Below are 72,089 nucleotides of genomic sequence, written 5' to 3'. Positions count from 1 at the left end.
AAAAGTATATATGGGATCAAAAAAGACCCGGAATAGCTGCAGCAATTTTGAGAAAGAAAAACCAAGTTGGGGGAATCACAATACCAGATTTCAAGTTATACTACAAAGTCACTGTAAACAAAACAGCCTGGTACTGGGACAAGAACAGGCATATAGATCAATGGAACAGAACAGAGCACCCAGAAATCAACCCAAGCCATTATGCTCAATTAATATTTGACAAAGGAGGCAAAAGCATACAAGACAGTCTCTTCAATAAATTGTGTTGGGAAAATTGGACAGATACATGCAAAAAAAAAAAAAAAGGAAAGAAAGAAACTAGACCACCAACTTCCACTATATACAAGAATAAACTCAAAATGGATAAAAGACTTAAATGTAAGTCATGAAACTATAAAAATCCTAGAAGAAACCATAGGCAGCAAAATCTCAAATATCTCTCATCTTATATAATAAAACCCTAATATGCAAATCGACTGAACAGCCAAATGACCGGTGGAACAACCAGTCACTATGACATGCACTGACCACCAGGGGGCAGATGCTCAACACAGGAGCTGCCCCCAGCCCTCAGGCCCGACCAGCAGTGGCAGCAGGGGGCCGGGGCCAGTGAGCGGGCTGCACCAGGCCAGCCAAGGCGGGTACCAGAAGGGGCCCCAATCACCCCACCAGTCGCCTCACAGATAGGCCCTGATCGCCGGCCAGGCCTAGGGACCCTACCCGTGCACAAATTTTGTGCACTGGGCCTCTAGTAGCAATATGTTTATGGATACATCTCCTAAGGCAAAGGAAACTAAGGCGAAAAGAAACAAATGGGACTAAATCAAAATAAAAAGCTTTGGTACAGCAAAAGAAACCATCAGAAAAATGAAAAGGGAGCCCACTGTATGGGAGAACATATTTGGCAATGATACATCTGATACAGGGTTAATATCCAAAATATGTAAGGAACTCATATATATGAGATAACAAAAGGAAGACAAACAATCTAACTAAAAATGGGCAAAGGACCTAATAGACATTTCTCCAAAGAGGACATACAGAAGGCCAAAAGGCATATGATAAAATGCTCAAAGTCACTAATCATCTGAGAGATACAAATCAAAACAACAATGAGTTACCATCTCACACCTGTCAGAATGGCTATCATCAACAAATCAACAAATGGCAAATGATGGAGAGGATGTGGAGAAAAGGGAACCCTTGTGCACTGCTGGTGGGAATGCAGACTGGCGCAGCCATTATGGAAAACAGTATGGAGTTTCCTCAAAAAATTAAATATGGATCTGCCATTTGACCCAGTGATCCCACTTCTGGGAATATATCCCAAGAAACCTGAAGCACCAGTCAGAAAGAATGTGTGCACCCCTATGTTCATAGCAGCACTATTTACAATAGCTGAGATCTGGAAACAGCCCAAGTGCCCCTCAGTAGATGAGTGGATAAAAAAGCTGTGGTACATTCACACCAGGGAATACTATGCAGCTGTGAAAAAGAAGGATCTCTTACCCTTTGAGACAGCATGGAGGGACCTGGAGAGTATCACGCTAAGTGAAATAAGTCAGTCAGAGAAAGACAAGTATCACATGTTCGCGCTCATATGTAGAATCTCAGTAACAAAATAAAGTGATGAACGGAGTGGATCCAGAGACTGGAAGCACGAAACAGCGTGCGGAATCTGGGAGGGAAGGCGGGGGAGGGTGGGCAGGTGGGAGGTAATCAACCAAGGACCTTGTATGCATATAGGCATGGCCCATGGACACAGACAATAGGATGCTGAAGGCCTGGGGCGGGGGGATGGGGGCGGTGCTGGAGGGAGGTCAATGGGGGGAAAGGGAGGACATATGTAATACTTTCAACAATAAAGAATTATTTTTTAAAAAAATTGGGGATCAGCTTCCTCGGGGTGAGGGGCAGACCAGAGGGGCAGAGCGCTCCGAGGAGATGAGCTGAATCAAGAAGAGGGTGGGGAAGGGGACCAGGGCCTGGCACCCCGCCCTGTGGTGGGGCGCGGGGAAGATTTAAGAGTGAGGAGCTGACCCGGACTTGACCAACCTGGATTGTCACTCAGATGAGTGGAAGTTGGGGGCCTGGGGGAGGGGGAGAGAGATGGCACCACGCGGCAGCGGGCTCCAGCGGGACCTTGGTCTAGCATGTGTTGGTGCTGGGCCATGGCCCACAGGAGACCGCGCACAGAGACAACATGGGCCCAAGGCCCAGCCTGGTTACTTTACAAGCCACTTGCCCCAGGCGCCTCCCATTTGCTCAGATGCAAACTCAGGAGAATGGAGGTGTTAAGATCACTCAAAATAAGGCACACTGCGCATCTGGCACATGGAAAGAGGTAGCTCCCTTAGAGTTCATTTTAACTTCACAATTACCGAGTACATGTCCTGTGAACTGCACATGGTAACTTTTTACTTAGCAAATAGCTTCCCTGACTTATGATGTTGAGTTCATTGGCCACTGGATATCACCTTTGATGTTTTAATCTCTATTTATATATGGGCCCTCATGCATTAAGAGGAGTTCGTTATATATTCTGTATATTAGCTTAGCTGTATGTACTGTACAATGTTTTTCTCATCTGTGGCTTACCTGATTTGTGCTCAGCATCTCCATGGAGTGTGTACGTTAATTCTCAGGATCACCCTCTGAGACATGTGCCGTTGTCACCCCCATTTTATAGACAAGGAAGTGAAGACAAGGAGAGGTGGGAGAGCAGGGATTCAAACCCGGGCTGGGTGGGTCCTGCATCCATGCCCTTAGCCCCTACTCAGGACTGTCCCTACACAGCAGCTACCACATGCAACACACTGTGTGGTAGCTGTCTCTCTCCTCCCTTTCACTGAGCTCCCACCCCCACTCCCCAGAAACAAGGGTCCAGAGAGTGAAGAATGAACAGCTGACTCAGGTAAGGAGCCTCTTTAGTTGCTCAGCTCTTATCATCCACCAGGTGGCAGTCACAGCCCCCAGATAAAATCGTCTCTCTTCCCCCCTCCCCTGGCCACCTTTAAGGAAGAACTCCATTCCCATGTTTTACCCAGAAGTAGCCGGATTCCCAACCATGACTCTTTCAGGCACAGGAGAAAGTGCATTTCCCACCCGTGTGCAGCTGGGGTGGGTGGCCCTGGCTGCTCGCCCCAGCGCCCGGCTCGGCGCAAGGGCGTGCTTGGCTGGTGCTTGGGGCAACTCTGCAAGATGCCATTTCAGCCACAAGAGACACGATTTCCTCCTCCCTCCCCTGCGCCTCATCAAGCAGCTGCAGGGGCTGCGAGGGACACCGTCAGTTCCCTGTGGCCAGGGCGGCACCGAGGAGGACAGGTGGCCCCTGCGAGAGCCACCTGTGACTGTCAGAACCCGGCCTTCCCACCTCACCGGTTCCTCCCCCTCCACGGTTCTGCCTTGTGCTTCTGTCCCTGAGGGTGGAAGGGACCGAGTCCAAGGGGACGGGGTGGGGCAGGACCGTCCAGGAAGGACAGGGGCCCAGGCCCATTCCGTGGTCGGGGCGGCAAGAGGGGAGCTACGTTTCTTTAAGTGAAGAAATTGCGAGATATTTAAAAATCCTTATATTAAACAAATAAATGCTGTTAACTCGCAAAATACAACGTGACTGAGTATGCTTTTCTCCAGAAATTACAGAAGCTGGGGTGGTTTTAGACTGAGCTATAATTGACGTTTAACCTCGTATTAGCTTCAGGTGTACAACGTAGTGACCCAGCCTGTGTGTGTTTGGAAATGATCGCCTCAGTAAGACGCGGTAACACCCCTCACCTCACAGAGTTACACTTGTTCCCTCCTTGAGATGAGGGCGGGGCTTATTTTCTAAGGCTGGGTCTTCCTGCATTATACGAGGAGGGTATGAGCGGTACCCAGGCTGAAAGGTGTGTGATGGCTCCAGTCTACGGCCCCTGGTTAACCTGGGGATAACGCCAACTTCCTCCGCTTCCTGAGTTTATAGGGACCAAGGGGACGGGAGTAACCCGCCCTATGGGAACAGGATTGTGCACCATCCATCCCCCCATCTTCCTCCCGAAAGGCCCCTCCCAGTGAGAAGAACGCGTCCTCAGAATCAGAGCCTGCGTAGCGAGGGCATCTAAGTGCCCGCCACGCGCTCCTGGTTAAAGCGTGACCTCTCCTGCCCTCTCAGAGAAGCAAAGAACCTCCACGCGGCTTCAGAGGGCAGGGAGGGGCTGGGCTACACGCTGCCTCTGCTACCCCTCCCGCCCTCGAAGGCCCGCGTGTCTGCATCAGAGCAGGCCCGTCCCCCCTCCGCCCTCGAAGGCCCGCGTGTCTGCATCAGAGCAGGCCCGTCCCCCCTCCGCCCTCGAAGGCCCGCGTGTCTGCATCAGAGCAGGCCCGTCCCCCCTCCGCCCTCGAAGGCCCGCGTGTCTGCATGAGAGCAGGCCCGTCCCCTCCCGCCCTCGAAGGCCCGCGTGTCTGCATCAGAGCAGGCCCGTCCCCTCCCGCCCTCGAAGGCCCGTGTGTCTGCATCAGAGCAGGCCCGTCCCCTCCGCCCTCGAAGGCCCGCGTGTCTGCATCAGAGCAGGCCCGTCCCCTCCGCCCTCGAAGGCCCGCGTGTCTGCATCAGAGCAGGCCCGTCCCCTCCGCCCTCGAAGGCCCGCGTGTCTGCATCAGAGCAGGCCCGTCTCCCTCTGCTTGCAGGAGGCCTTGCTTTGCCGCAGGCTGAGAAGTGGGGTCAGTCCTGCGCGGCACATTGTGTTTCCTCCCATAATAGTAGAGCATGTGGGGTTGTGCCCAGACCCGTCACTTCCCTGTATCTTCCTCACCGCCCTCCGCACCCCCCCCACCCCACCCCCGCTTCCCTCCAACGTGTAGCCCTCACGCGCCCACCTCTCTCCATTCCACTGCCAGCATCCTGGCCCAAGCCACTGTCATCCACTGACATCACCGTCATCACCGTCCTGGTTCACCAAGACCATCGCCATGGCCTCTCGGTGGCCCTCCTGCCCCACTCACGTGCCCAGGGAGCTGGTCTCCAGTGTCCAGGGTGATCCCAAACCAACTCACGCCCCCTCCCCGCAGCTCCTCTTCAGTGGCTCTCCATCTTATTTTTAAAAAGATCCACAGTCTCTACCCTGCCTCGCTGGCCCCTCGGCCTCTCCGCGCTCATCTCTGACCCGCCGCCTGGTCCCTGCTGTGCCGCCACCTGCTCCTCCTGCAGCCATCGCCCTCCGGCTCCCTCAGGCCTGTGGCTGGCAGGGTTCCCTCTGCCCAGAGTCCTGGCCCTCCGATCTCGGCCCGGCTTTTCTCTGGTCTCACTCAGCGCTCATCTCACATCTCACCTGTCAGAGCCGCTCCCTAGGCCCAGCTAAAGGGCCTCGCGCCCCGTCTCCACCGATGACCCGGGCCGCTCTCCTCCGAATGCTCCGCACTGGCGTGTCCTTGTTCACACGTGTGTGCTTGTCGGTGGCCTGATTCCCCCTCCCCAACGGACCTGCCGACAGGACAGGGCCTTGGCTGGCGGGGCCCGCGCAGTGTCCCGAGCCGGGACGTGGGAACCCTGCTGGGCCATGAGCAGCGGGACGGCAGCTCCCGGGCGCAGGCTCCTCTGCAGCTGCCACCGCGGCGGCCGCCAGCAGCCAGGTCAGCGGCTCGGGAGTCACACCAACGCGTCGCCTTCGTGAGGCCGTGTCCCCTGCTTCCTCCCGACGCTCGCTGCGCCGGGGTAGGATCACATTAAACGAGGGCTCGGAGGGCGGAAATGACTCACCAAAGCCACATTCGCACCTGCACGCACGCAGGCACGCACGCACGCACGCACACGCACACACACGCACACACACACGCACACGTCCGAGGGCTCAAATCCAGGTCCTTCTCAGACCGTAAATGCCAAGAGGACAGAGACTTTGTCTGTCTGGTCCCCAGTGTCCTCGGGGCTAATCATGTGCAAACAGTGGTTGAAGAAATGAATGAAAAAATGAGGGAGCCGACTCCTGGCTAGACGTCTCCCCGGACTAAGGAGAATTCGCACACACAGGCCATTCCGGCCTCTGGCTCTCTCTGGCTGCTCGGCTGGGGTACCAGGAGGACCCAGCTCTTGGCTCCCCATCTCCCTGCCCCGGGTCCCGGGTCCCAGCAGCTCCAGCTTGGGAGGCCCACCCACAACCTAGCCAGGCTCTGACCCCCGGGCACCTACGCTCACCCTGTCCTTGACCCCAAGGTTCAAAGGTCGAGGCTTTTCTAGGGACCGTGCTCTCGCTTCTCCCGCGGGGTCTGAGTGTTTGGGGTTCACCCAAGAGCAGGATAGAAATGCTGAGCCTCAGGTTCCTCCGCGCTGAGCCACCCCCTGCACTGAACCATCTCCCCGGCGAGCTGGGAGCACAGGCACCTCCGAGGCCCCAGCCTTTACGGGGAGTCCGAGCGACCTCCAGGTCCCTGGTGAACTACCTGCTTGGGCCCCTGAGCGGCCAGGCCCTCCCGAAGCACAGCCGCCGCCTCCTGAGAGCAGGGCCAGGAACGGGAACTAACGTGGCGTTCTGTGACGCCTTCAGCAAACGTGGATTAAGCACTTGGGACATGCCAGGCACAGGACAGGTCCGGGGACACAGCATGAGTAAGACATTGTGTCCGCCACTCCCCACCCCGTAAAGAGCTGACACACAGTGATCATGATGTCGTGGAAAGTGCCAGGCGAGGGAGGGAGTGCTGCTGCTGACAAATCAATTGTGATGGCGGTGTGTGGGGTGGGGGAGGGGCTTTGGAAAGAGGGATCCCGGAAGTCTTCCCGGAGGAGGTGACGTGTGAGCTAAGTCCCAAAGGATAAAGAAGGAGCCGTTCTGCTCTGAGTTGAGTGGGGAAGGGGGTGGGTGGGGAGAAGGAGCAGGGCAGCAGGTGATTTTTCACGGAGGAAATAACCAGTGAGAAGACCCTGCCCCAGCGGAGGGGGATTGCATTAATTAGAGGAAAGGTGAGCGATTCACATCACATGGCTGGATGCAAGATAGATGGAGAGTGACAGAGGCTAGGTGGGCGGGCCCAGGCCAGGACACGCAGGGACACCCAGGGAAGCTGATGGGGGTTGCAGCCGGACCGTGGCAAAGCCAGCTCTCTGTCCCGCCCCAGGTGCAGGGGGTGAGGGCCGCAGCAAGGTGCCGGCCAGAGGCTCTGCTACAGCCCTGCCGGGTCACTCACCTGTTCCTGACCACGGTCCTGGGAGCTGAGGGTCACTGTCCCCTCCCTCCGGAGATGGCAGGGTGCGGTTGGATGGTATACGAAATGTCTCAGGGAGGGAAGAGACTTGCCCGGGGTAGCTGTGGCCAGGAATGGCCAGATCTGGGACAATCATGGCAAAGAACATGGGCGTCTCTGAGGGTCATTGTTTAAGTGTCTTTCTCGTGATATCCTCGTGCAACCCTTCCCTCAGCCCGCTGATGGAGAGATTATTATTTGCCCCTTCCAGCTGAGAGAGCTGATGCTCAGAGGTTACCTGACGTGGTCCAAGTCACTGGGCGTCTTACCCCAGAGCCATGTCCCTAACCCCAGTGACCCCCGTGGTTGGTCTGGGGCACGAGCCCAACTCTGCTTGACTTCAAAGCCCACATTGCCTCCACTATCCAGGCCCACCTTGCCCTGCTCCACCTCTGCGGACATTTGCTGCTTATAAGGGCAAAGGGGAAATAATAAATAATCTACTTCCTAGAAGGCAGCATAATTGAGCTGTCAGCTGAGGGACTCGAGGCCTAATTTCCAACTTCCATCCCTCTGTTCTTGCTTCTTTCCTAAAGAGAAAGATTCTCCTCCAAAAGCCAGTCCCCGGGAGGTGGTGCTCACATGGATAGCACACACCATGGAGACTCTCTGCTCCCAAGATGGAAAGAAAGATGGCAAGAACGGAGCAGTGGGCACCGGGCCTGAGTCTCCTGGCTTTCTCCGTCACCATGGTAACTCATGCAGGCCGGATGGGGTGGGCATCGCGAGCATCAGCGGAGGAAAATGCCACGTGGGAGAGCGGCAGAGAGGGCTCCTGCCTCCCACCTCCAGCACAGGGACCCACTCCTGCCCCCAACCCAGCACAGGGACCCACTCCTGCCCCCAACCCAGCACAGGGACCCACGCTTTGTAAGAGCATGGACAGTAACTATAGCAACCATGCAGTAGCCATGAAGCTCCTAATAAGAGTGAACGGGCATTGAGGACTTGCGCTGGGCTAGCCATGGCGCTGACGGCTGTCAGCTTAGAGGGCTCCACACGCCACAGGTAACTGTGTAATGGAAAGGGAACTGTTACAATATAGACTAAGTATCAGCAAAGCCAAAGAAGAGCCCAAGTTTCCTCCCTGATGGTGACTACCCCGTCACTGCAAAACCGCCTCGCTCGGGGAGAGATGGGCTTGCGACGTGACGTGCGTGAAAGGCTGTGTCCTGGTGATGGGGCGTGTGTGTGTGTGTGTGTGTGTGTGTGTGTGTAAAGGGAGGCTCCTGAATACGAAATTGCATTTGATAATTGAATTCTACTTCCCTCTCTCCCCCTGAACCCCTTCCTTCCCTGCCCATCCCCCTCCCCTAGAGGGGGGCTGCTGACCCCGACTGAAGTAGGACGCCTCAGGGGACTAAATCTGAATCCCATTTGCATCCCCTCCAATTTTGGAATTTGTGCTTGGTCTTTGTTAGGTTTGGATTCTTCGGATGGCAAAGGAAAAGTTGCCGGTGACTCAGCTGGGCTGTGGCCTTCATGTCTCCCTTGGAAGGGCGCGTTGCTGCAAATCTGCTCAAACATCGACGCTGGTCCTCCCGGCTCCGTAGCAGCACATCTGTCGGGAACAGCTGTTGTGCTGCGGCAGCGGCCAGAGCCACAGTCCAGGGCTCCGGTGCCTAAAAACAGCAGCGCTTCTTCTTTCTTTTTAAATATATGCACAGGAATAATCGGGCCCACGATCCTCTGCAGAGCTCTGTTCCAGTGATTCTGACACCTCAGTCCAGAGGCCACATGGCCACACGCCGTTTCACAGCTCACCGGGCACGCCAGTGAGGCAGCTCTCCTGCCCTCTGCGCCGCAAGGCTGGTTTTCTGAGGTTGCAGGGGTGTGCAGAGGCGCGAAGGATGAGATGCGTGAGAAGAGGCTTGATTTCTGCACAGAACGTGTTGTTCAATTATGGTTCTATAGAAAGAAGCAAACCCTTCCTCCCTGTGGGGTTTTCCTTGAATCTAAGAAAAACCAATGAATATATGTATGTTTAGACGTATCTAAAGCTATCTGCCTGCCTAACTATCCACCCATCCATTCACCCATCCATCCCTGCCTCCATCCACCCACCCATCCACCTATCCATCCACCCACCCATCCACCCACCTGTCCATCCACCCACCTGTCCATTCATCCACCTTCCACCTGTCCATCTATCCACCCATCCATCCCTGCCTCCATCCACTCATCCATCCCTGCCTCCATCCACCTATCCATCCTTGCCTCCATCCATCCATCCATCCATCCATCCATCCATCCATCCATCCATCCATCCCTGCCTCCATCCACCCATCCATCCACCTATCCATCTACCCATCCATCCACCCATTCATCCATCCATCCATCCCTGCCTCCATCCACCCATCCATCCACCCATCCAACCCTGCCTTCATCCCTGCTCCATTCATCCCACTATCCACCCAGCCACCTGTCCATCCAGACATTCCTTCTTGGCACCCATGTGACTTTGGTCAGTAGGCCAGTATGTTTCCTCTTCCAGAACCAAAGCACTTCTCACTCCCCTGACAATTTAGTGGATGACATAATGACCATCAGGAATAGCAATCACATTGTAGTTAAAGACATGCTGGTCAAACAAACTTCTGCGTAGGGAGATGGTGTTCCAATGGGTTTGTAAAGTGATACGTGTCCTTTCAGTACAACTTCTCTGTGCCTGTGTTTGAATCCTGGCTTTGCAGGCTGGTGAACCATTCTGAATCTTGGCCACCTTAGGATGAGCACTGACAGTACCCATCTCATGGGGACAGGGGAGGAAGAAAAGAGAAGCGGAAGCATGATGCCCTGGTGCTGGGTCAGCACTCCATCCATGCTAACGGTAGCTGTTGCTGTTGCTATTATTATTAACTAGAGGCCCAGTGCATGAAATTTGTGCAGGGGGGTTCCCCTCAGCCCAGCCTGCACCCTCTCTAATCTGGGACCCCTCAGGGGATGTCCTACTGCCGGTTTAGGCCCGATCCTGGGGATCGGGCCTAAACCGGCAGTCAGACATCCCTCTCACAATCCTGGATCGCTGGCTTCTAACTGCTCACCTGCCTGCCTGCCTGATCACCCCTCACTGCCTCTGTGTGCCAGCCTGATTGCCCCTAACTGCCCTCCCTGCTGGCCAGGTCACCCCCAACTGCCCTCTCCCTGCTGGCCTGGTCGCTCCTAATTGTCCCCCCTCCCCCGCCAGACTGGTCACCCCTTACTGCCCCACTGCTGGCCTGATTGCCCCCAACTGCACCCCCCTCCCGCTGGCCTGTTTGCCCCTTACTGCAACCCCTGCTGGTCTGGTCGCCCCCAACTGCCCCCCTCTGCCGGCCTGGTTGCCCCTAACTGCCCCCCCCCCCCGCCGGCCTGGTCACCCCCAAAGGCCCCCCCTGCTGGCCTGGTTGCCCCTCACGCGCCCTTCCCCCCTGCCAGCCTGGTTGCCCCACGCAGTCTGCTTGTTCAGTCGTTTGGTCGTCCCTCACTAACGCCCCTGCCGACCTGGTTGTAGGCAGCCATCTTGTGAGGGCGTGATGGTCAGTTTGCATATTACCTCTTTATTATATAGCTTATTCTCACTCCACAACGATGGTTTCTGGAGGTTTGGGGTTTACGGTGCTCGTTTCCTGCAGTGAGGCAGACGAGGGGTGCAGAGGCAGACACGAGCCACTCAGGCTTGACAGACCGAAGAGCTTGCCCTGGTCCCCGCCCCGGCCTCCACTGCCCAATCCCAGAACCAAAAAGCTGTTCTTAGGGAGCAAGTGCCTCACGCCAGGACTCACCATCCTAGCAAACTTTGTCTCATCATCCTCTCTCTACAACTTCGAATATGAGAGCGTGCACCCAGATGAGGCTGAAATGAAAGTTTTATTTTAAAACAAATCCAACGTCAACAAGCGGCCCGCTGCTACTCCAGGGGGGTGGGTGGACAGGGCAAGACTGTGGGGTTTGGCAGGTGGGGCTCGACTCCAGGCCTCCCCACATCCCCGGTTTGTTCCTTCCGAGGCCCCCAGCTGCTCCCTGCGACAGTTCTGTACTCTGTTCAGCACGGCAGGTCCTCACCGCCGTTTCATTCGATGTTGTTTCGTTATCATGTTGACGAGACCCGTAGGAACTTAGTGCTTGTTTATGTCAACGAGCCCGTGGTAAAAGCGGGGTCCTTAGACACTGTTTTGCTTAGAGTCAGGGAACCTATGACGAGGTTAAGTGAGGACTCACTGTACCTTATGGGGTATAACCGTGCAAATGCATGAATGCAAGTGCCTGTGGCACCAGCATCAGCCAGTAAGTATATCTCCTCTCCCAGAACCAAAGCACCCCGTCATTGCAGAATCAGGAACGCTGAGAACCCCGACCCGTGTGGCCACCCCACATCCCTGCAGCAGGCCAAACTCTCCACCTGAGTTAAACACACGGGGCGGCTCCATTTCCCCCCAAATACAAGCGGGGAATTCACCTCCGTTCACCCCAACGAGGAGCCGCAGGTCGCCTAGGGTCCTGCCTGAAACCTCTCATGTGCTTCCCAGACCCCAGGTGCTGCGGCTCTCCTCCTGGGCAGCTTATTTTAGAACGAGTTTGCGATGCCCTCGTGTCTCTAGTGGGTTTGAGGCAGTCGCTCTTGGGTACGTATTTTTCTTCTCTTGGTGTTGGAAGGGGGTGGCAGAGAGTTGAAAATAACCTCTTTAAAACGGTGACATTTGCTTGATCACATTGACATTTTTATGGTAGCACAGCCCTGCTGACCGAAATAGAACCCATTCTTCTCACTGATCCACCCCCTCCGCCCCCACTCCCCCACCTCCCCACGCGTTTTCGCTGACACGGAGTGGGATTATCTGCAGTAGAAAACACAGGTGGGTTGCACACCCCGAATGTGGACGCTGCTGTTCACTTTAAACTTGAGACAAACTGTACTTTTCCAACCCGTCACCCACTGAGTCACACTGAGACACTTCTTTCCCAGCCAACCAACAATGACACCCAATTTGACTAGAAAGAGATTCAAACTTAAAATATCCCAACAAGACGCAGGCGTGCCAAACCACATGTCCTCTGAGAGGAGACCGATTTGGTTCCGCTGGGGAGAGAGTTTGTAGCAGGGCACACATGTCCCTTCTCTGCATTCTTAGAGCTTTTTGAAGTGCATGGGGTGGGGGCGGACTGCCTGTGTGCAGTGATTTGTGGCGCCCACAAGAAATGAAGGGCTGAGGCCTGGCTGGTGTGGCTCAGTTGTTAGAGTGCCGGCCCATGCACCATAGGGTCCCGGGTTCCATTCCTGGTCAAGGGCACATACTTGGGTTGCAGGTTCGAACCCCAGCCCCGGTTGGGGCGCTTGTAGGAGGCAACCAATCCATGTGTCTCTCATATTGATGTTCCTCTCTCTCCCTTCCTCCCTCTCATTCTCTCTAAGAATCAATGGGGAAAATATCCTCAGGTGAGGGTTCGAACAAACAAGCAAAAAGAAATAAAGGGCTGGTCTGGCCAGGGAGTCGCGTGTCAGAACGGCTTTGATGAACCAACGTGACAGTTTATCTGCAGAGAACGTCTCTTTTTCCTTCCGAGGTGGGAGTGAGGAGCAAGGAAACTATGGAGCTGAACTGGAAATGGGACGGGGGTAGAGCTAGGCAGCGGCGTGGAACCCCAGTGAAGTCCAGTGTGGAAACGGCACCAGCTCCGGACGTGACCCAGGAGAGCCCTTGCAGAACAGAAAGGAAAGCGGGGCTCTGGGGCTCCTGGCACCCGGAAACCCGATGGAGCCGGTGAAACAGTCTGGAGTCAAAGAAACGTGGGGCCAACGCTCCCAACCAAGCAAGCAGGCCCTTCCCGAGAGCCCTCGCGCTCACTGGCCTCTGGCCTGACTCCCCGGGGACAGGTGCCTTGTCTCCTAAGCGCCCTTCCGGACACAACGCCGCCTTTTTGTCAGTGTCTGCGGCGAGGACTATCCTAGTGCTCTGAAGAGTATAATCGGCCAGATAAATATTAGCGTTTCTTGCGTCCATTATTCTGTTATTACTAAGGTGACTAGACATATGTCAAAAATTAAAATGACCCTGCAAATGTTTTTTAACTCATTTCGTTGGTTAAAATCAGGAATTTTTTTGTCCCTTGATTTTTAAAATCAGGAATTTCCTTTTCCTGTGACGTTTGGTCACACTTTAAGAGAGTGTTTCTCAAACTAAAAAATAAATAAATTAAATTTAAAAAAAAAATCCCTAGAAAAATTACTCATTTTCTTTCTGAACTGGGTGTGGATACAAACCCGTTACCAACAAAGGTTCTGAAGTACCTTGATCATTAAGAATGGCTGAGAACGGGGTAGAGAACTTTCCCGGTGGGTGGGGTTAGGGGAACTACAGTAAATAAGGAAACCCAGACAGCTCCGCACGCCGGCCCGGAGGCACCATTCTGATTCCCGACGCCGGGAGCATTGCACCTACACGTTCCTTCACCACACAGTTGCCACAGCACTTCGAGTTGCTACAGCACTTGCCTAAAATAAATATTTCCTGAAATAAAACTGAATCGACTCATAATACCTTCCCTCCCTCTCTCTCTCTCTCTCTCTCAGCGCCGAAGCCGCCTCAGGATACCTTGGAATGCTATGGGCTGGGGGCCTCCTCTGAACTGGGAGCCTGGGTTTGCTAATGACAGGTAAGTTTTAGCCATTGCCAGCTGTGACCTGGTCCCCCGGGGGAGCCTCGGCTCTGCTGGCTCAACCCTCAGGAAGCCCTGTAGTGGGAAGAGGTGCATACTGGGAAAGACACTTCAGAAGCAGAAGACCTCGAAGTCCGTTTGTCTCAGGACAACTGCTGCTCCTTCTGGTCTCAAGGATACTCTATCCAAGGTAAAAAAGAGCCGAAATTAAATTTGGCAAAAAGGGGCCAAATTCCCCAGCGTGATACTTCCTGTTGAAAGTTTGAAAATGCAGTGCGACACAGAAATACTGACACATGACAGCACTCGGCAGTCCACAATTACTGAACCAAAACAGAGATAAGACTTTCACCTCACATGGCAGAGAGGTGAGAATCCCCTGTGACCTTAGGATCTAGGGAGGAACTGAAAGTCAAAGGAGACGTTAACCAGGGGCCTCTGGGAGCGTGGCGGAAATCCAGACTCTCCATTCACCTCCCGACACTGACCTCCCCATCTAACACCTGCTCCCTCACTGTTATTGCACAGTTGGCCTGAAGCAGATCCTGGGCTAAGGCCTCGAAACATACTCCAGACTCCCGATGAGAAGACCCGTGCGGGGCAGCATGGGAACTGACATTCCTGGGCCCACGTGGCTGTGCGAGCTCACCAGCAGTGCTCACGTGACCGGGCATCTGTCGTGGCCCAGGAATATATTCTTAATATTTATAAAATGTTATTTTCCCGACCATGGAAGCATAACCTACTTATGTTGAAAATAAGTATATTAAAAGAAAGCTGAGTTAAAAGTTTTATTCATTCAACATCTCACATTACAAATATTTAAAAATTATATGCATACTGGTATAAATAGTCATTTGCAAACTATTTAATAACATTAATTTTCCACTAGCACTTCAACAAATGAACTCTTTTTAAAAAGGAACTGTGTTATATAACTTAAGAGTAGAACATACAAAAATAGGAACTTAACGTGAAAATGACTTTAATAAAAAATGAATTACCCTTATTTAAAATGCTATAATAAATACTACAACCTCCCCATACACAGTAAAAACTATATGGAAATTCAGCCAAGTAGTACAATTAACTGACATACTTAAATAACTTTTCCTTCTGATAATATGAGCAATACACTGGAAAAAAAAACATTAGGGATTAGTAAAAACTAGACACCCACTTGCTAAAAGTTTCACTTCCAAAAAATATAACAAAAATCTGATGAAAATTATAAAAACTAATTATACTTTAAATTTTAAAAATATAAAAAATAAAACAGTTGAATACAATATTGTCCCAATTCTTACAATGCTATCAGTCACAGTAGCTTTAAAATAAGATAATAAAATAAAGCAAATGACCAAAACCTCTTTTATTCCATTTTTAAAAATAATCTCAAATTTACATTAGTAGAAAGATTGATTTCTGATTCTTTTCTTTAGAAACACCAACAAGAAAGAGGATTACTCTTAACAGTAGAAAATGACATTTTTAAATGTCTGCAATTAAAAACAAAGAATTACACTGCAAAGATCTTTCAAAAGTTTGAAATAAGTATTGCACATAACTTGAAGTTAACTTGCCACAATTCATCACATTCAAGTTTCAAATCACCTTTTAACAGAAGATTCAACTCTTCAAAACAAAAGGGGTGAGTTATCAAGTCTTTCCAACAGCACTCTCATCAAATGCTAAATTCATTCACTGCAAGTTTTCTTTTGCATTCTGCAGAGGTCTGTGTATGGAGAAGTGTGTATATTATACCAAAGCGTGGGGACCAGAAGGGGGGGGGGGAGAGGCTCCTTTACATAGAAAATCATCAGAAACACTTTATTTTACATTGCAAAAATAACCATGTAATTACTCTGTAACTACATTGTAAGTACATGGCTGGTGCCATGCTAGTGCGCTAGAACTACATGCTTGGTAAATTGAAGTGATACCCTAAAATCTGTAAACTAATTACATGTTAATTATGTTTTGAGTTACATGGTAACTCCCAACTACAATCCCATGTAATCTGAAGGACATGTAATCGATAAAGTTCAGAGTAATAGATAATCATTGTTTATGCCCTGTAAATTGAAGTGTAACCAAATAATCTGTAAACACACTTGTCACACAATCACAAGTAAATATTAGTAGAATAGCGATTTCTTACATTAGTCATGCATACTAACATTACACACCTGTCCCACGGCAGGCTGGTTTTTTCCTTTATATATAATTTAAAAGAGCAGACATCTCTGAATCAAACACTTAACATCAATTTATTAATATTAAAAATGGCTAAACATTCACCAAAAAATGTCTGCGTTATGAATAATTTTAAAAACTTAGTAAGAAGCTGTAGACAATTTTGTCATTTTAAATTTCTACCCTATGCTTATGCATTTAATTTATTTTTTTTTAGGAACTACAGTGTTATCTGTCATTTTCATGCGAATTTTCTTCATTAATTTGTGACTTCACATAGACTATCTCTTAAATTCTAGGTCCACCAACAGCTGGTGCTGGGAAGGATGTTTAAGCAACATGCTTTCTCTTTTCTGCAGACTCTAAAATAGCATTGCCAGTGCACAACATCCATAATTCAAAATGTATGCAGAGCACTGAAATGTATAAAAAGCAGAATATAAGAAAATAAAATTTATTAAAATTATTTATATTAAAAAATGAAGTATATGAAGATCTCTCAGTAATAAAAGTACAAAAAGCTACTCTTTGCAATATGAAAAATTGAGGTATTGCATAAAGAGATATCCCGTCAGTGAAAAGTGTGCCTAAAAATGTTCACTGTTGGAAAAACAAGATATACAAAAGTAGTGCATAACAAATATACATTATGTGCATGACAAAATAAGTTAGCTACAAAAACACTGTACCGAAATTCAGCAGGTCATGTACAAAGGGAAAAATTATTATTCAAAGCTAGTTCTCAAACAGTGTTATTTCTTGTTAACTCATCACACCTGTTTACTGAGTAGGAACAGCACAATAGCACACCCCAAGACGCCTACAAGCGTTTAAAAGAAGAAAAAGAGGCAAATGAACATTCCACTTAGGATTATGTAGTTCAGGAGAAAAGAAAGTCCCTGACCAGCTACGCGAGAGCACCCTCCGTCCACGTGGCTGCTTCCAGCCTCTGCAGGGGCCGGAAAGCCGCTCCCACTCGGTGTTGGACTACTAGACAGCAAATGCCTCCATTTTGACCTTTGGAACTGCACAGGTACAGCGTTCATTAAAGCCTGTATTAAATAAAGGACTGCTTTTCCTAGAGACGATCGGGAGGGGGCATCAGCCAGGTGGTTCCACCGTAGTGTGGGGCAAGTCTTTGGTTTTGAAGGATCCAAGATGGTACTGTTAGGTAGCACAACTAGCAAGATTGCCATGATGTTTTTTGAAAACGTTTTGCACACTGATGATAATCTTTTTAATGGTGGATAGGGCATTTAATAAGATAAAGTCAATTAAAATCAAAGTTACTTCCAAGAGCAGGGCTTCAAGAGACTAATTTTAAATTCACCCCTGAAGCATACTGTCCACACATAAGAATGCCTTTCCGAGCTAGGATTTTATTTATAATAAAGCATGCATTACTCAACGAAGTTGGCACTTCAAACACTGACTATGTCCCATGCTCAGTTCTGAAACTGTAACGGTATTTTATTTTATAGGAAGAGGAAGATAAACATACGGACCTTTGCAGATTTACACAGTTACTTAGTTCAACAGTGCAGAACACTTTGCAACTACTCAACTTTTTTTTTTAACTTTTTTTTTTCATTTTCTATGTTACAACTAAATTACAGGATACCCAGAGTAACTTTAAATCTAAAAGTAAGCCAATCAGCAGCCAATTAGTGTATTGATTTTGTCTTCCAGTTTTGGCTACGAGTGTATTTTAACACAAAATCAAAAGGACATCCTTGAGGTAATGTCAAAATGGAGAGCAAAGGCTGACACCTGATGAGTGTTAGTACATTAGGATAGAGTTTATACAGAGCATCAAAAATAAAATGCAGATACTTGTCCTTCGGGAGAGGAAATGCTACTTTTCCACCAGTTGTCGTTACTCTAGCTTTGGTAGGTTTCCTAGGGCTGTGACCAGCTAAGTAAGTTTAAAAATAAATAAGTGCACTCCCCGCAGTAGTCAATTTCCCCAATTTTTACATTCTACATGTTCACAATTGCTGAAAAGAAAATAAACCTAGTTCTGCCTACTTGACTGCTTCGGATGTGGAAGTAACTCCGAGGCAGAATGAAATTATATTCGGCCTCTGAACCCTTCCAATGAGTGAGAGGCTGCTTCAATCTTGCTCATGCATCTGTGTTCGCTTTAGCATGCTATTTCCTGTTAGTAATTGTTAACTTCCTCCCCTGCCTGTAAAAGAATAGAAAGGGGATGGAAACAGAGTGAGGCAACAAGACGAAAGAAAAGAAAGAAAAAGCGTTTCCCGGGAGACAAGCTGTGTCAGGATAGACTAATAGTGTTATTGTTGCATGGTTATTTTAATAAAAGTATTCTTATATGTTATATTATTAACAATAATTTAATTAAAAACCCAAAATACTCTATCATTTCATTTCTCTCTTAATCTCTCTCTCTCTCCTCCAAGAAAATGTTGCGGGAAGTATGGATCCCCTTGCTCTCCAGCAGGAGAATAAAACTTCCAGGCAACATGATGGCGATAGGAAAAAGGAGTTCATACATATTGTTTTCAGTGACACAAGAATCTACAAAACACCTCTATTATAGGCCATTGTTTCATTATACTATTGTTAAGTTAGACTGCTACAGAGGGCATGCCAGCGTGAAGAGGCTGAGGAGGGGCAGAATGAACAGAAGAGTGCACTTATTCTGAGGCCTGAAAATGAGCACTGTAGTTCTCCTCTAGTTCCAGCGGAATGAAATATGCCGAGGACGGTCCCCGCCCTCCTTCACCAGCGGCTTGTGGAACTCCCTGCCAGCACGAGAATGAATAGCAGCCCAGCAATATTCACAGTAATACTGCAGACAGGTAACATTAGCGCAGAAAAATGGAGCAAACTTTCCCCCGCAACGGGCCCCCTGACATTCATCACACAGCTGATCATCCAAGACGTATGGCTTCACTTCCACCTGCAACCAGAGGAAAGGGGGGAGGTTACGTTTTCCGGGACAGTGCCAGACCACTCCTCCTCACTGTGCGCACGCACTTCCGTCCCTGTCTGAACCACTCTGGGCCAAGGTGCCCCGATTCTCTTACTGAAATTAAGAGAGTCCATCTTTTAGGAACCCGTCAGGTTTTTATAGTCAGCATTTTACATTTTTGTCATATTAAATCAACACTTTTCAAAGGCAAAAAGAATTCCACAGAAATCAAGTGAAGGCAGCTGAGCATTATGAAATTAAACCCCCAGGAGAATTTTCACAGACACACATCAGCATTTTAATTAGTGGATTTGGCTGTTCATTATATGTGGAATTATGGTTTAAACAAACCCAACTAAGAGCTTCCCCGCTCCACAAAATAGCCCTTCACGAGTCAAACCCTGACTTCCGTGGCGGCTTCTGAGCGGTAATCAAGCCTGCCTGTGGCTTCTGTTCACAGCGCACACATCTTGATTAGAATTGCAAAGCTGCTACTCTGGGAACCCACATGCAGCTACATTCCTCACAATCTCCAGCCCTGCGTCCTCTAGTCAGTAGGAAGGGTTTACTTGAGGCTAAAAGCCAAAGGTGCATTTAGGAACTGGGCCTGCTCCAATGTTCAATAGGCCGCCTGTCATTTGAGCCTCTTGGGTATTAAAAATAACCTGGCTATTAATGAGCCAGTGGGAATAGCGTGGTTGTTTTTAGTCTTGGACTCGTGGCTGAAACTCCCTTACACTCCCTTATCCAGATTGTCGTTAACACCGGTGCCATCCAGTTCTGACAAAGGGGAGCCGGGACCAACAGGAGAAGGGTGACAGGGGAGACAGAGGGGCAAGGCACTAGGAGGCCACTCCTGAACTCTCCAGAGAGGCAAGAGCACTGGTCGAAGATCTGGATCAGAGGCGTAAAAATTAAGTCTCGATTTCTAATGACTAACCGCACAGCTCTGACACCTGTGTTGGAATGAGAGACTGTTTCCTCAGATGTTCTCATTTTTTAGTGTGAATCAAACACAGGAGGCATGTCAGCATCCACTGTGGCTAACACTGCACCTTCCTCCATCCTCACAACAGAATCTACACCCTTCTCTTCAAGCGGCTCAGCATGACGGCACTATGATCCTCAAGTCAGTACTGCCTCTGACACAGAATACACATGACCTGAAGCATGAGCAGTTTGTGTAAACCACTACTGCCTGGGTGAATTCTACACGCCGACTGGAGAGCGCTGGGCATCCCAGCCAGGCCTCGGAGAGGTGCCGTCTGCCATGAAACAAGGAGCCCACATGAATGCAAATCAGCTCATCGTCTCCTCCACACCCACAGGGTCTATGAGAAAAGTCAGCTGACCTCAGCACTGCTCCCAGTGCGGCCGCTTTCACACTCTGCACATTCTTATCTCAGCTCAAACTAGGAACAAACCGTGTGCCCACTGCAGTCGGCACAGGCCCCACTATCTACCAGACCATGAACTCCGAGGACAGGGACGTCTGGTCCTTGGCACGAAACCATTTGTTGAATGCATGGAATACAAAGATAAGAAATGAATCTGTGAGTGCAAAGAAGTAAGATAGATAATGGAACGTTTCAAATCCAGTAGGAAGTAGAGGGAAAAGCTATCTTTGTGGTTTTCTCCAGCCCTTTGATTCAGAAGAGAAACCCCAAAAGAGGAATGTGAGGTGCTGAACACAATGCTGACGGTTCCTACCTCGCTGCAGGCAGGACAGGCCACAGATGAAAAGACTGTGCCTTCTTCTACTTAATCTGTTATAAGGAAATACTTCTAACGCATGCAGACCTAGAAGTAAACTTACTCAATCATTTGTCACACAATGCACTGGAAAATAGGGCTCACTGAGGTCTTCACAATGTCCCAGGATGAAAAAAAAAATGTCAGGAGACCTCAAGGACATTCATGTTCGTACACTTGCTAAAACATAGTGTGAAGGATTTGGTAAATATTGAATGATTGACTAACTGAAGAAATGAATGGGTGGATGTAGGTGATAGCTTAGGAAAAATTAAATTGACAAGTAAACTGATACAGGGTTCTGGGTAGGCTACTCAAACAAGGATACAGAAGCAATTCCTAGGAAATTCCTACATGTATTATAGAACACACACCTAGAGGTCCTACAGGCATAACTGTCAGCTGTCAGTTTATGGTCATATAAAATTCCCCCATCCAATCTTGGTAGTGACACATGTGGAGGGCCATTTCTAGAACTTTCCAGAATGTAGTCTAGGACTTACCCGTTTATCTATCTCTCCGTGCTGCAGCTGAACAAAGCGGGCACTGATAGCAGCTATGTAACTCTGTTGATTAGAGAAGGCGACTCGCCCGGCTCCTTTTGGGTATTTCAGCTCAGGGTCGGTATCGATCCCAGCATAGCACACGCCTCCATACAGCCGATCCATTATCATGGCAAGCTCCACTAAATAGGAAAGACGCAGAGAGGGGATCTGGAATCAGGAAAACTCAGCTGGCTCACCAAAGGTTTCATCAAAAGCAGCTCATCTGCATTCTGAGCTCATGTCATTATAATTATTCAAATCAAGCGTTATTATAACCAGTTGTCCATCTATCTTTTAACGAAGGGCAAGGGCTCTGCTAGGTATTTTACTTATGTTCTCTTTCAATCTCCACAGCAACGCTATGAAGTAGGCAGTAACTTCTTGGGGAAACTGAGGCACGGAGATGATCAACCAGTCCAAGGTCACAGGAGGTGGAGTGGCACTCTGGGCGTGGCACCCTGGCCTATACCACGTTGCTGCCATATATTCACCGGCTAACAAGGTCTGGCTTGGTGTGAACAACCATTTCAACACCAGAAAGCTGATTTGGTAAGCTCTCTGTTGGAGGCCCTTCTGGCTTTTTCCATCAAAACCCTGTGACCTTTCCCCACAGGCTAGCTACTTGCCAATTCTCTTATAAAAACTTGAAATAACGAATGTATCACTTTCTCCATTATATGTTACAATTCTGAAACTGCATTCTTGTTCATTTTCTGATCTTTATCGTACTTATACTACCAAACCTCAAATGAGTTGATGGGGATGAAATTTCTTCTGTTAGTACTATGCTAAAAACACGATACACTGCTGAGAACCGTATTAGATTTCAGAGCCCAGCAAGCAGCTGATAAGCAAACGAGGACATGGGAAACAAACACTAACCATCGCAATCCAGCATCTGTTCTTGAAGGGGTTGTTTATTTTCCGATGATGATGCGAGTGATGGTCATGGGCATTATAAGAAACTGCACTAAGCATCCTGCATTGGCTATCTCGCTTAAGCCTCAAAACAGCTCTATATAAAGGACATACACTTACTACTCCATCTGACAGATGAGGACATTGAGAATTAGAGAAATTAAGCAATTGTCCAAGGTCACTCAACTATTAATTGAGAGCAGAGCACATGAATTCAAACCCAGACACTTTGATTCCGGAACTCTTAGACATGAACTCAAATGCTTATGGGAGAATGTATCCTGAGAAGCCTTTATAAAATACGTCTTATGCTAAAGGGTGAGGAAGGCCTTTTGTTTAATCATACCTGCCCGCAATGGTCGAGGAACACCACCAACAAATATAGTTTTTCGTGGGTCGAGAGGCTGTGAGCCATCCATCACGAAGTCACTGTCACTGAGGTTCCAAGGCCGAATCTGCACCTGGGGAGTGTGCAAACCCAAATGTCTCATTCCCGGTACAGACAACTTGTGGGGGGAAATGTTTAAAATGGTTGCAGAGTATTTTATATTTTTAAAACAAGAATTCACATCATTAAAAGCAATAAAGCTGTAAAACTAGAAAAGATTTAAAAATAGTGTATCCTAACCCTTCATTTCATTTTTGAGAGTAAACTGAACAAATGTGAACATTTAATTGCCTATTAGAAGCTAAGTCTATTATTCAGAGGAAACTCGGCTACTTTATCAAATGTATTATCAAGTGAGGTCTTTTAATAGTAAAGATTTACCAATATTTTAATTACTCAAAAGTTCAATGGCCAGATAACATGCACAAACATACAGAATGTCAATGTTAGGAGCTTGACAACAGTAACAAACTTCATTCCCAGTCTACTTACAAACGTGTCAATGAACAGAAACATCAAGATGCTGTGGGTTTTTCAAACAGAGTAGAGATGGAGGCAGAAACCTGAAGCTATTCTCATGCTGGAATGCACTTACTGGCTTGTCTTTGATGGTGGGACTTGAGACACACAGGTAGAGCTTCCCATCTTCTTCAATGCACGCATCAATGAGAGCCTGGACAGAGCTTTCATCTTGAAATAGCAGGAAAGCATAGCCTGGTGAAAAGAGGGGAAAAAGGCTTAGACGTTCTCCTAATTTTTTTATTTTATTTTATTTTTTGCAATTCTTCAAGAGAAAGGAAATATAAACTAAAACTAATGAAGGGAAAAGGAGTTCAATTTCTTTTTAATTAAAACAATATTCCTACCTACAGTCTGATAATATCAACATTAACTTCAGTTTGATACCTTGAAACATCTTTTAGAGTAAAATTAAATTTGAATTGAATGTACATATTAGGTAGAAATTTTAAAGATGCATTTGGGAAAATAGAAGTTTAACAATGGGAAATTTTACACTGAAGGTAAACATTTATGAAAATGCTAAACATTAAACAATAAGAGGATAAATGTACGTGTATATTGAATCTTGAGAATTACCTTTCGGAGGAAAATAGGATTTGCTCTCTGCCTTATGAGGCCAATCCACAATTAAAGGGCCAAAGCGACGGAAACTAGCTGTGATCTCATCTAATAAACAACAAAGCAAAATAGTAGATTTCAATATTTTTGTGATCATTTTTGGGAATTAGTTTAGAAAAAACAGTTTCAAATCTCCTATTTACAGAGCAGTACAAAAAACTTCCCCCCAAAAAACAAAAACAAACAAAAAACAACTCCCGCATCCCTTCATCTAGCCTCCCCAACTGTTAATATTGTGCACATTTGCCTCTTCCCTTCCTCCTACCTGCACGTCTACATGAGTCAAGCTATTTACCTGTCTACCTACCACCCATCATCTTTTTCTGACATGATGCTCTATAACCCATAATGCATCTGTTGTGACCTGCTCAACAAGGTCACTTCCTTATGTACTACCACAGAGCACTCCCGATCAGGAAGTCAGTACTGATACAATGCCCACATCACAGACTTTATCCCAACAGCATCTCTTTTCCTTTCTGATCCAGAACACGTGCTGTATTTGGACATCATGTCCCTTAGGGCATCATCTTCTTCAATTTGGAACAGATCCTCATTCTTTCTAGTCTTTTACGGGCTTGACAGTTTTAAAGTACGCAGGCCAGTTATTGTGTAGACAATGCTCACCTGTCCGTACTGTTTCCCCGTGACCATACGCATGCTGTGCATTCTAAACAGGATTCCCACCTTAACAATACTACGCCATCCTGTCCTAATTGGGCATGTGAAGCTTGATCACCTGGTCAAGTTGATCTCTGCCAACTTGGTGTTGTGTTACCCACCAATATTACATTTCCTCATCAACTCTGGCATGCATTAAAGACTCCAGCCTGCACCAGCTTCCACAATGAGAGTCTACATCTTTTGGGAAATACATAACTGAATTTGGCCAAGGCAGCACACACAGACAAAAATGCAGTTAGCACTTATGTCTTCCCACAACAGAATCCTTGAGTTTTCCGTGATGTCTGCTCCTTTTCCTTTAGTCTCATCATTTGCTTCTGCTGGTTCCCAAAGTCCTGCCCCCACCCCCTTCCTCCTGTGAACTAATGCTATAGGCTGTGACAGGAAGATAGGAAAAGAGAACAAGGCAATCAAATCGGAATACCTGGAGCCAGGTAAGATTGCTGTTTAAGAGTAACCTCTATCTATGCGTTTCCTACTGTGTGCCACAGTCTGGGCACTGGGCTCTGGATGCTTCTTTCTAAGTATACCTTCATCGATGTCAGGAGGCAATCCGCCCACAAACACCTTGCGAGAATATCGCTCCACTCTTTCTCCATTCTGGTGAGTGAAGCAGTGAGGTGAACCCAGGCCACTATGAAGAGGCTGATCCCCGCGGCCATCATCCAAAAATCCATCTTCCATTGGAAACAGTGAAGACTGACCTGGAATAGAAAGCAGGGAGAAAGCTAACAGAAAATGTTCCAGGCCACTGGTCATCTTGCACAACAAACAAGGCAAGCAGCTGATTCAATAAAACTGCGGCTTTTCGTTTTCTCACTGAACAACCAATAGCACCACTGCGATATGCTCTTGAACTCCCATCACCTTCAAGTCCCAACTGAGTCAGAGAGAAAGGACAGGGTTAAACAGAGGGCTGCTCAGCTATCCCTCTGGGATCCAGAAACTCCAGTGAGGCGGGTGGAAGCACAGCAGGAGAGAGCACTCCTTTGGAAGCAGGCGGCAGCGCTCAGCAGTGCCTTGGCAGGGCCGCTGGCCACTGGCAACCTAGACATGTACACTGAGTATTAGATTCGACTGTCAGATGCTGGATCACTAAAACTCTAAAGAAAACAACAATAACATGGCCTGCACAATCTCCTCTAAGAATGTCCTTAAAAATGAACGTGTTGATTTTTAAGGTGAGCACTCATCTGAGTTACATTAACTAATGGGATACAACTAAACCCATTAAATGCTATTATCTGACTTCACTGTCTGGTCTAAGAGAATTTAAGATTTTTAGGCATACTAAAGACATATGTTCTTTCAGTTGAGTAATAATCTGCTAGAGTGCTATCTAATTCTAACAACTAGTCATTAAGTTTGATGTTGAAAATCATATCATCTAAAATACATAAGCAGAATAGACCAGGGATGCCAAGTGTTTGTATTCTTCCCATATTGACCTGACAGCAAAATTCAAACTTTGAAATCATGAGCAAAACACAGCTACAAGTAAGTGCAGCGTCTCCCCCGCACTGGCCACTGCTCAGGCTGCCAGTCTCGTCTAGGTCCTGCACAAGGAACTCGTTAACGGGGCCTGCAGAAATGCTCTCAAGTGCTCTTCCTTCCCGAAAACATGCCAATGTCCTCTGGTTGCCACACTTCTCCTTCCAACTCTCACTACTAAACACAAATAATAACAGTGTATTTGTTATCCTGTAAAATCACAGCTCAAAGAGTTATATAATGAAGACTAAAAAATGACTATAAAATTGGAGGCTATTTCCTGAATGACCTTCAAAAATCACTTACATTTTGAAGCGGAGCTGACTCTTTAAAATTCTCTAGAATTTCTAGAGCTTTCCCCCAATGTTTCAAATGTATAGGATTAGCTATTTATAGAGCTAATCTCCTTTTAAACCTAATGCGTTTTGCTGACTTGGTTAAACAAAAGTAGAACAGGTATTCAAGTATAATTGAACTTCTAATATACTCAGGTATTTTGAGATGATTTGGGCTGTATTTTCCTTTTTAAAGAATCTTAACTTTTTTCTCCTAAGAAATTCCTTTTAGAAAGAAAAAAAAAGAAAACAAATCTTTAGATATAAATAAATTGAGTTTATAATATAATATAGGGAAATTATTTTGGTTCAAATCTAAATTCTACCATTTTGACTCCTTAAAAATGAGAATGTCTATAATGTTAACTACAATGAATAAAGTATGTATGAATCAAGCCTAGGTTTCATTCCCCCACCCGCTGCCCCATGAGGATTAGAAATTGAGCAAACTTGGATCCTCTCCAAATACAACTATACATTCAGAAGTTAGAAACAATAATGTTACCTCTCCTTCGCCCATATGTCCTTGCTGCATGTCAAATGAGAAAAAAAAAAACACAACCTTTCAAACATTGTCAAAAGGATCAATTGTGATTTCATCTACCAGCTTTATAATTGAAAAAGATTGGCTATATATAATTTTGTCTCAAAAACAAAGAATCTGGATGGTGAGAGGTCAATCTTATACTTTCTTTTTTTAAGTTCTTCAAGGACACTTGTTTTGAGGGAAGCTTTTTGTTGTAACTGTCACTCAAGGTCCAAACTAATATGAAACTAAAGGAGTATGTCACGTGATCTAAACCAACTACCATATTAATCTTCTTTTCTCTCAAAATTCCTTGCTAACTAGCAATTTAATGAATATCACAAAATTTAATTCTTGGCTATTTCACCATGACAGGAGAAATAGCAATTGTATACTACTCTCAATTAATCCCTAATAAAGAATACCATAACAAATGAAATCTTTAGGCAATTTATAAACTTCCTTTTGGTCAAAGGTTTCTTGACCCTAATCAAATCTTCCACTATACCCCAAATGTTGAAAAGTACAAAGTTTAGCTCTAACTGGTTTGGCTCAGTGGATAGAGCATCAGCCTGTGGACTGAAGGGTCCCAGGTTCGATTCCGGTCAAGGGCAGGTACCTTGGTTTCGGGCATATCCCCAGTAGGGGGTGTGCAGGAGGCAGCTGGTCGATGTTTCTCTCTCATCGATGTTTCTAACTTCCTATCCCTCTCCCTTCCTCTCTGTAAAAAAATCAATATATATTTTTAAACAAGTATAAAGTTTGGCATTTTATCACCAAGCAGGTGGCAGCCAGGAAGAGCAGTATATTCATATAATTATACGTATTTCCCTGAATACTCAGGAATGGCAACATGAACTTTAAATCAGAACACTTTTGAGAAAATGCCTTCCCTGAAAAAAACTGGCATTTATAAGCCCAGCCTGTCCAAATACCTCAGTTTTATTCAACAAATGTTTCCTGAATGCTCACATTGCTGGGCACTGTGGGTAAGCACACCCAGCCCTGACTCCACGGCCACATAAGTAAACACTGAGAATGTCATGTGCCTATTTGCTATGGTAGTTAGGTGACAGGTGAAATGGGAACAAACTGAGGAGGAACAATTATTGTTGTTTTTAATCCTCACCTGAGGATATTTTTCCACTGATTTTTAGAGAGAGTGGAAGAGAGAGGGAAAGACAGAGAGAAATACTGATGTGAGAGAAACACATTGATTGGCTGCCTCCTGCACGTGCCCCAACGAGGGCCTGGGCTGGGGAGGAGCCTGCAACCAAGGTACATGCCCTTGACTGGAATCGAACCTGTAACCCTTTGGTCCACAGGCCGATGCTCTATCCACTGAGCCAGACCGGCTAGGGCGAACAATTGGTCTTGATTTAAGGGGCAGAGAGAGGGCTGAGTAGCATTTGAGGTGGACCTTACAAGAAAATCAGAGCAAGGCATTGCAGGGTGGTGGTGCTGCAGACGGTGCTGCGATGCTCAGGGAAAGACGCCCAGAACAAAAGCAGATGGAGCAGGGGGGTCTGGGCTGGAGATGAGGTTTACACAGGAGGAAGCGGAGCTATAACTGAGTTAGAAGTGTAACTTAGAGGTGCCACATGCATCTTCTCCAAAATGGAATTACGTCTTAAGCAAAATACATTTCTACCATTACTAGAAAACACTGGATTACACCAGAGTACTTGGGCAAATGGACTAAAACAGCATAAAATCTCCCTCCGCGGTGAGGTTGTCCTTTACTAGGCCTTGTTTGGAGAAGGGAAAGGTAGTCTCTTACGTTGTCAACCTGACGGAGGTCAGAAAGACAAAGACAGCACAAGAGCAGATGCTTCTCCAAAAACATTCTATTCATACAACTAACTGCACGGGGGTTTGGGGAAACTAATGATTTGAAAATCTGGGTTCTGCTGATCTCAAAAAGTTAACTGATGTTGCTTGGATTTCTGTGAAAATATATTTGAAAAGTATAGGCTTTTAAAAGTTACAAAACTAATATTAAAATCTCATAGCTTCCATTATTTAAAAAATAAATATAGTTTCAGGAACAATAAAGGCTACAGATCAAAAGCAAATTCAAACACTCTTAAAGTATTCAAATGGTACTTTCAAACTTTGATTTTGTACCACAAAATTAAGCTGCTTAAATGCTGATATTAAATCCTGAAAACTGTTTAGAAACATTTTCCCACATTAAGGGAAAATCAGTTATTGGCATACAATATTTATAATTATAAAAACTTCCCATTCAAATAGGGAAATTAATATAAATGAGTACCAAAATAATAAAAACAATGTCATTCTAGAAAACAGAAAATGAATATGTTTAAATGTATGAGTTCTACTTATTATAATGCTGTTAACATTATACGCTATTTTTAATGTAGATTTTGACATGTGACATATATAGGGGAATGCACACAAATCACAAATGTACAGATCAATAAGATTTCTATAACGTGAACACACGTGTGTAACCAGAACCCAGATACTGACAGAATGGTCAATGGTGCCACTTCATCTTCTGGATGAAAGACGTACGCAGCACCTTTTCCTCACCAACTGCAAAGTATACTTGGTGCAAACACATTATGATGAAATACTTGTTAACACAGATCCTCACCACTTTCCTGAGGAACCTGTCTTGCCAGACAGATTTCCAATCTCATGATTATCAAGTGTTGCATATTTTTGATGTTTCTCAAACATCCAAGGAAGTATCAAGTAAAAAAACTACTTTAACCTTTTGCACTCGGATGTCGAGTGTGACTCGACACGGTTAGCATTAGAATAAAGGAATCGAGAAAAAAGCAAGCGAGTGCAAAGGGTTAAATATGTTTAAAGAAATCTACATTTGGAAAACTTCTAGCTAAGTCAGCTGAAATAAACTGCTCAGAATTTTCCTTTAATTACCAAAGAGTACACTATTAAAAGATTTCAAAAATGCATGCTATTATTAAATAAAAATCTTCTAGTCCCATCGGGGTTAAAATGAATACTATTTATATGTTCATCTACTTTTATTTTTATTTCTTAGTTTTGATTTATAAAGTCCTCAATAAATTAATGTTTAGTACTAACATGATTCAAGAATGTTCTAAATGGTGTGGTGAAGGCAATGGTGGGCCCTATTTCAATACGTGTATAAGATATTAGGACACAGACCAGCACAGAGGAAAATCATGCAAACACAGAGAGAAGACAGCTGTCTACCAGCCAAGGAAAGAGGCCTCAGAAGAAATCAACTCAGACTTCTAGGCTCTGGTGCTGAGAAGAAATTTCTGCTTAAGCCACTTAGTCTGTGGTCCTTGTTATGGTGGCCCTGGCACACTAATATGTATCCAAACAGTAGCTAGAAAACGTGTTTGTTTTTTTTATATATTTAGAATCCAAGGATTCCCCCTCAAAAAAATCTCTACAACGAATAACCCAGCAATACATTGAATACTCCCCTAGGATGTGCACTACAGCATTCTTTGCACAGTTATCGATTATTATTTGTTGAATTATACTGGCAATACCTTTAAAAGACATGGGTAGTATATGAAGGCCACTGCATAGTATGAAAACTGATGAACTGATGACTGAGAATGGAAAAATAACCCCAACAACAGTGATTCACCCCACCGATGAGTAAGGCCTTTTTATCTTGTATGTGCAAACTCCAATGTCCTTCCAATCTAGACTGCGGAAGCTGGGAGGCTACTCGGAATCTTTCCTCTTGTTACTTATTTAGGATGTAAACCCCGTGTTTTTCCAAAAGCTTTGAGATTACTTGAAAATTTCAAAACAAGTTCTACAATAATTATCATAGTTGAAATTCAAATGTTCATGAGAGAAAGAGAATAAACAGCTCTTAGACAATTGTATCCAAACAAAACAAGAAATGGCTTTCAACTCAGAGAGGCTTGGAAGAAAAAGCTCTGGAAGTTACCGCTGAACAAGCCGAGTAGCGAGATATAAAGGGTTTAAAGCCGGAATAGACTATTTATGGTGGGTAGGGAACTCCTTACAGTTCCTAAAGTCTTAAAACTGAATAACGAATATAAAGCAACACAATGTATTAGGCTTTTCTTTTCAGTTATAAACTGAAAATGAATTAAGATGTGAAGAGATTGCTTTTAAAAGTGAATATAGTTAAGTTTTAGGTTATCTACATTAACAATAGACATAGAAAGCATGTTCAGCCACAATTTTTATATATTCTTCTTAATCCCTTGTATTTTTTTCCTTATAAATCTTTTAACACTAATATTCCTAACCAAAAAAAGTGATACTCTAAATATTTTAATTTTACTACATGCCAGGTGCTATGCTAATGATTTATATGCATTTAATCAATGTATTACACCAGATTTGCAATATATGTGCTCCCAAAACCTTAGCTAAAATGAGAACAAAGCTATTAAGAATCAATACATGAATGAGATCAATCTATCTAGAGAAGCAGCCCACCATAGAAGATGTTTCATAAATTTGATTGAAGAGACTGGGCTATGCCTATGCCTAAATCAAAGTGACTAAGAAATTGTCTCAACACCTCTCCACCTCCAACTCATTATAATTTCATAATTGTTAATCAATCTTCTATTATAATCCACTTTGCTATTGAAGGAAAAATAAGTCTATCAGTCGACTCCCACATCTGGTCCTCCTAGAAGCGTTATTCCCCATTACAAATGCATACATCGATATCTGGTCCTAGTCGGTTGGTTATTAGGAACTAACACTTGATCAACTCAGACAAAATCAAGTTCTGAAGCCCTAGGTCTGAGCCCATGACAGGCATAACCTCACACTCTGGGGTCTTGTCTGAGGAGCCAGCATGTCTCTTTGACCTATCTTTATTCTTTCTTTATCTTCCTATCTTTCAGTTTAAGCGGTGTGAACCTCGGCCAGTACACCCTTATAATAAATACAATTTCCATGTACACAATGGTAAAAAACATCTAGTCCCCTTCTAGTAAAATTTCAAAACAAATCTTTTTGGGAAAAGGTTACCTTTATTTTTTTCTTTGCCAAGTAAGGGTCATTAAAAATGATCTATTCATAAGAGCAGAAATATTTACGGGGGCAGGAGGGAAAGAAAAAACAATCTCCTAAGAGACGTTTTTAAAAAATTAAGTGAATTGAGCTTTAAGGACAACCAGCTAGAGAGTGTTTATTTTTCTCACTTCACCAAAGATGGACGCAGGGCACCTGATCTAATTTAGCGGCTTCCTGCGGAGACAGGGACAGAGAAGAACCGATCACTTTGTCTGAGATCACACAGCGGTATCTCAAACCTGGGTCACTGCACTTTCCATCCCGCAGCCCGACTCTGCAGCTTGTTCCCCAGGGAAAGCGACAAAGGCAACCTTTACCTGATCCCCTCATCCCGATGCCACTGTCACCACTGGGCTTTGTTTTCCGTCTACACACATTTATGCTGAAATCTTATATTTTGGCCTTATTTCTGGCAGTGATAGCATGAAAAGACCAAAGTCGGGTGAACAAGTAAGGTTTTTATAAACCGCATGTCTCCAGAGGATCTGATGCGCCCGCAGCCACTCTCATAAATCAAATCTCCTAACTTTTCCTGGCGCGACAACCCTACGTCCTTCAGAACACTGACTTCCAACACTAGCCAAAAAGAGGTCCAGTCATAAAGATAACTCTCAATTCCCCATTCACAGTAGACCATAGACAAGGAGTAGAAGTTGTGTGTGTGTGTTCTGTTTTTGGAATGATGAAAATAAAGCTATTTAGTCAAGAAAACTTCTTAGAAGTGGTGGGACATAAAATGAGTTTTGACAAATGGAAAGCAAAATGAACACACACATTTGAAATCCACTCCATAGTAAATGAGTAGAAAGAAGTAAACAGGACCCCTGTATTCCACCCAATTTTAACTTACAGCACTACCAAACAGACCATTCTTGATTCTTTAATTCCTTCTGCACCTACATGTCTCCTCCTTCCCTATGAATTCGTTTGTTTCAGCATAAGCTTATAAAAACAGAATGCCACAGCACAGTGGTAATATTTAGAATTGTAATCTACTTGGCTATTGAAGACACTGCAAAGGCCATAAAACTTCATTTCTCTTGTTCTAATTAGACAGCAAACAGTGAATGACCTTGTCCTTTGCAATGTCAACCCCTGTGGTCTCAGGCAGCTCTTCCTGGTTGCAGATCTCTGATTATCCTGGAACATTTCTCCAACTACATGGAGATGGTTTTATGTTGACATTTCAAAGGTCACTCGACAGAAGCTCAAGTTAGAATAAGCCATCCTTTTTATATCATTATATAATTCTCATTGTGACCAATTTCAAGACAGAGAACTGGTTGGCTCTCAAAGTTTAAAAAGGTCTTGCCACAATTTGGAGGAAAAGAAATTATTCATAAAATACCCGATAGACTAATAGCAACTTTCAATTGTCATTATAGAATAAACTAATGCCATTTCTCTATTTGCTGAAGCATAATTACTACATTTTTTCACCTATACTAACTGGTTTCAGCCTATGAACTTCACTAGGGTAAATCGATTATCACTTACCATTAATAAGCAGAGAGCTATCGGATCCTGGATATGAATAGTTTAGACGACCTGAAGGTAAAAGAAGGCCGTTACTAAGTTGATTTTCTTCATGGATGGTTTAAGCGTATGCAATAACAAAACTGAATTGCTTGTTTTAATAGATAAGGTATTAAAAAAAACTGTATTTGGGATAAAACTTCGTTGTGCTAATAACCACAATGAGTCAGAGGACATACCAATCAGCACGTTGACAAACATTCAAAACGGGAAAGTCTGAAAGTAGGAAAGTTATTCGGTCATTCTAACTTCTAAATCCCTATGCAAACTAATTTTCTTTTTACCATTATGTTCTAATACCAGTTCATAATGACAATCTTCACATTTTTAGCCCTATACATGTGAAAAAAATTTCAAATATATAGTATTTTGTTGCTTTTTAGAAGTATGTAATTAGCAGTAATATTTTTCTATAATTTAGAACAAAAGTGCCAGGCTTATGCCTACATGTACAGATATGCTAATGTGTTTAAATTTGCATTTTGAGAATCAGTACAGAAGGTAAAGAAAAACATTGTATTTACCTGTGACAGAAAATATCAAAGCACACAACACACAGCACAATGCCCAGAGCACAGCAGGCACTCAAAAAACACTGGCTTAGTTTCCCTTGAATTTTTTAAATGGATGCCCATGATGCCCATCAAAAAATTTGTGAAGGTGCTAACATTTTTGGAGGATGCACCAACTTCTAAACTGGTAACCCCAAATAAAGGGAGGATGGCGCTGGAAATGGTTTCTCCCTTTATAAGGACTTCTATTTATTTTCTTTTATTTTATTGATTTCAGAGAGAAAGGGAGAGGGAGGGAGAGATAGAAACATCAATGATGAGAATCATTGATTGCCTGCCTCCTGCACAACCCCTACTGGGGATCAAGCCAGCAACCCTGGCATGTGCCCTGACCAGGAATCGAACTGGATCTCCTTGTGCAACCACTGAACTACACAGGCTGGGCAAGGAATTCTACTTCTGTTAGGGGAGAATTTCTACATGTAAGTTGAGGTATCTAGACCACAAATCCTTACTGAATGCACACCATGTACCTAATTCTATGCTACACATGATAAAAATCACTATGGCAACATTTTTAAGTCTCCATGTTCCACGTGCCCATCTACACCCACCTTCATGAGAATGGTGGAGAACTTTCAACAAAGTCTTGCTCATGTAAGGAATGGACAGGGGAACCTGACTATTGATTCAGTAGCTACCATCGCCCAGCCCAGCGCTGTATAAGTGAGGAGTAGTGTGAGAATTTAAAACTGACTCAGAATTACAACTGTTCCACAGGAAACAGCAGTCTAAACTCGGACCCCACAGAACCATAGGAGGCTCTCCGAGGCTGGAAAAGGGGGTAAGCAGAGTTCTCCCATTCCCTGAGGCTGGGTGGGGCAAGCCTGCCAACATGCCAGGGAGACTCTCCCCGGTTCCACTGAGCACTACGCGAACCAGAGCTAACCCGCGGGCCTGTGGATCCAACAGCCATGTTTACAACTCCAGAGAGGAACGTTAGGCCTCGGCCAGCCTTCAACCTCTCCAAATCCTGCTTCTTTGAAAGAGTCTCCACAGAAATGAACTCACGCCGTGAAAAGAGAACATTGTTCTCCATTGTTAATAGCTTCAACTAATCCATATCCAAAACTTGAGAATCTAATATGAAACAAAATCTGAACTTAATAATTCTCCTGCAATTTACAATCAAATACAAGGATTGTTTTTACTGTTATTAAGTTGTTCATTATTCTATTTAAAATTTCAGCTTGTTCCTATTAAGGGAATGGAGGTAGGGGTGGAGATAAGGAAGGAGGAGGTACAAAATAACATATCAATTTATTCCTAAAAATTGGCTTCGTTGTTTAATACTAATCACACAGCTCAGTATCCAGCTCCACTGGAATTCCACCTGAACTGCTTGACTATAAGCCCGCATCTTCTGACCTGTCACAAGTGCGCTTTTAAAAAAGCACAGACTCGAGATGCTGGAACAAGAACATGACCCTTGACGGTTAAAAACTTGGGAAGGGGCGAGCTGTTTCAGAATCACGTAACTCGCAGTAGCTGCTGACTTTTATAATGGAGCACAGCATACACTTGTAACTGAAACACCCCCGGGTACTGAACTAACAGAGCCGTCACACATACCATTTTTATTTATCTGAAAACATTTTGTAAAAAGATGATGTAAGTTAATACAGACATTTATGTAACTTCATTAACTGAAGTGAAGAGGAAATGTTTTGTTATTTCGAAGAGGATATTCAGATATTTGAATATTTCGAATGCCAACATTCCAGCTGAAGTTCTGGCTGTTGCACATGAACTCTAATGCCTCTTCCTGGATGCCAAGCGAGGACGAGTAACAGGGAGACAAATGACCAAACAGGCTGGCCCAGTTTAAGAAATCAAGCTCTGCCTCATCTGAAACTCACCTTTGGGTGACTTTTAAGGAAAGGGAGAGGACTGTTTCAGCTTGATGGGCTCAAAGGGACCCTTCACTCAGTTCTCCAGTTCGCCTCACAGAGAGCGCACCTCCCAAGGAGAGCCTTTGATGTTTTTTCTGCTCCTGAGATGTCTGAATCCAGTCATTCTAGCCGTCAGCTAACACAATAGGGCCCTGAAGAATCACTGGCAAGGTGCAGAGTTTAACTCTGAAAGGTGATCCTTGTTTTTAATTTTTGACCTGGTCAGGATGGAATCAATTTTGACCTCTGAGCAGCAAATACATCTGGGACATTTTGTTAAACAACCAGTAATGGGTAATGCTTTCTACTTCAATTTAAAAATATAAGCAGTGACAGAATTTTTTAAGGTTTCTTATTGCTTCCCTAACCTGTCTGCCCTATCCTTCTGCAAATTCTTTCTATAATTAAAATATCTCGAGTCACCCATTCTTGACATCCATCGTAGATGATACCTAGCACTTTCTTTCTGGAAACCTGCCCGGAGCTCCCATTTGAGGTCTTTCAGGTCTTCCACGAGCCTTTCACATGCTCCCTCTGCTTTAACATCCTCTGCTCTGTGGACGCCAATATACATGGGCACTTCTGCATTTTCTATTCCATGGCTACATTACCCACAATCCCCTCCTTCTGGAGGCTATTTCTCAAGTCTTTTTTTTTTTTTTTTCTTTCAGACTCACCTTTTTCAGGGCACCATTCCCAAAAAGGAAACCCCCTTTTTAGATCAGCTCGCCAAATTTTATTTCTAGCTCTGCTGCGCCAGCCAACCTTCTTAGGTAATTACTTCAGCTACTGGCTTTCTTATCTCTCTTACATAACAACCCCTTTAGGAGCTAGAGCCTTTTTGAACTAGCACCTTGAGTTTCCTGTTGGGGTACCAGGCAAGCATTCTGTGAGTTCATTCCCTGAACTTAGAACACCAGCTTTTCACAACTGAATAAAGCAAAATAAAAGAAAAAATAACTGCTACATCTAAATATAAATACAACCCAGTGGATGTGGTTTTTGTTTTGTTGTTGCTATTTTTTATTTTTATTGATTTCAGAGAAGAAGGGAGAGGGAGAGATAAAAACATCAATGATGAGAGAGAATCATTGATCGGCTGTCTCCTGCACACCCCCCACTGGGGATAGAGCCCGCAACCCAGGCATGTGCCCTTGACTGGAATCGAACCCGGGATCCTTCAGTCCGCAGGCCAACGTTCTATCCACTAAGCCAAACCAGCTAGGGCGGTTGTTATTTTTTATAACACATCCTATCTATAAACATAATCCAGGTTTGGGCACATTTAGAATTTAATTCCTCAAGGGAGAAGGAGGGCATTAGGATTTCATACAAGTGAACCTATTTGGTAAAGAAAACAATCTCTGAATCATCTTGGTATTGATTGTGTTACAAATAGAAAGAAATACTGCCTGGTCAGCAGGCCCAATCTAAAGGACACAGCAGAGTCAGTCTCTGGAGGCCAGCTGTGGCACTTGGAGCCAGGAGCCTGGCATACATCATGCAGAAGGCACAGGCTATATTTGGTGACATGACTCAACCTAGCCAAATATAGGCAACTGATACAGTGCGACTCTGGGAACCACACTACCAAATTCTACAGCCTTGAAAAGAGCCAAACTCCAACTAGGCAATTCTATGCTAGGCATTTGCGAGTTGGGAGAGAACCAGTATTTACCAACCAGAATGACTAAGAATTGCTGGGGGAAGAGGTGCTCAAAAGAACAGTATGTACTATCATGTTCTTTTAAGACATTAACTAAAGTAATCTAGTCAATGAGATGAAAGGAAAAAAGACTAGAAGGAAATTAATATATTAGCAGTATACTGTGTGTGCGTATTACTTTCAAAATTAGATAAAAGTTATTTTCTAAAAAGTAAGCAGATATTATTGCTACTGATGATGGAGCAGGAAATGATACAATAAGGCTGCCCTTTCAAACACGCAAACAGCAAAATTATCAAATGCTCTCCAGGCCTATTAGAGCTCATGCCGTGACCTTTTTCAGAATCAGGCCAGCATTGCTGGTGACATGGTGCAGGCCAAGGAATGACAATGGGGGACAGCTACCAGGTTGTCCAAAATACAGATGGATAGCCATGCAGTCCTCAAAGGTGACAAGTGGCGTGAAATTCTAAATCAATGTTTTAATCGACTCACATTGTAAAAACTTGATACTCCAAAGAAAAGGGAGGGGTCTTCAGTGAACATCATTACAAATTTCTAATAGGGAAAGGATACGTGTGGGCTTAGGCCCATGTCTAAGGTAGATCCGAGATTTACACACATAACTCATAGATGTGTATATACATACGCATGCATTTGTTGTCGCTAACTGAGGTACTCCTGCTCCCTTGCTCTTGCTCGTTTTATTTATTTCATGCTAAGTGTGTCAAAGCCACGCTGCAATAAATACTTTTTTAAAGGAGGTGCCCGCCTGCCTTCCCACATCTGTTTCTACCAATGCTGCCAGAGACCGGCAGGCGCTGTGGGGGCCCAGACAGTGCACAGCAAGGCTCAAGAAATGTGCAATGAATTCAGTTTGGAGTACCAACTTTATGTTTATACAAATGCAGAACACATATCAATATGCACTAACAAAAATGTATTCAATATGTTCTACCATTGAATGATATAAAGATAATTATTTTTAATAATTTATTCTATTGACCTGAAAGTAATTCCCCAAATCAAAATTCTTCTGTACTCTTATGCTCCCTACTGACCTATCTGTGATACAATCAACTTCCAATAAAGATTTTTGCATGCAATACCACAACGGGGGGACTGGCAAGGACTGACATCAACTAGAGAGGATTCCCCCCACACCCCCTGCCCAAATAAAAGAGCCATTATACATACAAAGAGTTTAGGCCAAACAAAACCCTCTCTAGGACAGAACTGGCTTTCAGTTTAAAAGCCAGGGCTTACAAAAATACTGAATTTCCTTGCCTACCTCTCCAGGTTCATCTCTCCACACTGCCATTTCCCTTCCCACATTAGGTCCTTCAGCCCTTCAGGTCCATTAATGTTTACTTCTGAGTTCCTCCCTCTGTCTAGAATGCCCTCCTCCCCCTTAGTACCTCACCACTCAAACCCTCACCCTTCTGCCCAGTTAGTGTCCCTCCTAAGCCCCACCTTTTATGGTTAGATAAGCCACCACTCTCAGGTTCAGATAAGCTACGTGCTCCATACAACACCCTGGACATTTGTTACACTGTATTTAAATGACCTATTTCTAAACTATCTCTTCCTCTAGGGCAGTGGTCAGCAAACTCATTAGTCAACAGAGCCAAATATCAACAGTACAACGATTGAAATTTCTTTTGAGAGCCAAATTTTTTAAACTTAAATTTCTTCTAACGCCACTTCTTCAAAATAGACTCGCCCAGGCTGTTGTATTTTGTGGAAGAGCCACACTCAAGGGGCCAAAGAGCCGCATGTGGCTCGCGAGCTGTAGTTTGCTGACCACGGCTCTAGGGCAACAAGATCTTTCAGGACAGATTTTGGGGTCTTATATCCCAGAGCTTGGAGCAAAAGGTGCTCAATAATAGCTATTGAATGAATGAATGAAGCAAAGCAGCGATGGGTGGTCCCTCGCCATGGAACATGCATTGAACAGGATGGAGAGTCAGACCAATCCCATCTTGTGACCTGGCTCAAATTACTTTCCTTCTTTGAACCTCAGTAAAACAAGGAAATTTCCATTTATCTCACAAGACTATTGGGAGAAATTGATGAGACAATTTTTGCAGAATGCCCAGAAAAATCCCCAGAATAGAGTAGATGCTCAATTAATATGAATTCATTCCCCCTCCCCAACTATAAGCCAGAGATACCAACAAATTTCCACTTGTGAGAGACAGAGAGAGGAAGGGTTCCTTTTAGCCACATAAGACCCAAACCGGAACCTTGGAGAAGGGCGTAGCCATCTGGGTTTTTTTTTCAGCTTCAGAGAAATGAGAATTTGCTAGTGTTTTGGTTACAAACATGAATATAATTCTTCCCTGGGGGAGAGAAGAGGGAAAAAACCTAACTCCTTACTTTTATAATAGCCAAACTGGCAAAGCAGAAGTACTATTTTAAAAATGAAAACTTCAAAAATTCAACTTAACACTTTCCCATTTAATAAAATCTGGGAGCATCTTCCTTTTGTACAAAAAGATCACATTTAATTTTTCAATTGAGATATGAGAGTTGAAACAGATTGTGAAGTGGTAAAATAAAATAACATTTATCTGTAAGATAAGCAGTCAATGAGATGGGTTTCTACAGATTGTCGAAGGTTCCCTATAAAAGGATTGCTTTGAATCTAACTCAGGGCAGGTGCAAAGTTGCAAGATCTAAAAGCATCTCAGAATTTCAGGCCGAAGGGAATGTCTAGAGAGAGACCAGCACAGAGCTGACCTAATTAAGGAATTCAAAAGATTTCCTACTGCCAGTAAGACTAACAACAAGCCAGCAAGCAGGAAGGCTATTTTTAGTCCTGCCAGAGGACTTCTGACTCTAGATGCTACATTTAGAGGACAGAGCAACAAGATAACTTGCCTTAAGAGGATGTTATGATACCAGTGATTAATGGCATTTTTTTTAGCTTTAAAAAACTAGGCATAGTTTTTGTCCAAACTAAACCAGTCAAAGGCAGTTTTTTGTGTGTGTCTGTGTGTTTGTTTAAGGATAATATAATGGGAAAAGAAGGTGGAAAACAGACCAACTGGTAGTAGAAAAGCTTTAAGAAAAAAGCCAAATTAGAATTCTCCTACTTCGCACAAAGGTTGATTAAAAGCAGCATGTGTTACAAGAGACATGTTTTAAAAGAACCAGTGAGTGAGCATCAAGAATTGTACAAGTGGCCAAGGTAAAGTGGTTTTGAGAAATGTCTCTCTGTACTGAGTCGAGCTTGAATAAAAGAAGATCAAGACCAATTTAAGAAATCCCAGGGGACCACAGGCCAGGTTGTCTGTAAGTGACTGAGAAGTTTAGAGAGATAAGCCACTCCTAAAACTGGCTACTAAAGTCCAAACCCCAAAAAGCAATCTGCAGTCACTCGCTGGCTTTCTACACACACACCTATTGTCAACTCGAATCGCTTAACTAATACACATTCTGTTGATACCCAAGGCACCAAGTCTTCCTCTTGTTAGTCTTCAAAACTAAATAACACGCATTCCAAGGTATCTGCTAACTTATGGAGGATAAGCTGCACGAGGCAGGAGTCTGTTTTTCCTTCCCTGGTACACACAAACAGCCTACAATAGTGCCTGGCACGGAGCAGATAGATGCCTGATAGGTGTTTGGTGTAGGAATGGCCTCCACAGCTTCAGACTTTACAGGAACTTACTCCAAAGCGAAGGCAGTGAGGGTGGCGTGGGGAGGGAGCATCTGAATCACTTTGGGAGCACACACGCTATGGTCTCATGACAGACGTGGTGAATCAAAACCAAGGAAAGAAAAGCCAGCCTGGAAAAGTTTCCTCAGTGACTGTTCCGACCTCCACCCCCACTGAGGCCCTGTCTATAAGAAGCCAGCAGGTGTGAGATCTGAATATTTTATAGATTACTAGAGGCCCGTTGCATGAAATTCGTGCGGGTGCGGGGGGGGCGGGGGGAGTCCCCTCAGCCCAGCCTGCACCCTCTCCAATCTGGGACCCTTCAGGGGATGTTCGACTGCCCGTTTAGGCCCAATCCCAGGGATTGGGCCTAAACTGGCAGTTGGACATCCCTCTCTCAATCCAGGACTGCTGGCTCCTAACTGCTCACCTGCCTGCCTGCCTGATCACCCCTAACCACCTTTGCCTGCCGGCCTGATCGCTCCCAACTGCCCCCCCCCCCCCCCCGTGCTGGTCTGGTCGCCCCTTACTGCCCCCCCTGCTGGCCTGGTCACCCCCAACTGCCCCATTCCCCACTGGCCTGGTCGCTCCCAACTGCCCCCCTGCCGGCCTGGTTGCCCCACACAGCCTGCTGTTCAGTCATTTGGCTGTTCCTCACTAACCTCCCTGCCAGCCTGGTCACTCCACGCAGCCTGCTGTTCGGCCATCCGTTCGGTTGTTTCAGTCGTGTCAGCCCCTGGCTTTTTATATATTAGGGTGTTAAAAAACAGTTCTAAAATTTTGTGCCCAGTCTCCTAACTAGAAATTAAGAAACTTTAACGCCTACTCTCTAATACATACTGAGACAAAGATGTTTACATTTTTTTTAAGTTTGTTGCCCTCTTAAGTGCTACACAATAACTACCTAAGCTATAGACCCAGGAGCTGTGTGTTCCTATCTTGATCCTCTAGGTACCAGTTAGAGGATCCACGTTACAGAAGCTGTTTAATTTCTCTGAACTTCAACTTCTCCACTGTGAAATGGAGAGCACAAAACTCATGGAAAAGGCTATTGTAAGGATTTAAGGTAGAGATACTTCTCTGAAGGGGCACAGAATAAAAATCAGAAGTGCCCCTATATAGGATATCCAGGTCCACCTCAAAAAAGGAGAAATGTCCCCCAGCACCTAATGTGTCCTTCAATCTGCTACCCGGTACATGGAATGACATGGGATCGGGATACAAGCAGAAATTAAAATGTAAGATACTTCCACAAACCACGTGGCTTAAAGAAGGCCGGCTCCCCTCCTAACGAGGGCTGCCATGTTACCCAACTCCAGGGGCAGCCTTTTGCCATATGGCTCCCCCTGCCCCCCGGCATCATGCCAGATGTTGCCTGAAGAGCCCACACTCTTAGCCTTGCCTCAAAGGGCAAAAGAACAGCTTTGGATGTCAGAGACAAAGTTCAAAATGCTACCTGGTGGAGATAATAACCTCGGGTCGGGAAGGGCCCCTCAGTCCTCTCTGTCCTCCTCCTCACCATTTCCTCTAGTAAATTTCTTTTTCTGTTCTGCTCCTTTGGAAAAGATGGCTATTCTAATGGTAGGAGGTTAAAGCAGAATAATGACGGAAGATCTCTGGAGCAGGGTCTCATAACTTTGTATAATTATTAAGACCCACTTTGATCAAAATATTTCAGAGAGGCCCCCCATCATGGTAACAACTGAAGCCCCAACCCCAAGCCAGTGAATAGTACAAGTCAAAGAACAGCCCACAAAATAAAAGGCTACTGTGACTTCAGCAACACCTTTAAATGTATTTTAATTCATGACATCAGCATCCATGTGCTTTTGGAAGACAATCAGGCCTATGCAAAAGACATACCTATCATCTAACTGGAATGCCTAGTCCTAATGACTAGGACTAGGTCACAGGTCCGTCAAATAATTCCCACGGCTGAAGAGGCTTGTGGTCCACAAACCAAAAACAGAAGCACTTCGTGAGGTCAAGTTTAACAACTGTTCCTAAACATAATACATTTAGGCCTAGCTCAAAAAGAAACGATGCAGTCTAGAACAAAGCCTTTATTCAGCCGACTAAATCTGATTCTTGGTTAGATCCCTTTTACAAGCTACTCAATATTAAATACTGCCACACCAGGACTCAGATGAAGTTTATACACTACTTTCAGGCCTTCAATTCTCAAAACCTTCAATTCTGTCACTTAGGAACAGCATGCCACAGAGACTATATGGAATTGCTGATGATAATTTAAAGATCATTAAGTTCAGTCCCTCAATCCCTCCATTTCAGGTGAGGAAACCAACTTCTAGAAAGAAGTGACGGGCCTGAGGCGCCAGAACTTCCAACTGCAGAGCCAGCTCTGAACACAATCCTAAATGCTGCTCTTTTAATTTCTTACAATTTGGGAAAGTCTGTTTGTTAATAAGCTAACAGTTTCTAATTATTCACAATAAAGAGATCAAGTGGCTGATTTAAATACCTCCATGTAATTGAGCATGGCAGACATTTATTATTTGTAATATTATAGCCAGTAGAAATCAGATTTTTTAGGTTCTTTATACTTCACTTAATCATAACTGTTGGTTTCTCAAGGATTAAAAAAGGGTTCTCTAATTGGTTGATTCCTCCTTCTCTTTCCCAATGTCTGGTGACTAGCATCAGCCCATTGGATTCGAAAGAAGTTATGGAGCTGCTTCCTTCAGAGTTCCACTGATGTGTTGCTGACTGTTAGCAGGTGGGACCCGGAAGAACACAAAGGCTTGTTTTAGAATGGAGTGCACGGGCATGGGCTGAATTCAGAGTCTCCGTCAGACAGTAATAAAGCCCAGGGTAAGCCTGGCCCTCTCACTGTCTGATTCAGAAAGCAGTAACTAGTTTAAAACCAGCTAAAAATGTATTCCTTTTGCAAATTCTTACTGCTGAACAGCAACAAATTCAGAGTTTTCTCTCTTTTCCCTCTTTTAACTTTGGTAGTGAGGACAGTGGCCACATGAGGGGGGAAAACACTGAGCAGAGAAATTCACAAATCAGGCCAGTGCAGCTGATAAATGAGTCAACTGGGTACAATATTTGGGCAATTCCATGCGTATCCGGAAGAAGTAATTCTGTGCACAAGTGTGTAACTGTTCTGTCCTTCCTGTTGCTAAACTGAAAGCAAAGACAGTCTTGGATATTTTTATGACAGCTATGAAACAGGCGGCAGTGCCGCCCGCACAGTCAGCAGAGAACACATTCCAGGACCTCGTACAGGATCAAGGCTAAGGCCTTCACACGACTCCCTATTGTATCACTCCACAGTCCAAAGGACTTCCATTATGGAGAGATTAGCTGTCACCTCTCTACAGAATTACATAACATAGAGAGGAAACACAGAAAAGTGACATATCAAGAGGTACACTCTATACCATTATTAATTTGGATGTGGAGCATGAACAAAATGGATCTCTACAAATGTCCTGCACATCCTTCATTTTTTTATACGGCAAAGAGGTCCCTAATATTTAACACCAACCAACTGTTGACAAAGTCTGAAAACCTTACTACTTAAATGTTGCTCAGATTTCATTTCTCGGTGGAAAGGAGTATTATTACTGCCTGTCCATATGGTAATACCTTGCTTATTAAGTTATACACAGACAACGTGAAATGTAAAACATTACAGAAAAGCGCTTAATTTGCTACCTGATTGCTGCTTGTTTTCTGTCACATGTAGTTCATTCCTTTACCAATCAGTCGAGAATGTGTGTCAAACAAAATTAAGTCACAATAGCCACAAAATATGTTCACCTTAATACAATGGTTAAAAAAAAAAAACAAAGTTAATGAGTTAAGAGAATTTTTTAAAGAAATGCTTAGGAGCCTAAAGCTTCTGATAACACAAAGTGTTTACTGTCACTTTCTCCCTGGTCCTCTCCCCCCACCCCCCACTTTTCTCTCACCTCTCACCAGGTAAAATCAGAGTCTCCACAATGTTTGAAGAGGGCTACTCAGTTAGCACGGCCTCAAAAGAAGATGTGTTCAATTTTCAGGGTGAAGGTAAGGGGCTGCTCGGGTAATTATGGACTTACATCATGGATGACATAAGACAAGTTTCTCCTTTGTGACAGCTGCTGATAGAATTTTCAGAACAAATCAAAACAAGGGTCAATATTCAAGAATCACTACTTCCTCCGCACCAGGACAGATTACGGAGATAAACTGGGCAGTGAGGATCGGGACCAGGCGCACGGGCGTTTAGGGTGAACCGAGTTGGTTTCAGTTCAGAGGTCAGAGTGAAAAAGAGTTCAGTCCAATGCTATGAGCACATCGGATTTTGTTCTCATTTCCCTTTCCCCTCCTCCCCTTAAAATACAAAACAAAACCAACACCAACACCAAGCCCCATTCTGAAAAAGTGTAGTCACACTGTTCAAAATCCACACATTCGTACACTCTGCTTACACAGTGCTGAGGACCCTAAGTCCTGATCTATAGTAACCAGGAAGGAGACACTGGTGCAAAATTCAGAACACACACTGCCCAGTAACACAAAGACAAACACCCCCCACTACTCGCCCTCTTCTTGCTCACAAAGGAAGTTACCTCAACACAGAAGCCCAGGTCCATCCTATGGCACAATTGAGCCAAGCAAAAGAGAAAGACTGTAGGATCGTTCCATTTCAGCCGTCAGACAGGGAGAGTGCAGGAGGAGAGAAAATCACATCTTTTCTGAACAGCCACACCGGAGTTCATTGCAGCTGAGTTTAAATGGTCTTCTTTGCTATGGGCCCTCCTCCGATCCTCAGGAGGCTTCTAGAAGTAGGACAATTTTCTACGCACCAGAGATCTCAGCGACTCCCCTGCTGTACTGCTTTGGATCACTTGGTAGCATCCAAACACAGCAGTAAAGAACCAGGGAGGGCAGGAAGGCTCCAGCCGGGCTCTAGCAACCGCCTGGCTGACCCCGAATCTCCAGGACTGGTAATATTTAAAGACCGCCCAATTTGCCAAAAGACATTTGACCCCAAGTGGAAGGAGGTATTTGATTATAAATCCGAGTAAAATGAGCTAGTTTGCATTATCCATTTCTTCTTTCTGGCAAGTTGTATCATGCTCTACGAAATCTCCCTGAAAGGAAAAGGCCCATATAATCCTTTGAAAAGGTGACAAGGACTGGGATGCATAGCGCACAGTCTTTACTCAAATCACCACAGTCCAACTGACGTAACTAGAAACAGGTTAAATACTGTAAAAAATGATACCTACCACCACCATTTGAAATACATCATTTTAATATTAAAGCAATACAACTTATTTTAGTAAGAGTTCCTTCCCCTTTAGAAAATTTTATTTACTCTGAAATTCAAATGTATAACTCAATGATATAAAAGTTACTCCTATTTTCAGTAACTCTCATAGAAGATTTCAGGAGCTATCTCATTCTACATAAAGTCAGTATGCACTATCTGTGCTGAAACATCTGTATCAGTACGCAACATCTGTTCTCTACATCAGAGCCACGGGACTGCAGTTTGGAACATAGGAATATTAGAATCATGTAAAATGTAAGGTTTCCTACGTATGGCGTCCTTTTTAAGAAGCACTGACTTAAAGCCCCTACTGTAAAGATACAGAATTTAAACATTAGCCCAACGGTCACTCACATAAAAAAATCCTATATAAAATTAATAAAACAGGCTTTGGGTATGAAACTTTCCAGTGAGTTCCATGATTTTCTTCTAGAGAGATTATTATAAATTCTTCTGCTTAGCAACAAAGAGGCACAGATGGTATCCTCACTTGCCCACTCATTTAGGCATTTGTTTCAAAACCACAGCAGTGAAAAATAGGGGGGAAGGGTCCCCAAATTTAATGAGGAAAGAAAGAAAGAAAAAGATATCAAAGTATTTTTAAATGCAAGGTCACAATACCTTCGGCAGCCGGGAATTAAACACATAGCATATGTGAAATAGATCCAACTCTTAAATTCTTATTAAATGAACGCATGGAGCAAGTGAGGCAGTGCTGGCTATCTGGCTGACATACTCCCACTGCTTACTCTCCATAGGCCGGAGGTGTCCGGGGCGCTCGGGGGATGTGTGAAAGATTGGTACTTTAACCAACCTGCACTTCTGAATGCGGTCACTATTGCTTAAAAGGTAAATTAAGTTTTGAAACAGTCTGACACTCCAAGGGGTTGGGGTGGATGTGCTGAGCTCCTCCTTCCAAAAACTGAAAGCAAGATATATTCTGAAACATTATGAAAAGAAAAAGACACCAATTTCACAACATGCTGAGGGCAAATAAGATGATACTCTGACTCATAATTTAGTTAATATCTGAAGAACAACTACAGTGTTTTGACAATGTATAGATTGCCTTTGTTCTCCCAATAATTTCCCTGTCTCATTTGGCTTCCTAGTGAAATGAAGCAGATTGGATACGAAGTTGTTTTCATATATGGGATATTAAATACACAACCATTATTATGAAAGTGTGGATGGTTTTACTCCGTCTAACATCTGATAATTTTCAAGTGCTATTTTTTTGTCCCTTGATTCCAAGTGCCGTCCCCTCTGCTTCCAGTCCACAAACTACTCCTTTCTGGCGGATATCTATATTCCTCTATTCCCTTCACACCCAGGAAAGATAAAAAAGGCTCCTTGGCTCAGAGGTCTCTCCTACTACGCACTGAATGTAATACAGCTTCACGAATCTTTATTTCACTGTGTCCAGCCTATTTTTCAGAAGGCTGAAAACAGATGTGCTCGCATGTGGTTTTAATCTACTTCACGCCGCTCCATTTCTAAACAATAAGTACCAATTTCACAGGCGAGAGAAAAACACACAAATAACAGCAAGATACAATATTCCGCAAATAACCATCTGAACATCAACCACAGTAAAAGATTCTTCTGTCCAGAGAAAGAGAGTACTTGATAAGCCTAATAATATGGGCGCATTGCACAAGCTGCCAGCTGGGAGATCAACATGCAGACTCGGTGTGCAGCTCGGGCTCCCAGCTTATGAGACTGGGTGTGCAGGAAAGAAAATGAAATCGCCTCTGGGGAGGAGCTCCTGCAGATGGCCACTGGCTTTGGTTATGGAGGAGGCAATCCATAATTGCGAGATAAAAATAACATCCAGGCATGCCCGCCGATCCGAGCAAGGACGTGGAGATAAGGTAGAGGGAGGACCCTTTTCCTCCCAAAGAGCTAAACCTCTGTACATGGAGAACACGATAGGAGCCCTGACATTCTTAGAAAAGCTATTTTTAAATAAACTGTAAAAACCAGTATGAATTATGAAATGAAGGCTAGGTACTCCTTTTGCACATGTGTTAAAATGTTAAAAAAGAAAAAAGATACAAGATTTTCAACAAGCCAGTTGCAATCAATAAGGCATTCATAAAGAAACTAAAAAATGATATTTGAAGGTTCCTAGGTATATTAAACATTTTGCCATCTGTTGATGACAAAAATAAAAATTTTAAACCCCACTACGTTAAAGGAGATTTTTTTTCCCCCAAAAGAAAAGGCACATTTGTGTTTGTTCTTAATTTAAGAGAGCCATACCAATTCATCCTACTTGTAGTTCTTGTACCAAATAAAAGCTGTATTATTTAAACATATACATACAAATCGTACTTCTATGAGGAACCACAATTGAAAGATAAAAATAAATGAGGTCAACTGTAATATATTTTATGAATTATTTTTAAGATAAAAAATAAACCCAAATATAAAATTTATCTCCATATGGAGTCTTTTTAAAAAACAATTCTCAAATTAATTCTTTTTTTATCTTTTAAAAAAATGTTCTTTATTTTTCTTTATTGACTAAGGTATTACATATGTGTCCTTTTCTTCCCATTGCACCCCCCCCACCCCACCCCCCACCCCCCGCTCATGCCCTCACCCCCCTGGTGTCTGTGTCCATTGTTAAGGCTTATATGCATGCATACAAATCCTTTGGTTGATCTCTCCCCCTTACCCCCACCCTCCCCTGCCTTCCTTCTGAGGTTTGACGGTCTGATTGATGCTTCTCTGTCTCTGGATCTGTTTTTGTTCATCAGTTTATGTTGTTCATTATATTCCACAAATGAGTGAGATCATGTGATATTTATCTTTCTCCAACTGACTTATTTCGCTTAGCATAATGCTCTCCAGGTCCATCCATGCTGTTGCAAATGGTAGGAGTTCCTTCCTTTTTACAGCAGTGTAGTATTCCATTGTGTAGATGTACCACAGGTTTCTAATCCACTCATCTGCTGATGGGCACTTAGGCTGTTTCCAAATCTTAGGGATTGTAAATTGTGCTGCTATGAACATAGGGGTGCATATATCCTTTCTGATTGGTGTTTCTAGTTTCTTGGGATATAGTCCTAGAAGTGTGATCACTGGGTCAAATGGAAGTTCCATTTTTAATTCTCAAATTAATTCTTTTAAGTGAATTTTTTCTGAGAGGCATTTCATTCTCTACTAGTCTCATAGAATTAATGCCCATTTTCTGTTTTCTCTGTTGCTAAGGAAGCAGAGCACATGGAGAGGCTATTTTCAAAATGGATAGTCAGGTTTTATATTTTATTTTAAAAGATCAATGTGTTATTTTTAAAAATATTCAACTTTTATTTTTACCTTTAACAAAATCTCACAAAACAAGCAGAACCACAATGAAAAGCATGCATACTTTTCCCAACAGGTATCTAAATTAATAAGGAGAGCTTGACGAGAAATAAAGTATTTCCCCGAGCAAAATTCCATTTGGTAGTGATAGACTACAGTGACAAAAAGTTCGTCATCTTGGTTAAAAAAGATATAAATGTCAAGCATAACTATAATCTGGCAGTTTAGGACCATGAACTCATCTGTGAATTCTTTATCCCTCTTTGAAGGAAACAATACACAAAGTTCATTTAATACACTTAAGTCCCCTTGGCACTTCAGCTTAAATCAAAACTGGCTTTCTCATTTGATAAGCATGATAACAGATTTATAGATGGTTAGTAATAATTGATACTGTGTCTGCCATGAACAAGGCAGCATGCTGGATTTTATAGATACAGCATCACACTGTGGTGGCAGAATGGCCATCCTGATCTAGATCTACGTGACTCCATTCTGCCACACTTCCTCTCACAGATCAGTTTTCCAAAACCTTTATGCTGCCAGACTAGGCCAATCAAATTTAATTTTTTCTGTCATCAGACTTAAATTTTGATTATCCCTACAGAATCAGTGAAAGAAACTTAATTTAGGTAAAAATTGGTTAGAGGATATTAAAAAGGGACTATAAAATAAAGACAGAACTTCACACAAAAATTCAACAAGAAGAGAGAAGAAATAACCTGAGAGATGTCCTGCCTATATCTGATAGCCACTACTACTACTAAAATGTGTGCAAACTCTTATTTTATTTATTTATTGTTGACAGTATTACAGATGTCCCCCAAACTCCTTTATCTAACCTAAATACTAGTTAAAGGCTTACTTCTTTGAGCACCAAAATAAACTGCTTATATGTGATGCTGTTTGTAAATTGTGCTTTCTGTAATAAACGGATAGGCACTTATCATGAAAATGAAGTCTAAATTGATTATCCCTAGTATCTAGTATCTAAGAGCCTCTCCCCCCGCCCCCCCAAAAAATAATAGTTGCTGAAGGAATCAAATACAGTAAGAATAAACAAACGTCCTTTAGCTACTTTTTCTGGACTTAATTTTAATTCTGAAATAATTATAGATTTGTAGCAAGTTGCAGAAAGTGGAACAGAGAGATCCCATGACCCCTTTATCCACTGTGGCTTAATGGTTATGTCTTAACTCGAGTAAAAAAGCAGGGAACTGACATTGGTACGATCCGCAGACGTTACTCAGATTTCTCCTTTGGCTACTTTTTCAGAGAGTAGTTTTTCCTGGTCTAGAAAGGACCTTAGACTCTCTGCATTTTTCTGATGAGAACATGAGAAGAAAGGTCAAAGAGGCTGAAGGACTATTCAAAGTCAAAGTGCTAAGAAGTGGCCAATTCTGAATGAGATATCATCTTTCCTCAGAAACAGCAGCATCTGGTTAGTTTACCTATCAGAGTTCCACAGGACATCAGTGAAGACCTTCCAAATTATCTTATTCCAAAAATACCTAATCGGATGGATGCTTTTTAAAATATATATTATTTTTCATCTCTCCAGACTTCAAAAAGCTTTCCTCATTAAAAAATTTACCATTATTTATTTGTTGAAAAGTATTTTGTTTTACTGCATCAGTAATATGATAAAACCAAATTAAAAAAAAATAAAGACAAAAACTGGGCCAGGCTGGTCACCATTTGAAGCAATAGGCTGCCTTGCCACCTCTGACCTCAGTCAGTGCAAGCTGTGTCTGGCACAAAGCAGGCTCATTAACACTGAATGAATGAATGAATGAATGAATGAATGGACGAACGAACAAATGAACAAACAATTTAAGTGGGATGACAAGTACTTTCAAGTAAAATATATTTGTGCAGAAAAAATTTATTTTGTGGGGTAGTTTTCACAAAATCAGAGCTGGAAGTGCCCTTAGAAAACATCTATTCTGGTCATTCTCAACCCTGGCTACATATGTGAGCATCAACTGGGATAGGACCCAGGCATTTGTATATTATTTTTAAAGCTCCCCATTATAAAGTCCTTGTTATTAGGGTGATTCGAAATCCCTTGCTATAAAGATGAAATTGAGATTTACTCAAACTTACATGTCTTATTCAGGATAATACAGATAGTTAGAAATAGAATTGAGACAAGTAGGACTAGCACTATTTTTTCCTTAACATAATACACAGGAAATATTTCAAGAATGACAAAACATCATTTTAACTTTGAAACTCTTGGCCATTTTTAAAAATGTGAAACTAAGCTAAAAATTCTACCAACGTTTGCACTCTTTTTAGTGTCTGTCACTGTCATGGGGTCAGACACGTAGGTTTAAGGCATTGAGCAGTTTTTGCCTGAGATATAAAACAATGAGGTGTACGGTCCACGTCTTTTCAGCTAGCTGCCTACCCTAAGCAATTAGTTAGTACTCTGGCAGTTCTCTTAATTAATTTAATAATGGGCCTACAGTCAGTGGCTATCAAATATTTAACAGAAAGTCCAACATACATAAAATTGATGGAACTGACTAGATACAAAATATGAATTCAAATATTTGCCATCATGTTGATCAGATTATATAGATAGTATAAATTTTAAACTATTAAAATCAAATAGTTACATTTTTTAAAAGTACCTTTAATCGAATCATTTTCAGCTCTCATTATGTCAATGAGTGAACTCTCCAAGGAGTGCATGTCGAATGTCCTGGGGCGATCCTGTAACACAAACAGCCACAAACCACTTTTTAAAAAAGCATTTAATTATAAAAGAGAACAATAAGCTGCACAGGATGGATCACAGATCAAAAGTGGCAATTTTATTCCCTCTCAGTGCAATGTATATTATTGCTACATTTTATTTTGAACGCAAAACATCAAAAACACAAAGGTTAAGTGCCCTGGGCTCAGCAAAGAGTGATTTGATGTCTAATAATAATTCCAATAGACACATTACTTTTTGCTAATAAAGAAGAAACAATAAAAAGTAGTACAGAACATTTAATGAATGTAAAAATAAAATTTGTAATCTTTCTCCGCCCTTAAGATCGCAATACCATGGCAAAGCTTTCCAAACTGGTTCCAGCAGTTACTGACTGGAGTGGCATCTACACATGCTATACAGAATAGCTCTATTTTCTTACAAGCCAAGATTTAAAAATAGTCATCAAATGTCTGCAAGACCACCAAGAGGCCAAGTAGTCTTGATTTTGCTGCCATTAAAATTAAAGGGAAGAAGAGGCATGGAGAACACTGCTGGTCTAAATCCTGGCTTAACACAATGCATTTCAGGAGTGGGAGAGGAATCTTAAAATACACAACAACCCAACTGCTCTGACATTCTTCTGGATGAAAAGTACTAGCGATAACTGAAATTAATGCTTAGCTTGATAAGTGAAAAGTTGGAGATGGAAACATTTTCAAATTAAACTTTGAAAGGAGGCAATGATACACACTTCCATCGCATCTTAAGCATAAGTACACACACACAGACCACAGCCAGCATAGGAAAGAAAAAGGAATTTGACAAGCAGGATTCCGTAACCTTCTCTTCAGTGATACTGTCTCTTACATTATTTTTTAACTCAAAGACCTTCAGACACAATGTATTGAGGATTTTTAGGCTCCATGAATTCCGAAGGAAGCAGTTCCAGCAGTTAGCTGATGCAGACTGAGATCAAGGCACAAGTGCCATACCCTAGCCATCCTTAGCCTCGTATGTCCTCCCCACCCCTCACAACCCAACCTTATGACCAATTATAATGATTATAAACTACACGTGTCTAACATTTTACTTCTTATCATGCTTTGGTAATTCAAAGAGTTCAAAAGCCACATATTTTGTCAATCTTTCTGTTCTCAGAGAGGGTGTAATATTTGTCATTCTTAATTTATACTCTCTAACTCAGTGGTACCCAACATGGGGCACGGGCAATTTGATTTTTAAAGGGGGGCAATTCGAGAATGAGTTATTAACAGTGAATTTTTTGCATTTCTTATGGTTCTAGGGGCCTCATATATAGTAATATAAATATATATTGTGACATATTTATGCATTTCAGTTCTCTATTACATTTTGAAACTTTATTTGCTATTTTTTCATATCATTTCATATTATTATCATTATTTTTAAACAATTTCTTAGTGATTTCTTCCTCAGTACTTCAACTGTCCTTTCGCTTTTTTATCTTTCTCTTTCATGGATGCCATGTTCTTTGGAAGCTTGTTAAGACCAAGTGAATGGCCTTTTAGGCTTCCTCCACGTGAATAGGAATTCACTTTTTGAATAATAAGTATTATATGTCACGGGGGAGGGGCATCAGGATTTTAGAGATGCTTAGGTGGGGCACGGCCAAAAAAAGGTTGGGAACCACTGCTCTAACTGATCTTTTCTGTCCATTTTTAGCCTCTAATTAAAAAAACACACAAACAAACCTAAAATGTAAGTGTTCTGCCATTAGGCAGCAGGCGGAGGAGCAGACACTAATACATAAACTTAAGGAATCATAACTCCACCAAGATGTTTTTCCTACCAACAACCGAAAGGCCAAATCAAGGGTGCTTTGATTTCCACAGTTCATTCTTTGGTTTTGCCTTTTATGATTGTGAGTTGGGCCCCAGAAGGTAAACGACTATAAAATGGAAGCCTTGTTAAGTGACAGCTCTTCTTGACTGAGGATGAGCTGATGACCAATGAACATCAGCAGAAACTGAGGGCTTGAGCTCAGACACTAGGAAGCCCCAAGGCCACCACTGGCGAGTCACGTGAACTTGGGCACTTTCATCTCTAGATCTCTCCCCTAATCTGAGGAAGGAAAGAGTTTGATGAGATCTCGAATATCCCCTTCCTAGCTCCAAAATATACTTGTATTCTAGCTTTCTGATGGCCTTAGTTTGTGTTTTTCCAAGAGTCACAGTTTAAATTATTTTATGGCACGAACCAAAAAATGTGAGAATTACTAATCAAAATTTATCACATCTGCCCATAGGAAGCTGGAGGTCCATCACAGATTAATGCCAAATAACAAGCTTTAAAAAATTGACTTAAAACAATTCATTGAGGGGGATGTCTTGATTTCAAAAAAAGGTCAAAGAATCTATTATGGAACAAAAGAACACCGGCAACTATATTTGCTTCACCATTGCCAGTTTCTCTAGGCAGCCTACAGGGAGAAAAGGTAGAAAAGCAGAACTACCCTTTATTGAGCATCTACTAAGTACCAACCTTATTCTAGGCACTTTATTAATACTATCTTAATTAATTTTCAAACCTCCTTATAACGTATGTTCTGTTATTCACATTTTAATAATAAAAACTAAGACTAAGGAAAAGCCACAGTCTACTGCACAGATAGGACATTGCATAGTTCAGCAGTTTAATCAGGAGTCAAGTCCAAGTTTCACTCCAAAGTAGGCAGTGCTTCCTTGGATGAGGTAATGGTCATGGCAGTCAAAGGACCACACTAATTAAGACATGCATTTGAATAAATGAGACACTCTGCTGTAAGGGTCCAGGGGGCAGGAATGTGCTGGCTAGTGTCAGACAAACAGTAGGCACTCAAATATTACTCATTAACTGAAAGAAATAACAAAATATATAAGAGTAATCTAGAATGATATCAGCGATACTAAAAACATAGGAAGAGAAGGAGAAGCCTTATCTTCCCCTCCCCTGTTGAGATGACAGACAGATGTGGTGCATAAATTAGTGACCCATCACAAAGGTATCTCTAGGTTATCCACTGCTAACCACGGGAGTAGAAGTGGTAGTAATAGTAATAATAATAATAATAATAATAATAATAATAATATCGGCAGCTAGCATTTATCTAGCTCTAATGCTTTACATGTCTAGTCTTATTTATTACTCACAAAAATCCTATACAATTTTCAGTTATTGTCCCATTTCACAGATGAAGAAACTGAAGCTTAGAGTGATTAATAATTTTATCAATATCAGGTAAAAGTAGAGGCAGAATCTGAAGGAGAAACTAAGCCTTATGATGATAGAAAATGTAGCTTAATAATCATGAATGAAAATAAAAGAGCATCAATTATTTTCAAGGCTCAGCAAAGCAAACTTGGTTACAATGCTTAGACCTCATTTTACTTTGTAACCTTAATTGTTATATTTAATATATGGAACTGCATGTCAGTAACTGATTGGTTTCAATTTCTGCTATCTCTACTTCACAGAATAATTCCTAAAGGAAAAATCATACAAGTCACTTTGAAAATCAAAGTTGATAAAAAAATAACCTTCTGAAAAAAAAAATAGTATTTCAAAGAGCAGGCAGGACCCATCCCTTTATTATGCACATCTGAATAGACTTGCCATGGCAAAATAGGAAGACCTATATCAGCATGTAACTGATGACAAGACATGGCTTTTCACAACATTCCAGAAGTAGCCACAAGAAGCACACAAACCACGTGGTCTATTACTATCAGAAAGAACTAGATTCAATTAGGGCCACAAACCAAAATCATCATTCGTGGTTTGGGGTTTTGTTGTTGTTGTTAATGTTCAGATGGATAATCTAAGCCAGTGCTTCTCAGACTTGAGAGAACATCATAATCATCTGGAGGTCTTGTCAAAACATGGAGACTGGGTCTACCCCCAAGTTTATCTTTCAGAGCTCTGGGTAGGGTTCAAGAATTCACATTTCTAACAAGTCTTCAAGTGAAGCTAAGGACTACCACACTTTGAGGACCACTGAGGTAAGCAATTCCATTGAACAGGTTAACTTCGTTAGGTAGTTGGAGGTGTGATTTGTAGCTTATATCCTGGTGACCAGTCATGACACAATTGAGCTTAAATACTCCACCTAAACCATTTCCATATGAACAGAAGTGCTTTGCTCTCAAAACCTAAAACAATGCCCTTTGTTCCACTCTCTATGGTCATAACTTGAAAACAAATGACAATCAATTTCAACAAATCAACCACCACGGCATGACCATTCTATTACTGACTCTTCTCTCTTTTATACTTGAGTTAATATGTTTCGGCATACTAGACTGGGTCTAAAACATAAAATACAATTAACTGCATGTAGCCACATCATTAAGAAGCAAGACAGCCCTAGCCGGTTTGGCTCAGTGGCTAGAGCGTCGACTTGCGGACTGAAGGGTCCCAGGTTCGATTCTGGTCAAGGGCACATGCCCGAGTTCTGGGCTCGATCCCCAGTGCAGGAGGCAGCTGATCAATGATTTTTTATCACTGATGTTTCTATTTCTCTCTCCCTCTCCAAAATCAATTAAAAAACACACATATATTAAAGAAAAAAGAAGCAAGACAAAATTCAGCTACTCCCTTGACTCATTCTATTCCTATAAAGACAGATATCACTGTGGACACTTCTCAGACTGCTATGTATCTGTACTGGCCTGTGGAAGTTTCTCTTTCTGGCTTAAATTTTCCCTGGTGAAGAAGGGAAAGGAAAATATTTTGTTTTGAAAGTAAAGTCTATGCCAGTGTGTCAAAAAGGTACCTAAATAAACAGGAAGTTAGAGATGCCAGTAAAGCCTATAGTTAATTAACGGTAACTATGAGTTTTAATCCGAGATTTTCCAAAATGTAAATATTCTTCTTGGATTAAATATTTAAGCCCACAGACATTGACTGTATGGCCCTGGCTGGGTGGCTCAGTTGGTTGGAGCATCATCTTGTATACCAAAAGGTGGCAGGCTTGATTCCCTGTCAAGATACCTAGATTGTGGGTTCAATCCAGGGTCAGGGCGTGTGTGGGAGGCAACTAATGGATGTTTCTTTCTCACATGGATGTTTCTCTCTCTCTCTCCTCTCCCTTCCTCTCTCTAAAATCAATTACGAATAAAGAAATTAAAAGTTGACTATATGGTCAACTTTCAAGATTCCACCTCCAGATAACCCACACATTCTTGTGCAGGCACAAGTCCCCTTTCCCCGTGTCTCCCTTAGCATGCTGACATCCTGCGTGATACTGACAAGCTCTCTATGGCTATCTCCCCCGTGGACTGCGAGATCCACTCATGCCCACAATCACAGATTGTAGCACATGTGTAACATACAGTAAATCCATCGTCTCCACCCATATAAAGGTGGCTAACTTGTTCCTCCTGGCTCAGTGTTGTGCATATTACATGAATTATGTATCATTTACATAAATCAGTTCCTCACAATCATCATATGAGGTGGGTACTATTATCATCCCCATTTTAGGCAAGTGAAGCTATGAGAAGTTACCTAATTGTCCTCAAAGTCACACTGTAAGCAGTGAAGTCTGGCCTGCACATTTAGTAGCATCTCACATTTCTAAGCAGGTTCCTTCCTTAGTCAGTACTTTCTCATTATGACCATTTTATAATGAAGGCCAAGAGTCTTACAGAGCAAAGGATTGAATGTCCTCGATGTATTACCCTCATTGGAACAATAGCTCCATTCGCTCCCATGTGAACTGACAAACCAGATCTCTCCAGAAAGCCTTTGAGAACATTTTTTATTCCACCTTCACTAAAGAAACCACACTCATTTTGAGCATTAGAAATCCTTAAAGAGGTAAACATTTCTTGTCACCATTTAACTGTATTAAAAAAATAGACTGGCATTCTTGACTTGATTACTCAGTTCCTGGATCAATAGTCCCCCTTTTTCTACTGACTATTTGTTCTCACCTTGCCTGGCAGAGGGAAGTAATTAAAATCCATTCCAAGACCTGCGCTAAATCACCTCTTACTAAACAAGTGATCTTGACCCTGCAGTTGTCTCTGAAACTTGATTCCATCAGCAAAGTGAGGATCACACCTTCCTTATGAAGTTGTGGTGAGGAGAACTGAGATCAGGCCTGCGACCACCTGTGCACAATGCCCGCAGTCAGTAGACCCTTTCAGGAACTATTCCCTCTGCCCCTTCTCTCTGGTGCAATGGTAAGAGAGCCTCAATCGAGCATTGTCAATGCGGTATTGTTTGTATCTGAATAATTCGGCTCTTCTGTGATATTTCCTGTAGTCCATTTTCATAGAGATCCAAAATCTATAAACCCCAAAATATCAGTATATGGTATATCCTTCCTAATAAGCTATTCAGGGCAAGAGGTCATTAAAGGAAGTAGGTAATACTACTAAGATTCTTCCCTAAGAAATGAAGTAATGAGCGCCCTTCTGGCCACTCCTCTATCGCGCTGCCTGCTGGCTGCCAGAGCTCCTCTGCTCCATGTCGGCCTGGCCTGATCAGGGTCCACAGTCACAGAGAGAACAGTCACCCACAGGCACTCTTTATTCATAAGCGAGGCTTGTGTCCTACAGGGCTTGTAACCCACGTCAGCTCTTCTCTTTTATGAGCCTTGACAGCAATTGTCACAAAGCAGCCTGTGCCCAAGGTCAGCCTCTCTGGGTCCTCACAGCTCCCCCCCCCACCGTCCTTACTTCTCCTGAGTCTCCGAAGCAGAAGGGACTTCTCAACACTCAGGCACAGAGTGAGAGGTCACCAGACTTCACACTTCATATGGAGAAGGAGCATGCTTGCCTGGGCAGGCAAGCCCTCCCAGGGACCTCTGGAACCATCTAACATTTGTGGATTAAAAGAAGCCTGAACCTCAGGGAAGGCTGAGAGAGGAAAACTGGCCAAGCTCATCCCAAATTGTTGGTCACCGGCTGGTGTTTTGGTGTGTCTGCTGGATCTCTTTTTTGGTGATGCCATGTGACCACCAGCATCCTTCTCTGCCCTGAAGGTGGTTTTCTTAAAGATGAGCACCAGGTTGAGTGATGAAACAGGCTGAGCAGATGCAACACAAATATGGGCCTTGCTTTAGTTCCTATCTTTCTTTTAAAAATAACTAAAGAAAAACATTTTTTGCTTTTTGTTTTTAAGGGGCAAAAAGCTCCTTATCTTTTAGAAACATAGACTAAATGATTTATAAATGAAATGATATAATACCTGGGACCTTCGTCAAAATAACATGAAAGGGAGGGAAAGGGTTAGGAAGATAGAGGGAAGAGGACTGTCCAGGAGTTGATCATTGGTGAAGCCAGGTGACATGTACACAGGGGTTTGCTCTATTTTGTCTACTATTGAATATGCTTAAATTTTTCCATAGTAAATTTAAAAGGCATGGGGGAAAACTTTACTCAGAGGGGGAAAAAATAGTTGGTCACTAAATTTTTCAGAATGAAGGCATCATCTAGGCTGTTTCCCATTATTATTTAACTATAGTAACTTTATTTTTAAAAATTACAGTTCAGTTTATAAAATTTTTCCTTAAAATTAAGCTCCCTTTACCACATGCCCATTATACAATGTTTTTCACATTTTAAGAAAATGTGCTATTTGCAAGATTCTGAATTCATCTTTCTGATGATTTGCTTTCTTATAACAACAGAATATTCTGAAAGCTAAACATGAGACATATTTCATTTTATCCTCAAGAAAACCAGACAAAAGAAATGAGAAAATGAAAGATCAGGATGGTTGAGCGGCTCGCCCTCAATCACACAGCTAGAAAGTGTCAGAGCCATATTTGGAACCAAGATCTGAGTTCCATACTATAATTAGATTTTTCTGAGTAGCATCATTCTCATATTGGGTTTTGTTTTTCTAAGGTTCTTACAGACAGCAGCTATTTCACTGACTAGCATTTGATGCAATCCTAAAAAACACCTGGAAGAACTATTACTAAAAGTAAGTTATGTAATCTTTAAATATAAATATGGCTCTCAAATATGTAATACTGCGGAATTATGATTGGGATATGTCTGGTAAATATTCAGCAAACAGAAATTGCCCAACCTAATTACTCTACAATATGAAAAGCACTTGTTCAGCTTAAGACTTTAAACTTTGTACACATGAGAGAGCACCTGTAAGTGGCTGATGGAGTGTTTCTTTGACAGGCAATGGGACCTGCATTCTGCTACCCATAGGTTCACGTCTGCCTTTTGTGGTACCTTTTTGCCACCAAACTTAAATAAGCACATCTGTGTACAAGGAAGCTTGTACAAGTACATATTTGTAAATGTGACCATTAATAAAATATTTAGAAATGCCATTTATACATTGTTTTTGTTATACCTAAAGTTGAATGTTAGTTTACTTTAAACAGCTCATGGATTGCAATAAAAGGAAATTATTTGGGCTAGTTGCTAATCTATAGTAATAAAAGCATAATATGCAAATTGACCGAATGGCTGAACAGTGGACGACCTTCTGGACGAAGCCGGGGCTGCGAGGGCCTGCGAGGGCCGAGGCAGCCACGGCAGCCGCGGCTGCGAAGTCCTACTCTTGCACATCGGGCCTCTAGCTTGTTTATAATGGAAAAAAAAAAAATGTTTGCTCAGTATCACTCAAAGATTAGCACAAATAAAAAATATATTAAATAAACCAAATCAAAATAATTTTTATTATATATTTAGTCCTATGTTTAGACCACAACATAGCAGGTGCTTTATAAGTAAATTAATAAAAATATGAAAACCAAAACTCAATTCCAGGATAAATGCTAAAATATACTCTTAGCAAAAAAAAAAAAAAAAAAGAAAAGAAATCACAAATTCTTCATTAAAATATCATTTTCTGTAATATATACAAATGTTTCAAATTTCTTAAAATAACAAATTTGGTAAAATATTTCAAAATACTGAAAGATACAGGCTACCAACACTAATGAAAGTTTAGGGAGTTTAGGGAATATACAACTATAAAACTTCTTTTCAATAAATTTAATAATTCTGCTAATAATAATTTAATAATTCTGTATTATCTGTCTTGGGTTGCATTTAGTTCACCCAAAAGGAGCTCTCTGAGAAGTAAAACCTATGTAATAAAATAAGCAATACCAAGGACTATTTGAACCATTCACAGATGCCCACGCTATATTTGTAATTATTTTAATTTCATAATTTAATTCAATATTAGAGATCTATGTTTTAAATTTAAAAAAAAATTCAAGGGACCTCACAGTAAGCCTTCACTGTCAGGTATTACCTTGATAAGGACTGTCTTCCTGAATTTCAGCAATTTGCTCAAGGTCACACAGATAGTTAGAGTTTAGAGTCAAACTTAAGGCTGGACCCAGAGCCCATGCTTCACTCTGCTACATTTCTGGACTCACAAAATAGCCTTTCTCAGTAATTATTCAAGTTTCACCTTCAGAAACTGATTAAAAATAGGATCAATACCTTTATCTTTCTATCTATTAAGAATTTTCTGAAAACCTGAAAGTGGAACTCCTTCTGTTTCAATAATATAAAACACTAAATTTGAAGTAAACAAATTACATATTGCTATAAACTTATCATGGTAAAAATATACCTTAATTTCTGCAAGAAAAATTTTCTCTGGACCATTAAATATAAAATGAGTTTTAGCAGGAAAAATTAAGATAAATGCTAAAGTTATGGGCTCACTGCCTTAAAGAGAAACACATTACACATGTTATGTTATCTGTGATGGGGCAAAAAACTAAGGTACAATAATAGAGTGCTGAAAAAATGTGATGGCGGATCTTCCAGCTTATTTTCCTTCTAGCAACATAGAGAACAGTCCCAAGAAAAATAAATTTAGACTTTAAAATTCAATGTAGACATATGTGAATGTTAAGACTGCCTTTCCATTTCTTTCTCATGAACACCAATAAGGATTATTCTCAAAAGCATAAACTCATGAGCTCAGTAAGTAAGCATCTTTCTAGTTGCAATTAGCAAAAAACACAATCAGTAGGCTTGCAATAAACAAGTGTTTTCCTGAAAGATGCTGGAACAATGTGTTGATCATATTCCATGGCTTCTCTAAAGACAACAACAAAATATAATCAAAAACTCTACCCAACCCAAATTCTATTCCATCAGGAAAGCAATTACACCTAGTTAAAAAGCTTTCTACAAGAAGATATAAAATTAGATCTGGTAGGCTTTTCCCAAAGTTTTTCCAGTATCTCAATTTTGCTGGAATTTACAGTGAAAATATTAGTTTCCCCTCTTCTTGTATAAATTAATACAAAATCAAAGTTTCCTATGCAAAGACTTGTCTTAAAACTATATTAAAAATAAAAAATGTAATGAGGTTGCACTTTAGACAATTTAATAATTCACCATGACTTTTAGAACTGAAGCAGCACAGTACACTTTCTGTTTTAAAATATAAGATGGCATTTATAATTTTAAGGATCAATAAATTGACAACCCAAGGAGAACTATTAAAGTGACATGAATTATTTGCCTGGTTAAGAAAACAAATCCATGGTGACTGTGTCTGTAGTCAGAGCAAATAATCTCTAAGTCCTATCAATCAATCTTTGTGACAGATTTTGTCCCCTTTTCTTTTCTGCCTACTTCCTGGTTCTTAGCTAATGGAGATGGGAACATAACTGAGCTGAAGATAAGAGAGTATGAGAATAGATACTACACAATTCCCCTTTAACTTTTGTATAGGGCAGATGATCTAGGCACCCCCCAAAGAAATGCTATAGTCAAATACAATTATTGGCGGTGCCCCAACATACTATTTGGTTTGGACATCAGAATTCCAGGATGTGCTTGTAGGACGGGGATTTCCCCTTCCCCCCACCCCCGTTAATGTAAAGGTCAAATCACGTCTGTAGTCACATGAATATGGATCCTGTTTCTTCATTTTGAAATTGGGACAATAAAACCAGACCTCACGGGCTGAGAAATCTCACATAGGAAGTGAGATAACGTATGTAAAAGCACCTATTTCAGTGCCTGGTATGTAATCTATAATAATAAAAGAGTAATATGCTAATTAGATCAGACGTCCTTCTGGGCAACCTTCCGGACGAAGTCGGGGCTGCGAGGGAAGCCCGGGTCTCTGGTGCCAGAGGGAAGCTGGTGCCAGCAGCCACGGGAAGGAAGGCCTACTCTTGCACAAATTTCGTGCATCGGGCCTCTAGTATGTAATAAAAACGAAGAAAAAAAGGTTGATTTGAATACGAAGTTTAACATTTAAAAGTTGATAAATATATTCTATTATTTCCTACTTTCAAAATGTTATCTGTAATCAGCTTTAGAGCAGCATGTGTCAATTATTCTCTGTAAAAAGGTTCCTCTCATCTTACTTGCTTCTGGGAGGCATTTCCTTACTCCACCCCTTCCCTCCCACCTGTATCAGGTCTATGTGAAGAGGCACTGCAGTATAACAGGTAAGAGCCAAATTTTATGTGTGAATAGTAATAATAATAATAATTTCTACCTTGTATGATTGTTGAATGAATTAGATGAGTTTATACATGTAAAACACTTAGAATATCGTAGACATGTTAGCTATTATTAAATATATGTTAAATTTAGTTGTATCTGAAAACTAGACTTGAGGAATGTTATCTGAATTCACACAATGAAAACTTTAAGTTAAGCAAAACTTAGAAACAAATTTTAATACAAAATATCCCAAAATACAATGTTTTGGCATATCAGTTATCTGGAAGATTATTCACATATTTGGAACCTGTGCTCCTGCTTCATAAACATGGATAAAAGAGAAGGTTAAGATTGGCCAAAAAACAAAAAACAAAACCAAACCAAAAACACCTCATTAAAAATGTTACCATTATTTTTAATTCACTATATGGTACTCAAACCTGCATTAAACAAATAAAAAAACTATTCTGATAAACATTGTCTAGTATTAGTTACATTTCAGGTAGATTATTTCCTTTCAAAAACAATACCATGCTAGTCTTTGATTGGATACCAATGTTATAAAGTAGCTCTATCCTGTAATGTCTGTGGTAAGTTTAAAGATCTCTCTTACACCTAAGGAATAGCAATTGAAACTAAATTACTAATATCTATAAAATTTCTTTCCTAAAATTAATAGTGCTCAAAGAAATAAATTTAAATAAGAGAGTAGTGGTGGGTTTTGTTTTGTTTTTAAAGAGTGGATTGTGGAGGTAAATTCCACAGTAGCTTACTTTGCTTTAGGATCAAAAGAAACTTAGAAATCGCCTACGTCACCCCCCACATTTTATAAAGAAACTGAGTCCCCCCCAATGCTATGATACCGACTGATAGGGCCAAGACCACAACATAGGTCTCCTGGCTCCCAGTCAAATAAATGTCCCTTCAAGTTTTTTCATATCAAATTTATCCAATTCATATCAATTCAAAACTTTCTGTGCCAAATAACTAATTCAAAAGAATTCTTGTTAAAACAAACACACAGAACTGCATTCATTCCAGTAAGCACCACAGCAGTCAGTTTACTAACTTCTTATGATATTTTCAAAACCCAATTAGGAATTTGTTATAAAGATTTTTTTCAAATCACTTATTTTTATTGTGACTTTCAAATCACCCCAATGCTGGAGCCTGCATACTCATGCGTGTGCGCGTGCGTGCTTGCTCTCCTTCTCTCTTACACACTCTCTCCTCAATCTCTCTAAAAAATTGTGGGGATGGTGAGGAGAAATCAGCAATTTACTTTCTAATCCTACCATATTTGAGCCAGGTATATTGACTCCTTTTTCCCATCCTCAGCTTAAGAGACAATTCCAAGGAATGAGTTAGTTTCTAGCAATATATTTTAGTATCAATCCTAGCCTATTTTATTATTTCAGAAACCATCTTAATAGAAACCATCTGATGGAAAAGATTTCACTTGTTAACCACATTCCATTAGCTCCATAAAAATATTATTCATGTGCACACATGTTGTTTATTCATTTTCTGAAATTTTTATTTTCCCAAAGCAAACCTTTATCAAAGTTAGTAAACTGAGAATGGAAAATAAACCTTGAGGTCATTCTGTTAGTGTATAGTAGCAAAATAAAAAAGAATAGTGTATTCAATATTCAATTCTGAGCCCATCTTAATCCAGTTAAAATATATAAAATGCCACCTAGATTTTTTTAAATTAGCTATAATATATGAGTAACTCATAACAGTTAACTTTGCATTGAATTTCCCTTAAATCTATGTTCAAAGGAATGTCAAAAGCAACTTTTTAAAACTAGACTTCATGAGATTGTCAATGTCTTAACGGCCTTTTACCTGACCATTGAAACACAATAATTGCTCCCTTTGGTCTGAGTAAAATCTCTTTCTAAAAACAGAAGCCAATAGAGCTTTTTGATCCTTAGGCAAAAAATTGTTTTTAAAGAATCTAAAACTAAATTTAACCAAATATTTTAAGATACATTCTAACCATTACACCTGAATTCTTAAAGAGGTTATATTTCATTCCTTGGAATGACACAGTGTTTTCTTAGCAAACATCCCCCGACACTAAGTAAACTACTAATTAAAACAGATAATTCTTCATGTAATCTGTTTTAGCCCTTGCAGAAAGAGATCTAATATAATTCTCTACGTACAACACATGTGTATGTATAAGCATGTGTGTATACAGGTATATTTTTAATCCTTGTTTTTTTAACCTAGAGTTTGTACTCTTATGCTGTGTGCTCTTAGGAAAGTTATATCTTTCTGATAATCAATTTTTTCATCTGTAAAATGGGATAATAATTGAACTTACCTTGTGAGGTTGTTGTGAGGACTGATTAAATGTTAGTTTATTATCTCATATAAATTTCCTGAACACATAAATGATCATACCCCCAAAATATACAAATTTAGTGGGGCATCTGATGTTCAATTAACTATGAAATTCCCCTTATCTCATATCTATCAGCTAGACCGGCTGCTCATTAATTCAGAAACATCAAACAATGTGAGTCTTGCAGAATAAGGATACACCGGTGGCAGAAAGACAAGTGATCCTGGCCTGGATCTATTTTTAGGCATGGTTTAATTAACTACACCCCTAGTGTTAACATTGGAAAATAAACAAATGGGTGAAAGGCATCATAAAAGAGTCACTCTGAGATCTACAGTTTCATAGTACTCACAAATACATGAGCATGAAGAAAACACTTAGATCATTTCTCTAGCAATCCTTGCTGACACAAGGCAGGCCAGAAACTGCGGAGGTTTCAAAGGAAATTAATGAGTTCAGACTGTTCACACCGCATGGTTCAGAGAGCTTCCAGGTGTAAAATGCAAGCGTGAGAAAACTACAATTTAAGGGTTGGTTTTCAGTGACTTGCCACCTTACAGTGGAGAAAAAGGAATTTTTTTGGTTATATAGTTACTGCATATAGGTAGAAAATGCTCAGCAGTTTCCACAGCAAAAGATATCTTTACATTATGTACTGCATGTAAATAAGTAGGGAAAAACTAACCCTGATTCTCTTGTCAGGCTAGAAAGGTATTAGTTAATAATTACGACATCACTAGCCAGCTACCTGGTATTAATTATGCCAAGTCATACAATAAGATTACAATGAGGAATTTACCCAAGAAACAGCTGAATATTTTGTCCCAAGTTACACTCCTCTCCTACCCAAATAACGCCTGGTAACTCACATGCTAAGAAGAGCTCGGATAGGAACAGGGACAATTCAAACTCTCTCAGCTGGATACTACACCAGGCCATTTCCTTATTCATCTTTATCTGTTAGTGGAACACCATCTTACCGGAAAGGGGAAAATGTTGTCAGCCCTGTTCAAGCTATCTTCCATCCAGGACTTAGGAGCAAAGGCGGAGCTGGGGCGAGCGTACTTCTGGAGCTGAATGTGATTGCTGGCGAAATTTTTCTTCAAAGGCGAGATGGAGTTCAGGGGCGTTATCCCTCCATTCAGCCCTCTGCGGTGATCGCGGCCTTGGGAACCTCCCCAGCCACCATATCCACCACCTCCCGGGCTCCAGGAAGAAGAGGGTGTGGGAGAGGGGCTCTGGTAGCTGCTCCATGGAGAGGGGGGTTTGTTAAGATTATTCGCCAAATGAGGCAGCTGGTTAAAAGCAGCATTTCTGTGTGTGAAAGGTGGGGGGTGGGGACTGGCAGGAGACCTCCTTTGCTGCTGATGCTGGCTGTGATGATGCTGGAAGTGAGGATGATGAGGGTGGTGCTGGGAGAGAGGCCCGATCTGAGGGGAAAAGCTGCCTCCGAAGCCAGGGCTGACATGATGGGGGAAATTTTGAAACAACAGAGCACCGTTATTAGCCGAAGCAGCGGGGACCCCTCCCTGGTGAAAGAAACTGGCATCTTCGTTGATGATTGTAGAGGAGGAAGGCGCGATGGCCGCTGACCAGTTACTGAAGCCAGTCAGAGACGAGGCGCTGGACGTCAGGGGCTGGGTGGACGTACCGAGCCCCGCAGCTTCTTGATAATCAAACCCTGTCAACACTGGTGATTCGATTCTGATCTTCTCCTTCCCATTGCCGTTTTCTGAAGAAGTGTCCCCTTGATTTTCTTCCGATTTTGCCTTCTCCGTTTCAGGCAGTATTCCAGCTTCCTGACTGGGGCCGGGGGAGAGCTGCTGCTTTTCCAAAGGGTCCTGCTGTTCCTGTTGCTGACTTTTAGCTTTTTCTGACCCCAAGATCTCATCCTGAATGTTGTGGGTAGCCGGAGCAGGGAAGAGCCAGGCTGAGCCGGCACTGCTGCCATTGGCAGCTGTGTTATTATTTATAAAAGCAGCAGGGCTGGGGGTGGCATTTTGGTGATGGTGTGGAGGCTGCAGATGCGGGTGGAATCGGACTGGAAAAGCAGATTTATTCCCAGTATTGCTTTGCACTAGCACTCCAAACCCGTAATCCCCCATTTATTATTTTTAGGAGCAGAATCTTACAATAAAAAAAACAAAAGTAAAAAATAAAAGCACGACAACCTGATGTTTCACGCCTTTGTATCCTCTACCCAAAATATTTGTTTGAAATGTCTTATTAATAGCTAGCTCAAAGATTGCAGCTTATCACCCTAAATAGTTCTGATTTGGAATTCTGGTCTCTGAAAAAAAAAAAAAAAGAAGAAAAAACCACACTAAAAAAACACACAACCCAAATCTCATCCAAATGGGCTTTTTTTCTAGGAGGGAATAAAAATGAAGAGGGTAAAAATCAAGTCTTTGGTTAGTAAAATAGGCGCTTTGTTTTTCCAAAGGAAAATGTACATGAATGACAAAAACACAGCTTCTCAAGCATCTATGGATGTAGAAGAATAAGCATTGCGCGGAGTAAAAATATATATATATATGTATATATATAATTTAACAATCACATATGGTCTTCCTCAGCAGTTTAGATTCACTCACATAAAAATTAGAATAGGGCTAAAAGGGGAGGGGGAGAATACGTTCTTTTCTTGGCAGCTTGGTTAAAAAAAATCAGGAATAATTTAAGAACATTATATATTATATATTTATATATATAGATAGATAGATTATATTAGGGTATCTGGGGCGGGCGGTGAATTCCTGGTTGCGGGAGAGGAAATCAGCATCGACTAATGGGGAGATGACCGCAGGGAGGCTTCTGCTGTTCCGGGTCCTGTGCCTGCTCCTTCGCGGGGTGCAGCTTTGGCCTCGGGGGCTGTCCCTGAGGCTCTGGGTGCAGATCTCGCTGCGGTCGCTGTTCTTGGGCTCCCCCCGGCTTCCTCTCCCCCATGAAATGGGCTGGAAACACCCGTTTCTCCCTCCGAGGGGGTCGCGATCGGGAGGGATTAGCGAGACTGGACGAGGGCGAGCCGGCGGCCCGGGGGCGCGGGGACCTCGGGGGCGACCTGGAAGGTCCTGCGGGCTCGGCCTCTTCCCCTCGCGGCGGCTCCGCGGTGTGGTTCCCTCATGGGACCCAGGGGCGGTTTGTTCGGTTCTCTCAGTTCGATTCTCCGCAGGGAGGAAAGCAAGGAAAACCCCACCAGTGTCGTTAAAGGAGACGGGCCTTCCCCCCGGGCGCGCTCTCTCTTTTTCCCCCAAGGTTTTTGGTTTTTTTTAACTATAATTTAGAAGGCTTTTGTTTCTCCTCACGGTTGCTGGGCCGTCGTCGTCGTCGTCGTCGTCGCCGCCGCCAGCGTCGCGTTACCCCGGTTCCGCAGTGCCCGCTGTCGTCGTGGCGGCCTCCGCCTCGCTCTTCTTCTTCTCTCCTTCTTCCTCCTCTGCTGTCGCCGCAGGCGCCGCCGCCGCCGCCGCCGCCTCCCGGTGCTCGGGTCCCGCAGCCGCGGCTGAGTCCTTCTCCCGAGGACCGAGCCGAGTGAAATGACAACCAGCTGGAAAGAGCGAGAGACACTTCCGGTTCGCAGAGGGCGGGGCGGGCTGCCGCGGACGCCCCGCCCACCTGCTGGGAGACCAATCCGCTGTCAGAATTGCGGCGGGGCCACGCCCCTCCCCTTAGAGGCCCCGCCCAGGAAGGTCGAAAAGTTACCTCCAGAGACGCCCCTTCCGTCAGCGCCTCGCCCAGTGAGGCCGGCCGCCCGGACCCCGCCCCCACCCGGAGTGAGCGCGGCGGGTCGCCATCTTTAGGGTGGGCAAAGGCCTCCTTCGCTGCCTGTCTTCCCCCCCCACACTCGGCAGGAGGAGCATGAGGGGTATGCGGGGAAGAGAACAGATTCCTTGAGCGCCACGGAAAAGGGGCAAGGTGTTGGGTATCGAAGTGGTGACCCCTGAAAACGCGGATGAACGGAAGGACTGCCCACAGTAAAGGTGGCTCCCCAGGCGTCACGTGCTGTCCCGAGCTCCGCCCCGGAGGGAGTCCTCCCAGCAGCTGTACGGTGCCTAGAACTGCGTATGTCCCAGACTCTCCCTTCACCCTTCACCCCCATCCCACCCCCACCCCGGCCTGGCTTAGGTCTGGTGCAGCCTTTCGGGCACAAAGATACAGCTGCTGGAGCCGCCAGTGGCTGAGCCCCGGTGTCCATCCCCCTCTAGCCCACCTTACCCGCTGTAGCAGAGGGGCATTTTCAAAACAAAAATCGTGTGGTCCTCCCTCACCCGCTCAGATCTCTTCTATGGTTGCCCATTACCTCGCCTAAGTTTGGTGTTCAAGGCCTTTGTAAATTTACAGAGAGAGAGAGGGGGGGGGGGGGGGGAGAAATTTCAGAGAGGAAGGGAGAGGGAGAGAGAGAAACATCAATGATGAGAGAGAATCATTGATCAGCTGCCTCCTGCACACCCCACATTGGGGATCCAGCCCGCAATCCAGGCATGTGCACTGTGGGGGAATCCAAGCTCAACCACTGAGCCGTGCTGGGCAAGGCCTTTGTAAATCTTAAAACTCACTCCCCCTCACCTCCCAAAAGCCCCACACCAAGCTGTTTCAAACATACTCCCAGTGCTTTCCCCCTTCCCTTCCTCTCTTCTCCACCTGGTAAACCCCTTTTTAGCTTTAGGACTCAGTTCAAAAGCTACCCCACTGTGTCTTGTGAATTATCTCTGAGCACCCAGGGCTCTGAGTGCCCCTGGTGCTTGTGTATCGCCATACTGTATATTGTAATGGTTGCTTATATCATGGCACCTGTGCTCAACTGTGGGCTCTTTGAGGAGAGGACCTTGTGGGTAGGAGGCATCAGAGAATGAATGCTGAAGAAATGAATGAACAAACCTGCAAGGATGAAGTCATTCCTGAAGGACAGCCCCTTTCCTAGTCTGAATTAGTTCATTCCTCGGCTATTTGGTTTGGAACTCCTATCCCACACTTTCTCAGTTAGGTTGTGTAACGATGTCTTGGTCATCGTTACACGTTCCCACCACTGTGACCACCATCAGGGTGTAGGTGAATGCCTTGCTCTCAGCACGGGCTCTAAAGATGTTGAATAGGTGAGTGTTTTCCTTGAATAGGAAATTTAAAATGAAAAAAAGAAATCAGAGTAGAGCCAGAAGTGACTATGGCAAGAGTAGGGGGAAAAGAGAGATCAAAGACCTTTAAGAAGACATTTTTATGAACAAAAGTGGCTTCTACTTCATTTCTGTAGCCTTCCCTCAATGGCCCCAGCTTCTGCTGCCTTGGTTTTTCAATCTTCCAACACTTCCAAGTAGAACACCTGTTCAGAGCCTTAGGGGTTTTGTTCTTTCTTATCGCGTCACAAGCATGAATCTTACCTCTGCAGCTCTCCTGCAAGGACCTGGGGCATAGGGAGGGGGCCTGCTCTGCTGTTTATTCCCCACATCTGGGCAGACTCTGAGACTTAGCTGTCAGCTGTCATTTCCTCCAGATTGGTTCCCTGACTGCCCTCCTTCTAGCATCTTACAGAGTCCCCCTTTTTAAATTGCTGCTGCTTGTCAGTGCGTTAGTTTCTCGAGGGCAAGCCTTGTGCCTGATCTCCCTCTGTGTCTCCGGCAGCCAGCAGAAGGTCTGGCATGGAGCAGACTCAGGACATGTTTATTAAATGACCTAGTGGATGTTGCATGCCCAGCAGACAGTGCAGAGTCCTTTTTGGAGCTACCAATTCTCAGTGGCTAACGTGGCAGCCGTTACTTGGAGCAGAGAGGACTGACTACCTTTGGAACCTACCAACCTGAATTTGAATCCCAGCTCTGCGATTTCCTGCTGTACAGCCCCAGGCATCCCCTCTGCCAGCCTCT

The 72,089-nt window shown here is 43.0% G+C and overlaps 1 protein-coding gene across 2 annotated transcripts; it reads right to left on the bottom strand.

The window, feature by feature from the left end:
- Positions 1-14,629: 14,629 nt before the first annotated feature.
- Positions 14,630-69,770, bottom strand: CPEB4 (cytoplasmic polyadenylation element binding protein 4). Of its 2 annotated transcripts, XM_079772195.1 has the most exons (9): positions 67,215-69,770; positions 52,385-52,466; positions 33,308-33,358; positions 24,943-25,116; positions 23,687-23,776; positions 23,184-23,302; positions 22,547-22,661; positions 21,241-21,422; positions 14,630-18,973 (listed from the first exon to the last, which is right to left on the bottom strand). In XM_079772195.1, exons 1-9 carry the CDS (start codon positions 68,337-68,339, stop codon positions 18,746-18,748), a joined length of 2,166 nt encoding a protein of 721 aa, XP_079628321.1. In that variant the 5' UTR covers positions 68,340-69,770; the 3' UTR covers positions 14,630-18,745. The 2 variants fall into 2 exon arrangements, with proteins under 2 accessions (XP_079628321.1, XP_079628322.1); XM_079772196.1 differs by lacking the exon at positions 33,308-33,358.
- Positions 69,771-72,089: the final 2,319 nt, after the last annotated feature.

The sequence above is a fragment of the Cnephaeus nilssonii genome (genome assembly GCF_951640355.1).
Source record: "Cnephaeus nilssonii genome assembly, chromosome: 5".
NCBI classification, from domain to species: Eukaryota; Metazoa; Chordata; class Mammalia; order Chiroptera; family Vespertilionidae; genus Cnephaeus; species Cnephaeus nilssonii.
Note: the sequence above shows the minus strand (reverse complement) of the source record. Positions and strands in the feature narration are given on the sequence as shown.

Excerpts from the sequence above, each read along its gene's own strand:
- CPEB4 (XM_079772195.1), bottom strand. The coding sequence starts at position 68,339 with ATGGGGGATTACGGGTTTGGAGTGCTAGTGCAAAGCAATACTGGGAAT. Across the intron at positions 25,117-33,307 it reads TAGCTCTCTGCTTATTAATG|GTCAGTCTTCACTGTTTCCA; the intron begins GTAAGTGATAAT and ends TTTCTATTCCAG. Across the intron at positions 23,303-23,686 it reads ATCCTATTTTCCTCCGAAAG|GCTATGCTTTCCTGCTATTT; the intron begins GTAATTCTCAAG and ends TCTTTTCACCAG.